This window comes from Hemiscyllium ocellatum, chromosome 21 (assembly GCF_020745735.1).
Source record: "Hemiscyllium ocellatum isolate sHemOce1 chromosome 21, sHemOce1.pat.X.cur, whole genome shotgun sequence".
Taxonomy (NCBI): Eukaryota; Metazoa; Chordata; class Chondrichthyes; order Orectolobiformes; family Hemiscylliidae; genus Hemiscyllium; species Hemiscyllium ocellatum.
Window position 1 is genome coordinate 63145407 of NC_083421.1, and position 59693 is coordinate 63205099.

Genomic DNA, 59693 nt, shown 5'->3' on the forward strand with positions numbered 1-59693 from the left:
GCTGCAGTCTCCAATCAAATATCCTGACCTGGGTGACTACCAGGAGTGTTAGACACCAAGGTGTTATTTCAAAAACAAAATGTGATTGGTACTCCCCATGATATTTGTGGGTCTGCCATGTATTCCTTGGATACAGAGGTGCCGGTGTTGGATTGGGGTTAACAAAGTTAAAAATCACAAAGTTGGCTTAACAGCAACCTAGGTTTGTTCAATGTATTGTTTCAGTTGTATGACACTGTGATCTTTTGCTATAAATTCCATGTCTTACAGTACTGCTTCACACCGACCTGATGAAGGAGCAGCGCTCTGAAAGCTAATGCTTCCAAATAAAGCTGTTGGTCTATAACCTGGTGTTGTGTGATTTATAACAAAGTATTGCTTTGTATGAGAATGCCCACTGGAATCTGTCATTTAATATATATACCTCTGCGTTTCTACTGTGTGTGTATCTGTGTCTGTGTGTCTTGTGTACATGTGTGTGCACATGCCTGTGTGTCTGTGTGTGGGTGTGTGTGTGTGTGTGTCTGTGTCTGTGTGTGTGTCTGTGTGTCACAGCAGATGTGTTCTGGTTCTGCTCCCCAGTGTCTCAGTCTATGTCTCTGTGTACATTTCTCTGCCTGTCCATGTGTATCTATCCCTCTATTCCTGTGCAGATTTCTGTCTTATTCAGTTCCTTTTATGTCTCTCCCTTCGCATGTCTGTGTCCCTCTCTCTCCCTATGCGTCTCTCTCCCCCTACATGTCGCCCTATGTGTATCTGTGTTACTCTCTGTGTCACACTGTGCCCCTCTCTCTCCATAAGACTCTTTGTCACTGTCTCCCTGTCACTATGTGAGTCTCTGTGTGTATTTCTCTCTATATATCTGTGTCCCTCTCTGTACCTTTATGTGTGTATCTGTCTCTCTCTGTGTCTCCCTGTATGTATGTCTCGCTCTCTCTGTCCCTCCCTGTGTATTTCTCCCTCTCTCTGTCTCCCTATGTGTATGTGTCTCTCTGTGTTTCCCCATGTGTATCTCTCTGTCTGTCTCCTTGTGTGTCTGTCTCTCTATATGTCTCCCTATGTGTATGTGTGTCTCTCTCTCTGTCACCCTGTGTGTTTCTCTCTGTCTTCCTGTCTATATGTGTTTTTCTGCGTCTCCCTGTGTGTATATCTCTCTCTCTGTCTCTCGCTGTGTGTATGTGTCTTTCTGTGTCTCCCTGTGTGTATCTCTCTCTCTGTCTCTCGCTGTGTGTATGTGTCTTTCTGTGTCTCCCTGTGTGTATCTCTCTCTCTGTCTCTCGCTGTGTGTATGTGTCTTTCTGTGTCTCCCTGTGTGTATCTCTCTCTCTGTCTCTCGCTGTGTGTATGTGTCTTTCTGTGTCTCCCTGTGTGTATCTCTCTCTCTGTCTCTCGCTGTGTGTATGTGTCTTTCTGTGTCTCCCTGTGTGTATCTCTCTCTCTGTCTCTCGCTGTGTGTATGTGTCTTTCTGTGTCTCCCTGTGTGTATCTCTCTCTCTGTCTCTTGCTGTGTGTATGTGTCTTTCTGTGTCTCCCTGTGTGTATCTCTCTCTCTGTCTCTCGCTGTGTGTATGTGTCTTTCTGTGTCTCCCTGTGTGTGTGTCTCATTCGGTCCCTCACTCACTGTCACTGTGTCCTCATGTCTCTCTTTCTATTTCCATCTTCCTGTCCAACTCTGTTTCTCTCAATCGCTCTCTCTCATTCTCTTTCTGTCTCTCTCTGTCTCACCCTGTCTCTTTCTATCACTCTCTCGCTTTCTCTCACCCAGTCTCTGTCACTGTCTCTGTGTCTCAGTCTCTGTCTCTCTCTGTCACTCTCTCTCTCACCCAGTCTCTGTCACTGTCTCTGTGTCTCAGTCTCTGTCTCTCTCTGTCACTCTCTCTCTCTCACCCAGTCTCTGTCACTATCTCTCAGTCTCTGTCTCTCTCTGTCACTCTCCCTCTCTCACCCACTCTCTGTCACTGTCTCTATGTCTCTGTGTCTCTCTCTCTCTGACCCAGTCTCTGTCACTTTCTCTGTGTCTCTCTCACTCTCTCTGTCACTGTCTCTGTGTCTCAGTCTCTCTCTGTCACTCTCTCTCTGACCCAGTCCCTGTCTCTGTGTCTCTCTGTCACTCTCTCTCTCACCCACTCTCTGTCACTGTCTCTGTCTCTGTGTCTCAATCTCTCTCTGTTACTCTCTCTCTGACCCAGTCCGTGTCTCTCTGTCACTCTCTCTCTCACCCAGTCTCTGTCTCTGTCACTCTCTCTCTGACCCAGTCTCTGTCTCTGTCACTCTCTCTCTGACCCAGTCTCTGTCTCTGTCACTCTCTCTGTCTCTGTCTCTCTCTGGGTTGAAACAGTATGAAGTTGTCCTGTTCCCTATTGGCCAGTGAATCCTCCCCAAAAACAGATTTGTGGGTGTGCGGGGGAATGTCATTATCAGATTGAAAAATCAGGGCGGGTTACACCCCCCCCCCCCCCCCCCAGACAGACACAGAGACACAGAGAGAGAGAGAGAGAGAGACGCGGCAGAGCGGGGAGCGCGGAGACCGGCGGATTTAGCGGCGGATTTAGCGGAGAAGTTGCGCCGCTCCAGGATCGCGGCTGGCGGCTGCTGAAGGCGGAGGCTATTGGAGACTCCATCCCAGCCCGGAGCAGCTGGGAATCTGGGAATCTGCCGGAGAGAGGGAGCCAGGTGAGAGTGAACCGTCTGCCGATTGCTCTGGGGTTTGTGTTTATTTTCTGTGAGCGGGACAGGAACTTCATCCTGGTCCCAGGTCCCGAGAGGAGCGAATCCTTAATCCTCATCCTGATCCTGATCACTCCGTCCGTGCCAGCGAATCCGGTTTCAGTCCCAGAAAACTACAAACCCACTCTCTCCCAATCCCAATCTCCTCTCCCTCCCAATCCCAATCTCTCTCCCCAATCCCTCTCTCTCCCAATTCCCAGCTCTCTCTCTCCCAAACCCTCTCTCCCAATCCCTGTCTCCACTCTCTCCCAATTCCAATCTCTCTCCCCCATCCCTCTCTCTCCCAATTCCCAGCTCTCTTTTCCAATCCCTCTCTCCCAATCCCCCCTCCCAAACCCAATCTCTCTCCCCCATCCCTCTCCCTCCCAATCCCAATCTCTTTTCCCGATCCCTCTCTCTTCCAAACCCTCTCTCCCAATCCCTCTCTAAACCTTGTCTCCCAATCCCAATCTCTCTCACCCAATCCCCCCTCCCAATCCCAATCTCTCTCCCCGATCCCTCTCCCTCCCAATCCCAATCTCTTTTCCCGATCCCTCTCTCTTCCAAACCCTCTTTCCCAATCCCTCTCTCTAAATCTTCTCTCCCAATGCCAATCTCTCTCCCAATGCCTATTTCCTAATCCCTCTCTCTCCCAAACCATCACTCTAAACCTTGTCTAATTCCTAGTTCCAACCGCAGGCTCCAATCCCAATCTCTTTCTCAATCCCAGTCTCCTCTCCAATCTGTTTCTCTCCTAATCGGCATCTCTCTCCAAATCCAATGTCTCTCCAAAATCCAGTCTCTCCCAACCCCAGTCTGTCCAAATCCGGCATCGACTCCATTCCTGGTCTCTGTTCCATTCCCAGTCTCTGACCCAATACCAGCTCTAACTAATCTCACTATGTCCCAATTCATTTTCCTTAATCCCAGTCTTCCTCGATCTATCTGCCCTAAACGCAGTCTCCCTCAATTCCAGTCTCCCTTATCCTAGTCCCTCTCCAGTCTGTTCCAATCCCAGCCTCTCTCTAATCTCAGTCTGTCCCTATCCAAGTCTCCCTCAGTTCCCGTCTGTCCCAGTCCTGGTCTGAGTTTAAAGGAACTAATACGGCCACTTGCTTTGTTCCTAAAAATAGTTTGTTAAAGGGTTGCCATCCTCATAAAAACCATGTTAATCTCATTGAGAGTGTTGGAGGCTTGGAAGTGGAATCTTTTTATCAGACATAATAATCTACAAATTCGGAGGAGTAGGCCATTCAGCCCATTGAGCAAGCTAGTCAGGAAGATCATGCTTCAAAGGATTGTAATGTCAAGACTACTTCCTTGCCTACCTCAATAACCATTGACTCACTCATTAATCAATAATCCATTAACCTCTGTCATTAAGAGACTCAGGACCCTGCCTCCACTGCACTGGGTGTTTGTTTAGATAAAAATAATGTGCAAGGGTATGGGGAGAGAGCAGGAGATTGGCACAGAGGGGAAGCTGATCATTGAACAAGTTGGAGTAGGGCATGAGAGATGTGGAACGATTGCCTCTTTCTGCCGTCTGGGGCAGACGGTTCCAAAGACTCTCGGCTCTTTGTTCTCCTCCTCTCTGTTTTAAATGAGAGAGCCCTTGTTTTAAAACTGTGTCGCCCAGTTCTAGTCTCTCCCACGAGAACAGAAACACTGTTTCGGTGTCCATCCTCTCAAGTCCCCTCAGGATTGTCTATGTCCCAGTAAAATCACTTCTCATTTTTTCTGAACTCCAACATATGACCTTCCTCATATGATAACTCCACCCACCTACCCCAAGGATTCAGCACAACAAAACTTCTCTGAACTGAACTGGTTTTCAAATAATTAAATACTTTCTCAAGTAAGGAGATCAAAGCTGTCCACAGACCTCCAGAAGGGATCTGACCATCCCTGTACAAATGTAGCAAAACATTCCTACTTTTCTGTTTTAACTCCAACTTGTTGAAATGATACAAGTGCTGAATTTGGTGTGATTCGAATTGTTACAATTCATATGGAAAATAAACATTTGATAAAGTTTACCACCACCTTCTCCAGGAGTTAAAAATCACACAACACCAGGTTATAGTCTAACAGGTTTAATTGGAAGCACACTAGCTTTCGGAGCGACGCTCCTTCATCAGGTGATTGTGGAGGGTTCGATCGTAACACAGAATTTATAGCAAAAATTTACAGTGTGATGTTACTGAAATTATACATTGAAAAGTTGATTGTCGGTTAAGCCTTTAATACAGTGATAGGATCGAGCTCTCAACTATCACCTGACGAAGGAGCGTCGCTCTGAAGGCTAGTGCTTCCAATTAAAGCTGTTGGACTATAACCTGATGTTGTGTGATTTTTAAGTTTGTACACCCCAGTTCAACACCGGCATCTCCAAATCATTCTCCAGGAGTGAATAATAAATGCTCCATCAGTGATGCCCACATCAATAAATAAATATTTTTTAACTTAACTTGAACATTCCAGGGATCTTCTGGGATCTGCTTAAAATCCATTACTGTCTCTGGTCATTTGAACCCCTTCCCTCTCCCTTTCACACCATTCAACTAGAGAGAAAGAAATATATGACATGAAAAAAAATAGGTAAGTATCAGACAATTAGCATAGCTTGGCAAGATGCCAGATTTATGACATAGGATGGAATTCCTGTACCTATAGAAATACGTAATATAATCAAGAAGAGTCCGTGTGGCTTTATAAACAGGAATTCATTCTTGACAAATTTATTACAGTTCTTTATGGAAGAAACAAGCAGGATAGATAAAGGTTAAGCAATGGACGTAATATATTTGGATTTTCAGAAGGAGTTTGATAAGGTATCTCACATTTGGCGAGAGCCCACAGTGTTGGGGTGGTATATTTGTACAGATAAAGGATTGACAAAGCAATCAGAGTTAAGATAAGGGGGACATTTTTTGAGGATGGCAACATATAACTAGTGGAATGCCACAGGGATCAGTGCTGGGACCCCGGAAAGTAAATAGCCAAGTTTGGAAATGTTATGAAAATAATTGGGAAGGCTAGTGGTGAAGATGGCACAAGGAGTTTGCAGAGGGATAGAGACAAGTTAAAGGTGTGGGCAAAACTCAACAGATGGAATGTAATATGGGAAAACATGATATTAGGCAACTTGGCAGAAAGAATAGAGGAGGTGAAGATTATTTAATTGGAGAAAGACTGCAGAAAGTGACAGAACTGATTATTTTGGGAGTCCTATCCATAAATCACAAAATGCTAGCAGCCATATTCAGTGGGTAATAGGGAGGGTAAACGGTATGTTGGATTTTATTTCAAAGGAAATGGAGTATAAAAACAGGGAGGTTTTATTAAAACTATACAAGACACTAATCAGAGCCCAGCTGGAATACTGTGAACAGGATTGGGTCCCTTATCTAAGGAAAGATGGACTGGCATTGTGGGGCAGTCCAGAGAAGATACACTCGGCTGATCCCAGGGATGGACGGACTGTCTGACGAGGGGAGGGTGAGGAGGTTGGGTATGTACTTGATGGAGTTTATAAGAATGAGATGTGACTTTGTTGAACAGGGGTGATATGGAGCAGTTGTTTCAATGTGTGGGAGTCTAGGAGCATCATCTCAGAATACGGGGTGGCACAGTTAATGCAAGAGATGAGGAAAAATTTCTTCTCCTGGAGTGGTGAATCTGTGGAATCCTTTACTGTCAGGGTGAGGTCATTCAGTATATTCAAGGCTGAGACTGATTTTTAATCAGGAAGGGGGATCAAGGGTTATGGGAAAAAGGCAGGAAAGTGGAGTTGGGGATGATCAGATCAGCCATGATCCCATTGAATGGTGGAACAGACTCGATGGGCTGAATGGTCTACTGCTGCTCCTTATATTTTATGGTTTTATATCTCCTCTGCACCCTCATTGGTCAATATTTGGAATTGGTTCTCACATAGAGTCGATGGCGGGGCTGCACAGTAAAAGTGTGGAAAATGAGATTTTTGATTTAGTGTGGGGTTAGAATGAATAAACGATGGGCCAAACGGCTGTCCACATCTTGTTTTTAGCTGTTTTCAAATTACGATGCTTTATTTTCCAAAATCTTTCTCCAGAGGGCTGTCACAATGCCACGATCATTTCTGGTGAAGATAAAGAAGACTTACCATCAGGTTCGTCCCACCGATGATGAAGTGTTTCTCAAACTGGAGCCAGCACCATCGCCTCCTGTTGGTGAGTATCCTTTGGGACATGCATAATGTGAGGTGCATTGTCCCCTGTAGCTGTCGATGAGTGTGTAATAATGGAGGGAAAATTCATCAATCCAGTATGATATCATTATCTCCTCAAGACTCCAGCTCCCACTTCACCTTTAACCCATCCCTTGTTCAATCCATATTTCTCTCTTTCCTTTCTCTCAATTCACTCATGGGCTATTACTCAGCCCCCAATTAACAATTAAGAGTCCATCACATTGCTGGAGGCACACGTAGACCAGTCCGGGTAAGGACGACAGTTTTCTGAAGGACATTAGTGAACCAGATGGGTTTTTCCCCAATAATTAGCAATGGTTAGCATTAGGTCCTTAATTCCAGATTCTTTTCTTAATTGAATTCCAATTTTACCATCTGCTGCAGTGGGATTTGAACCCTGGACCCAGGATATGAAGTGAGTTTCTGGATTAATAGACTGGCAATAATACCACCAGGCAGCTGTCTCCCCTATTGCTCTTCTCTCACCTTCTTCCACTTTCTGTTTCTCTTTGACTTTCCAGCATTCTTCTTTGGCATATCTCTACGTCCTTTACCTCTTGATCGATGACACGGTCAATCTAAAAGGCTGGTGGAAGTGGAGGCTGGAATGCAATGAGGAAGGTTTGCCATAACCGTACATATCCCCGGTTTGACCCTAACCAGAGCTCTGTCTCCATCGCACCTTGGGTGGCAGTGAATGAGTGCAGCACAGTTTCACTCAGGATGTTCCCATGATTCCATATTTTAATGACGAGGAGATGGCACATTAGTCAGTTCCGGTTGAGAAAGGGTTGCCATCTGTGGTGAAATCTTCTCCTGGAGGGTTCATCACATGACTTGCTCTCACCCTCCAGCCATTGGTCAGCTAATACATGGCCTTCCTCCACCAATGGGAAAACATAAAACTTTATGACCCACTTGGGTGGTGTCAAACTGTCAGCCAATCAGCCTTTTGGGTCCCTTCGCAATATTTAGATTAGATTAGATTAGATGCCCTACCCTTTGGCCCAACAAGTCCACACCAAAGAGCAACCCAGCCAGACCCATTCCCCAACTCTATAATTACCCCTGACTAATGCACCTAACACTATGGGCAATTTAGCATGGCCAATTCACCTAACCTGCACATCTTTGGATTGTGGGAGGAAACCGGAGCCCCGAAGGAAACCCACGCAGACACGGGGAGAATGTGCAAACTCCACATCGACAGTCAAATAGCCTGTGTATATTATATTTATATTTTCAAGAAGGAAGTCAATATAACTCTGGTCTAAAGGGATCAAGGATAGTGGGCAGGATTATGGCACTGAACTCAATAATCAGCCATGATCAAATTGTATGGTGAGGAAGGCTTGAGGGATTGAATGGCTTACTCCTGTTCCTATCTTCTGTGTTTCTGTCTGGGAAAGAGAAAATGGCAAAAAATCAATTTTTTTTACACTCCTCTGGTTTCTCTCCACACAATATCCTGGAAACTGGTCTGTCCTCTGTCCTCTCATGAGATGTGGGTATCACAGGCCAGCTATAGTTACCCACCTTTAATTGTCCTTTGAACTGAATGGCTCTCGAGTCCATCTCAAAGAGTTAGCCATTAACCGTATTGCTGTGGGTGTCTGGAGTCACATGTCAACCAGACCAAATAAAAGTGGCAGATTTCCTTTTGTAAAGAACATTGATGGGTTTTCACAACAATTGACAATGGCTGTCGTTCAGCTAAATCTCAATTTCCAGATTTATTAATTGAATTGTACTTCCACCAATTGCCATGGAGGGAGTCAAACCCGTGTTCCCTGAGCATTAGTCTGGGATCTTCAATCCCTGGAGACTCCTGGCCAATCCTGGAGTGTTGGCAACCCTAAATTAATTTAGTTGAGGATTTTAGGGTTTTGAAGAAGAATTAATTGGGTAGCTAGAGTTGATCGGGTGATGCCTTCTTTTGAAACAGTGCCCCCCTCATTCTAGATATCCCCCATGAGTAAAATTTTAAAGGATTTGAGCCAAAGGCAGGTAGATGGAGTTAGGCCACAGATCAGCCATGATCTCATTGAAGAGTGGAGGAGCAGGCTGGAGGGGCTGAATGGCCTACTCCTGTTCCCGAGGTGAAGCCTCTGGATGTCAGTGAAGAGTTATCCAATGGGATTGCAAAGATTCTGACCACTTTTTGATTACCTCGGGAGGGGGCAGATGTAGATCATGGATTAAAACATACATTGAATCAACCCAGCTGACTCTTTGCCAAGTGATTGTGGGGACCTGCCTGAAGACAATACTTTCAGGTGAGGAGAAAAACAGACAAGAAAAAAGAAATATTCTCATTCAACGTGGAAATATTTATGTGTAAACTTTGCGCTGATTATTATTAATTTTTTTTGGATGGGGTGGAGTTGGCTTAAGGGACAGGAGTCGCAGCTTGGGTTGCTAACAGTAAACACAGAAGGGCATTATCTTTCTGCCATCAGCAGCTACAGCTTTCACAGCACTAAAGATCGAAAACCCTTAGCTCCCAACTGCAGTGGCTGCTAATGGGCTAGAGAAATGATTTGCATGAACCTGGGCTGGGAAGTGTCGCATAAACATTCAGGCCATGCAGATCTCCAGAGGTAACTGGTTCACCCAGGATCAGGGATGGGGAAGGAGAGAGTGAAGATGAAAAGGTTGATAATGAGTAAATTGAAAACTCATCCCAACAGCAGGTGTCAAACTGTGATGTTGCTTCAAATAAAACAAGTCATAATTTGGAGATGCCGATGTTGGACTGGGGTGTACAAAGTTAAAAAATCACACAACACCAGGTTCTAGTCTAACAGGTTTAATTGGAAGCACACTAGCTTTCGGAGCGATGCTCCTTCATCAGGTGATTGTGGAGGGCTCGATCATAACACAGAATTTATAATTTCAGTTACATCACACTGCAAATGTTTGCTATAAATTCTGTGTTATGATCAAGCCCTCCACTATCACCTGATGAAGGAGAGTCGCTCCGAAAGCTAGTGTGCTTCCAATTAAAGCTGTTGGACTAAAACCTGGTGTTGTGTGCTTATTAACCAAATAAAACAAGGCATCGTAATTCGTGATATAGTTGCAGACTATCATTCAAATGAAATACTGCAGACGTAGCTGGAGAGATCGGGTAGGGGTCAGGCCTGTACTCAGAGTTAAGATGAAACCTTAGTGAGACATACAAGATCCTGAGGGGCCTTGACAGGGGGAGGTGTGGAGAGGTTGTGGGAGCACCTAGGACCAGAGGGTATCATCTCAGAATGAGGTGGGGGGGGGGGTCACACATTGAAGCCAGGAATGAGGAGGAATTTCCTCAGCAACAGGGGAGTGAATCATAGAGTCATAGAGATGTACAGCATGGAGCATCCGAGGAGCAGGAAAATCGACGTTTCAGGCAAAAGCCCTTCATCAGGAGTACAGACAGAGTGCCTGAAGGGTGGAGAGATAAATCTCTCCACCCCTCAGGCACTCTGCCTGTATTCCTGATGAAGGGCTTTTGCCTGAAACATTGATTTTCCTGCTCCTCGGCTGCTGCCTGACCTGCTGTGCTTTTCCAGCACCACTCTGATCTAAACTCCGGTTTCCAGCATCTGCAGTCATTGTTTTTACCTACGTATAGCATGGAAACAGATCCTTCGGTCCAACCTGTCCATGCTGACCAGATATCCCAACCCAATCTAGTCCCACCTGCCAGTACCCAGCCCATATCCCTCCAAACCCTTCCTATTCATATACCCATCCAAATGCCTGTTAAATGTTGCAATTGTACCAGCCTCCACCACTTCCTCTGGCAGCTCATTCCATTAACGTACCACCCTCTGTGTGAAAAGGTTGCCCCTTGGGTCTCTTTTATATCTTTCCTCTCTCACCCTAAACCTATGCCCTCTAGTTCTGGACTCCCCAACCCCATTGAAAAGACTTTGTCTATTTATTCTATCCATGCCCCTCATAATTTTGTAAACCTCTATAAAGTCACCCCTCAGACTCCAACGCTCCAGGGAAAACAGCCCCAGCTTGTTCAGCCTCTCCCTGTAGTTCAAATCCTCCAACCCTGGCAACATCCTTGTAAATCTTTTTAGAACCCTTTCAAGTTTCACAACATCTTTCTGATAGGAAGGAGACCAGAATTGCACGCAATATTCCAACAGTGGCCTAACCAATGTCATGTACAGCCGCAACATGACCTCCCAACTCCTGTACTCAATACTCTGACCAATAAAGGAAAGCATACCAAACGCCACCTTCACTATCCTCTCTTCCTGCAACTCCACTTTCAAGGAGCTATGAACCTGCATTCCAAGGTCTCTTTGTTCAGCAATACTCCCTAGGACCTTATCAATAAGTGTATAAGTCCTGCTAAAATTTGCTTTCCCAAAATGCAGCACCTCGCATTTATCTGAATTAAACTCCATCTGCCACTTCTCTGCCCATTGGCCCACCTGGTCAAGATCCTGTTGTAATCAGTGGAATTCTTTACTGCAGAGGGCTGGTGAGGCTGGGTCATTCAAAATATTCAAGGATGAGATCAACTGCATTTTAATCAGAAAGGGAATTGAGAGTTGTGGGGGTGAGGCAGGAAAGTGAAGCTGAGGCTGACCAGAATCAGCTATGATCTCACTGAATGACAGAGCAGACTCGATGGGCTGAATCGCCTACGTCTGCTGGTACATTAAAAGATTCCATAATGATGGGAAATACAGCACGTTGCAAAATATGGGGCTCCTTAATTTTCAGGATAAAACTGAGAACCTTATTACAATCTACATTTTGCTTCACAGTCCATAGATAATTTGTGGTGAGTTTGAGATTATTAAATTCCCAACCATTTACAGACCTTGAGTTTTAAAAATTCAGAGATTGAAACCCCTTCTAGTTCATTCATTCTCTCTCTGCATCAGAGAGCTGTGGAAGTTCAGTCACTGGGAATGTTTCAGACGGAGACCTACTTGTTAAAAACACAGGGCTAGCAGCGGAAATGACAGTGAGCCAGTGGTTCAGCTACAATCTTGTAGAAACATAAAAAATAGCAGCAGAAGTAGGCCATTCGGCCCTTTGAACTTGCGCTATTGTTCAATAGGATCATGACTGATCATCTATTCAGTTCTCTCTTCCGGCTTTCTCCACCACAGCCTTTGTTCCTTTTAGCCCTTAGACCTGGATCTAACTCCTTCCTGAAAACATTCAATGTTTTGGACTCAACCACTTTCTATGGGAGAGAATTCCACAGGCTCCCCCCCTCTCTGGGTAAAGACATGGACTCCCCCCCCGTCTCTGGGTAAAGACATGGCTCCCCCTCTCTGGGTAAAAACATGGTTCCCCCGTCTCTGGGTAAAGACATGGTTCCCCCGTCTCTGGGTAAAAACATGGTTCCCCCGTCTCTGGATAAAGACATGGCTCTCCCCCTCTCTGGGTAAAGACATGGCTCCAACCATCTCTGGGTAAAGACATGGCTGCCCCCCTCTGTGGGTAAAGACATGGCTCCCCCTGTCTCCGGGTAAAAACATGGCTGCCCCCGTCTCTGGATAAAGACATGGTTCACCCGTCTCTGGGTAAAAACATGGCTGCCCCCGTCTCTGGGTAAAGACATGGCTCCCCCCCTCTCTGGATAAAAACATGGCTCCCCATCTCTGGGTAATGATACGGCTCCCCCCTCTCTGGGTAAAGACATGGCTCCCCTCTCTCTGGGTAAAGACATGGCTGCCCCCTCTCTGGGTAAAGACATGGCTGCCCCCTTTCTGGGTAAAAACATGGCTCCCCCCCGTCTCTGGGTAAAAACATGGCTGCCCCCGTCTCTGGGTAAAAACATGGCTCCCCCGTTCCTGGGTGAAGACATTTCTCCTCATCTCAATTGAATGGTAGAGAGAGTTCCAAGGGTTGAAATAATTTACTCCTGCTCCTATTTCTTAAGTTCCTGTGTGCACGACCATACTTGGAGGTTTGTGCATTCCCTTCTGATTCCATCACACACCCACCTTCTCTTGTGGCAAGAGATGTGGGCCATGAGATGTGAGATTCAGGAGTTTTCTGGCATCTATGTGGGCAAGCCATTCAGATCTAACGGTTAGGAAGTCGACAAGAGATGGACTCATCACACACAAACTGCAGCTCACCACCATCTCTCATGAGCAATTAAGGATGGGCACTCAATGTTGTCCCAGTCAGAAATGCTAACGTTGTGTGAGGAAATAGAGAGAGTCCAAATAAAGGGGGAGTAAAAGGAGCAGCAGACGGAGGGCAGAATTTGAAGAGTGTGGCAATTTCAAAGGGTTGTGGAGCTGGTCAGGTGTAGGAGCTGGGTAAAAAATGAGGTCTGCAGATGCTGGAGATCACAGTTGAAAATGCGTTGCTGGTTAAAGCACAGCAGGTCAGGCAGCATCCAAGGAATAGGAAATTCGACGTCCTGATGAAGGGCTTATGCCCGAAACATCGAATTTCCTATTCCTTGGATGCTGCCTGACCTGCTGTGCTTTAACCAGCAACGCATTTTCAACTGTAGGAGCTGGTGTGACCAGTCTGAACCACAATGTGATTCATAATGTGGGGGGAGAGTGAGAGAATTTAGAAATTGCTACCAAAAAAAAAGACCATTCGGCCTATCATGCCTGTGCTCACTCTATGTTGGAGCTATACATTTATGTTCTGGGGTTGTGAAAGGCGTTAAGGAAATGCATGCTTTTTTGTTAAAGTCTGTCCACGTCTGCTCTCTCCCTGCCATTGCTTCCTCTGTTATGAAGGAAAGGAAAGTTATTGCAGAGATTAAAACTGTGTTGATTTTTTCACACTATGTTAAAGATTGGAATGTGGAGCAGTTAAACCAGGGCACTGTATTCAAATCAGTTCCATTCAAATCACGGTCTGCTCAGTAGAAGGTGGAGGCAGGTAATTCCAGCAGAACCTGGGTTTTGCAAATGTGTGTTCAGAAGGAGGGTTACACACAACAAAGTGATTAAAATGAAAATCTGAAGGGAACCTTTTCCTGGAATTCCAGAACAGATACAGCATATATCACTATCGACATAATCTTTTATCCCATTTACTCTTGTGTGTTTACTGTTGTATTTCCCCCTAAACACGTTGAGGCCATTTCCCTCAACTACTGTGTGGTAACAAATTCCATCTGTTCTTCAGTGTATTTCTCAGTATCTGTTTTATATGTGTATACTTGGCCAAAAATGTGATTTATTTGTGTAAGATAAAAGGTACATGACTTGAAAATCATCAAAGTTGCAATAAAACTCAAACATACAAACATGAGCCCAGAACAGGAGGAGGCCATTCGGCCCCCCTCCAATCTGCTTCACCATCCAAATGAGATTCTGCCTGATCTGATGACTCCACATTCCCTCCTATCCTCTCATAACCTTTCACCTCCTTGCTTCTCAAGAATCTATCCACCTCTGCCTTTAATGATGAAGAGTCTATCCCACAACGTTTGAAGAACTGTTCCAAAGACTTATGACCTCTCTGTGAGAACAAAGTATTCTTAAACAGGGGGTGACCCCTTATTTTTAAACTATGACCCAGCTCTCCCACAAGGTGAAACATCCTCTCCACATCCGGATTCTTCAGAACCTTGCATTTTTCTATTTTTAACCTTCTAACCTCCAGCAGATACAAGCCTTGGCCTGTCCAGTCTTTCCTCATAAGACAGTCACCTATTGCAGGTATTAGTCCCACAGACCTCTTCTGAACTGCTTCCCAATGCATTCACCTCTGTCCATAAGTAAGAAGACCAATACTGTTCACAGATGTGATCTCACCAATGCCCTGTATAACTGAAACATAAGCCCTGTCTCCTTTTTTGATTCAATCGCTCTCCCGATCAGGAGGGAGGAGGTGGTCCAGTGGTAATATCGCTGAATTGTTAATCCAGAGATCCAGGTAACATTCTGGGGACCTATGTTCAAATTCCCACCACGGCCAGATGGTGGAATTTGAATTCAGTAAATATCCAGAATTAAGAATCTAGTGATGATCATGAATCGATTGTTGCAAAATCCCACCTGATTCACTAACGCCCTTTAGGGAAGGAAATCTGCTATCCTTACCTGGTCTAGCCTACATGTGGTTGACTCTTAACTCCCCTCTGGGCAATTAGGGATGGGCTGGCCTCATTCCTTGAGTGAATAAAGAATAACATTCTGCTAGCTTTCCTGATTACCTGCTGTACCTGAATATTAATCTTCGGTGATTCACTCATGAGGATACTCAGATCCCTCTGCATCTCAGGACTCTGTAAACTCTCACCATTTAGATGATACGCATCTTTTTTAAAATTCTTCCTGCCAAAATGAACAATTTTACATTTTCCCACATTGACTCCAAACAGCATCTCCCTATTTGAGGGTCCTCAAAACAGTTGTAATTGTCTCAATATGTGCAGTGTACATTCCTTCTCAGGGGTCCGACAGTTGCCCAGCTCCTCACTGTACGATGGAATGAAAGACCCCAGACAGTGGTCTTTCCCCACTGTACCTTGGCGGCAACTGCCCCAAACTTTACTGTGTCTCTCAGCATGTAGTCCTGGGCCTTGGAATGTGACAGGCTGCAACACTGGGTCAAGGTCAACTCTCTACACTGGAAGATCAACAGGTTTTGGGCAGACCAAGGAGCTGATGGTCCTCCAGGTGCAGTCGGTATTTGTCTCAGTGTGTTTCCCAGGGAACCGACTGTAGAACACAGGGTCCCGCATCACGGAGCTGCTTAGGACAGACCTCAACAAAAGCCCCTGTAGGAAAGCGCTGCTGGGAAAGACCGGTCTTGGTGTTTGTTTGATAATTCCCTGTTGTATCCCTATTGATGCCTGTGCCCAAAGCTCTGAGATTACCTCCCACAAACCTCCCTGTCTCTATCCCATTGGCCTCCTTGACGACAATCCATAAACAGGATGAAGGGCTCTGGCCTGAAATGTCAAATTTCCTGCTCCTTGGATGCTGCCTGACCTGCTGCGCTTTAACCAGCACCACATTTTCAGCTCTGATCTCCAGCATCTGCAGACCTCACTTTTTGCTCAACAATCCCTAAATCGAGCTTTTGGTCTCTGGTGTAATATCTCCTTATGTGGCTCGGTGTAACATTTTGTTTTATAATGTGTAGTGGGATGGTTTGTTGTATAAATTGCTGTTATGTTAAAAATCACACAACACCAGGTTAGAGTCCAACAGGTTTAGTTGGAAGCACTAGCTTTAAGAGCGCCGCTCCTTCATCAGGTGATAGTCCACAACGGCCCTCCAAAAACTCGTGTTGGACTATAACCTGGTGATGTGTGATTTTTAACTTTGTATACCCCGGCCAACACCGGCATAGAACATAGAACAGTACAGCACAGAACAGGCCCTTCAGCCCACGATGTTGTGCCGACCGCTGATCCTCATGTGTGCACCCTCAAATTTCTGTGACCATATGCATGTCCAGGAGTCTCTTAAATGTCCCCAATGACCCTGCCTCCACAACTGCTGTTGGCAACGCATTCCATGCTCTCACAACTCTCTGTGTAAAGAACCCGCCTCTGACATCCCCTCTATACTTGCCTCCAACCAGCTTAAAACTATGACCCCTCGCGTTAGCCATTTCTGCCCTGGGAAATAGTCTCTGGCTATCGACTCTATCTATGCTTCTCATTATCTTGTATACCTCAATTAGGTCCCCTCTCCTCCTCTTTTTCTCCAATGAAAAAAGTCCAAACTCAGTCAGCCTCTCTTCATAAGATAAGCCCTCCAGTCCAGGCAGCATCCTGGTAAACCTCCTCTAAACCCTCTCCAAAGCATCCACATATTTCTTATAATAGGGCGACCAGAACTGGACACAGTATTCCAAATGCGGTCTAACCAAAGTTTTATAGAGCTGCAACAAGATCTCACGGCTCTTAAACTAAATCCCCCTGTTATTGAAAGCCAAAACACCATATGCTTTCTTAACAACCCTGTCCACTTGGAAGGCCGTTTTAAGGGATCTATGTACCTACACACCAAGATCCCTCTGTTCCTCCACGCTGCCAAGAATCCTATCCTCCTGTACTCAGCTTTCAAATTTGACCTTCCAAAATGCATCACCTCGCATTTATCCAGGTTGAACTCCGAATCATTGTTGTTATGTGTTGTTCTAAGACTGTGGAACGATAGAGGGCAGAAGGAGGCCACTCATGCCCTCATCCCTGTGCTTACTCCTCAAAGAGCTATCCAGTTTGGTCCAATCCCTTTATTCCTTCATTATAGTCTGCCAGATTTTCACCTTTCAAATATATTTATCTAATTCTCTTTGACAGTTCCAAATGAATCTGCTTCAAACGCCCCTAGTTTTGGGTTCTCCCACAAACAATACAACAGTAATCGTGTTGATTGACCGTAAACCTATGATGAAAAGCAGTATCAGAATTTTGGACTGAGGTGGGAGCAGGGTCGGGGGATGATAGGACCTCTTGCAGTTAAAGCAGAGGGTTGATAGAAATTTATGACAGACCCTGTTTCTGGATCTCTGCAAGGTTTAAATGAAACACATCTGGTTTCCCATTGCTATTCCCCCAGATTCACCTTCTTGGTCTCCGGGACACCGTGTAGAACCCAAGGCTGGGGTGAAAGGTCGTGACACCCAGCCTGGGTGGGAGGAGCTTCCATGGGAGAACAGCACAGCCAATGAGAGGACATCTCGATGTCACATGACCAAGGACACCACCTACACCTTCTCTTCAGGTAAGAAGACCCAGTTTCCTATTTGTGAAGAGGAAGATCCTGCCTTTTAAAATTGAGGGGTGTTGAGGAATGAGGCAGATTCAACAAGGAAAATCTCACTGATTTTCCTTGGGAAAGGGATCTGCCATCCTTGCCTGGTCTGACCTACATGTGACTCCAGACTTATGGCCATGGACTTGACTCTTCTCTGCCCTCTGGCACTTAGGGATGGGCTATAGATGCTGGCATGGCTCGTGCTATCCACGTAGCATTGATGAATAATTTTTTAAAAACTTATAGGCATGAGTTTCATGATCTCAATTTCCAACTGAACTCACAATGGTAGGGAAAATGGAGCTTGTATTACTCTGGTTGGACCTGGGAGTACTATGAGCAGATAGGGCACCACAGCACCAAAGAAGGATTTATTGGCCTTGGAGGGAGAGCAATGTAGGTTTACAGGAATGATACCTGGGCTTCAGAGGTTGCGTTATGAAGAGAGATTATACAATTTAGGCCCGTTTTCTCTGGAATTTAGAAGGTTAGGGAGTGATCTGATCAAAGTCTCCAAGATATTAACAGGAAAAAACAGGGTAGATAAAGATAAACTGTTTCCACTGGGGATTCTAGAACTAGGGGTGCAGTTTAAGAATTAGGGCCAGACAGTTCAGGAGAGATGTTAGGAAGCACAACTACGCACAAAGGGTGGGAGATGTTTGGAATGCTCTTCCACAAATGGTAATAAATGTTGGATTAGCTGGCCGTTTTAAATCTGAGAAAGAGAATTTTTTGTTAAGCACAGGTATTAAGGGATATGGGTCAAAGGCCACAGATCAGCCATGGTCTCGTTGTATATTGGGACAGGCTGGAGGGGCTGAATGGCCTACTCCTGTTCCTATTTTCTTTCATTACTTCAGAATGTCATTGCAATTGAACCCAACGAAGTATTTTTGAAGTGTAACTCCTGGCGTGATGTAAGAAAAACTTCACCCATGATGATCATGTGATCGGATAGTAGTCCGGTCAGATCAGTAATGGCCTGGACATCCTGACTCCCTCCCTCCCGTCTCCCAGCCACTCCTCCTGTTCTTTCAAAGACTGACTGTGGAATCTTTCACGTTTTCCTGAGAGAGCAGGCTCTTTTGTGTCTCCTCTGACAGAGCAGCATTCCCTGTGCTGCCCACTGATGATCATGTCAGGCCTGACCATGTGACAAAGGGTCATGTGATTGCTCATGTGACACCCCACCTTGCAATCGTGTGTCAGTGCTCCCGCTGAGCCAGATGTGGCAAGTGTACTGAAGAGGGGAAGGCAGAGGCTGAAACTTGGCGTCAGGTTGTACTGTGAGGTCAATAAGATGAAGAGGTGTCCATTTCAAACAGTAATTCTGTGGGACCTCCAGAGAAGTTCCAGCTCCTGCTGATTGAGAAAGACATTTTGTGTGTGTACTTGTTTAGTGTGTTGATTCTGTACAGGAAGTGAACAGTTGAGTCAAAGTAAAGTTAATGGTGGTGTACAGATTGTGAGTTGTTAAAAATAATTACTTCCACAACAGCATTTTGTCAGTGAATTTGGCTTTAATGGGATTAACACTACATCCTTGAACTGTGTCTCTAATGTGGCTGAGATTCCTCGTCAGATCAGTGGAGAGTATGGTGACCTTGATGCATTGATTAATCTGAACGTTTCAGTATCCAGCACCATGGCGTTGCTCAGACTTTGCCATTTTCTGTTGTGCCATTTTCCCTCCATTCACTTGGAGCCAGCAGATGCAGTTTATTTCTCTGACCTCTCCTGATCTCTTGCTCTGCCTGGCACTCCTGGAGTGGCACTGGGCAAAACTCCAGCTCTCACAGCGTTCAGTGAATGCCCCTTGCATCGGGCACCTGGTGGCATTGCTGGAACCACAAGCCAAGCTCCTTCGCTGGGAGTGAGCCAGCAGTGACCTGTCCTAAATGCCGCCTTCCCCATACTCCCTCATCAACACCTTCCCTCCAATTCCTTTTCTTTCCTGTGCGTTTCCAATTCACCCCACCCCCCCATGACCTCATTCCTCCCAATCTCTCCAAACCCCTCGAGCCCACCGGAATCCCCGTACTCGCTCAATTCTGGTCCCTCGAATCATAGAGCCCCCGTGGCGTGGAAACAGGCCATTCTGCCCAAGGTACCCACACTGACCCTCCAAAGAGCATCCCACCCAGGCCCACTCCACCATTCTGTCCCCGTAACCCGACATTACCCATGGCCAATCCACCCTAACCTGTACATCCCTGGACACTGTGGGACAATTTCCCATGGCCAATCCACCCTAACCTGCACATCCCAGGACACTGTGGGACAATTTCCCATGGCCAATCCCACCCTAACCTGCATATCCCTGGACACTGTGGGACAATTTCCCGTGGCCAATTCACCCTGACCTACACATCCCTGGACACTGTGGAACAATTTCCCGTGGCCAATTCACCCTGACCTGCACATCCCTGGACACTGTGGGACAATTTCCCATGGCCTACCCACCCTAACCTGCACATCCCTGGACACTGTGGGACAATTTCCCATGGCCTACCCACCCTAACCTGTACATCCCTGGACACTGTGGGACAATTTCCCATGGCCTACCCACCTTAACCTGCACATCCATGGACACTGTGGGACAATTTCCCATGGCCAATCCACCCTAACCTGCACATCCCTGGACACTGTGGGACAATTTCCCATGGCCTACCCACCCTAACCTGTACACCTTTGGACTGTGGGATGAGACTGGAGCACTTGGAGGAGTCAATGTATGTGAAGCTGGAAAAGCACAGAGGGCCAGACAGCATCCGAGGAGCAGTAAGGTCAACATTTCTCTCGAAGGGGTTTTGGGCCGAAATGTTGACTTTCCTGCTCCTCAGATGCTGTCTGACCCACTGTGTCCTTCCAACTCCAAGCCCATTGTGTCCAGGTCCAGCATCTGCAGTCCTTACTGTCTCCAGCACTCAGAGAAAACCCACGCAGACACAGGGAGAACAAGCAAACGCCGCACCCCACCCCCACCCTCCTCTCATTCATCTCTCCACCCTTCAGGCACTCTGCCTGTATTCCTGATGAAGGGCTTTTGCCCGAAACGTCAATTTTACTGCTCCTCGGATGCTGCCTGAACTGCTGTGCTTTTCCAGCACCACTCTAATCTAAACTCCACACAGACAGTTGTTCCCCCCCCCCCCCCCACCGAGGCTGGAATTGAACCTGGGCCCCTGGCATTGTGGGGTAGTAGTGCTAACCACTGAGCCTTGAGCATCCTTGACTCCACCAACTGGTGATACCTTGGAAGGTGGCTATTAAAATGCAAACTGCGCAAGGCAGGATAGGCTCAGCTTGGGCCTGTGGGAGTTTAGAAACTGTACCACCTGATTGTGTGTGTTTCGATCGGGTCGGGAGGGATTGTGACAGGGTGCACGTGGACAGTGTGAGAGGCTAGAGCAGGAGGTTCTTCTAAAGGTAAGGAGTCAGCCATTTCCGCTGGAGATTATGTGAAGGTTTTTCCCCAAAAGGGGTCATCAGTCTTTGAAAAGGTAATGGAAACAAGTCTTTGAAGGCAGAAGTGGGGAGGATTCTTGATAAGTGAGGGGGAGAGGGAGGAGGTGAGGGGAGGTGTTGGGAGTAGGCCGGACTTGAGGTGTCAGGTCAGTCACAACGTTATTGAATGGTGTAGCAGCTCAGAGGGCCCGAACGACCAACTCCTGATTGGTTTGTTCACTTGGCTGTGCCTTCAGCTTCTTCGCTCCATTGAGTGGGTCATGTCCATGTTGGCAGCACCCTGGCCTCTGAGCCGCGAGGTTCTGGGTTCAAGTCTCATTCCAGGAATAGTACACCACAGAGCAGGCTAACAGCCTGATGCAGGGCCGAGGCACGGAAGGGCTGGCCTTTCAGGTGGCAGGTTAACCTGAGACCCCAGGAGCCCTTCAAAGGGATGTATGAGCTCCCATGGCACTAGAATGAAGACAAGCAGGGAGATTACCACCGTGAAAATAAACCGACCGTCATTATCGCGTTCCTATGGGATCTTGCTGTGCGGAATTTGGCTGCTCTGTTTCCTGCGTCACAACAGTCAATGCACTTTAAAAATACCTCATTGATTAGATTTACAGTGTGGAAACAGGCCCTTCGGCCCAACAAGTCCACACCGACCCGCCGAAGCGAAACCCACCCATACCTCTACATTTACCCCTTACCTAACACTATGGGTAATTTAGCATGGCCAATTCACCTGACCCGCACATCTTTGGACTGTGGGAGGAAACCGGAGCACCCGGAGGAAACCCACGCTGACACGGGGAGAACGTGCAAACTCCACACAGTCAGTCGCCTGAGTCGGGAATTGAACCTGGGTCTCAGGCGCTGTGAGGCAGCAGTGCTAACCACTGTGCCACCGTGCCGCCCATTGGCCGGCAAGTACTTTGGGATGCCCTGACATCTTGGAAGATGGGCATCAGGAATTGTTTGATTGAATCTAAATGGCTCCCCAGTTGATGTTAGGAGGAGTTTGTGTTGGGAAGATGGGTGTTGGGAAGTGGGGCATTTGGAGGTGAAATCCCGAGGGGCGTGCCCTCAGGAGAGGCAGGTTTGGAGTTGCCAGAGGGCCAGGCTGTTTGAGGTGTACATTGATTCTAGTTCCTTTCTGTTGCAGAGTCAGCCTCTCTCCCCCCAAGCTCAGCCAGTGATGAAGATTGCATACTGTCCCCAGTCTCCAGGCCTGGCTTCCCTTGGGAGCGATTCCAGAATGTGTATGACCTGTGCCACCTCTCCTCCAGCTTTTCCTCCCCTCTCCTGATGGATAAAGCTGATTTGTACGGAGCCCGTGTTTCGGGACCCTTGGAGATGGACCAACCGATCGACTACAGCACCCACTACAGCTCAGCGTCCAGCTCCTACAACTGCATCAAGTGTAACAAGGTAACAGCAGCTGAAGTCACTCCAGGAGAAGGTCCACAATGTTCCAGCTCATTGTTGACAGGTGCACGTCACAGTCCCAGCCTGTTTTAACGAAATGTTGTTTCTGTGGGTAACAGCCTTATTCCATGAGTCCATGTCCCACCTCCAGGAGCTGAGTGTGTGAGTGAGGATGTGCTGTCCTCCTGGAGCTGCTGTCTGTGTTAAACTACCTACTGCCCTCTTCCTATCATGAGATTTGGGCATTCCTGCAAAGGCCAGCAATTATTGCCCATCCCTAATTGCCCAGAGGGCAGTTAAGAGTCAGCCACATCACTGTGGGTCTGCAGCCACATGTGGCCAGCCCATGTAATGATCTTTGTCAGGGTTTCTATGACCAGCTTTCAATTCCAAATTTAACAGTAATTTAAGTAATAAATACTTAAATTTCAACTGCCTGAGTGAAATTCAAACCCATGTCACAGAGTCTTAGAAAGCTACAGGACAAAGGCCCTTCAGCCCATTGAGTCTGTGCTGGTCAATAACAACTATCTAACTATTCTAATCCCATTTGCTAGCACTGAGTGTTGTATGTCTTGGCATCACTGGTGCATATCTAAATCCTTCTTCAATGTGATGAAGGTTCCTCCTTCTCCCACCCTCACAGGCAGTCAGGTCCAGAATCCCACCACTCTCTGGGTGAAAAGAGTTTTCTCACATCCCCTCTAAATCTCCTGCACGTTCCCTTCAATCTATGCCCGGGGTCACTGATCCCTCTATCAATGGGAAATCTTCCTTCCTGTCTACCCTGTCTAGGCTCCTTATAATGTTATTCACCTCAATCATGTCCCCCCTCAACCTCCTCTGCTTTGAGGAAAACAACCCCAGTCTGTCCAAACTCTCTTCAATTGCAGCTGCACCAGTGTTTTGTACAGCTGCAGCATGACCTCGTGGTTCTGAAAATCAATCTCTCTCCCCATAAAGACTAACAGACCAAATGCCTTCTTAACAACCCTATCAATCTGGGTGGCAGCTTTCAAGGATCTCTGTACCTGGACACCGAGATCTCTCTGCTCATCTACACTACCAAACATCTTACCATTAGCCTTGTACTCTGCATTCCTGTTACTCCTTCCATATAAAAGAATGAATGAATGAACAAGTGAATTAGTTCCCTGGGGAGGGGCTCTATGTTGAGATCCCTGTATTAATGAGCCCAATTCCCCTACCAGGTATTCTCCACCGCCCATGGTCTTGAGGTCCATGTCAGGAGGTCACACAGTGGGATTCGGCCTTATGCCTGTGAGCTGTGTGGGAAGACGTTTGGTCATGGAGTCAGTCTGGAGCAGCACATGAACATTCACTCACAGGTACCCGGCACCGACTGTGTAACAACATCAAAGGTCCGGGGGGGGGGGGCTTCAGGATGAGTAACAACCAAACACACCGGGGTTAGGGGAGAGGGCATCGTGGGGGAGGGGGCTACACACCAGTGAGAGTCAGCCCCTTCAGGAGAAGGTGGGGGACCCTGTACCCCAGTGAGAGTCAGCCCCTTCAGGAGAGGGAGGGAGACCCCATCCCCCAGTGAGAGTCAGCCCCTTCAAGAGAGGGAGGGGGACCCCGTACTCCAGTGAGAGTCAGCCCCTTCAGGTGAGGGAGGGAGACCCCGTACCCCAGTGAGAGTCAGCCCCTTCAGGAGAGGGAGGGAGACCCCGTACCCTAGTGAGGGTCAGCCCCTTCAGGAGAGGGAGGGAGACCCCGTACCCCAGTGAGAGTCAGCCCCTTCAGGAGGGGGAGGGAGACCCCGTACCCCAGTGAGAGTCAGCCCCTTCAGGAGAGGGTGGGGGACCCCGTACCCCAGTGAGAGTCAGCCCCTTCAGGAGGGGGAGGGAGACCCTGTACCCCAGTGAGAGTCAGCCCCTTCAGGAGAGGGAGGGAGACCCTGTACCCCAGTGAGAGTCAGCCCCTTCAGGAGGGGGAGGGAGACCCTGTACCCCAGTGAGAGTCAGCCCCTTCAGGAGGGGGAGGGAGACCCTGTACCCCAGTGAGAGTCAGCCCCTTCAGGAGAGGGTGGGGGAGAAATCAGAAAACAGGAATGTGATATTCCCACCTGAATAGGCATCATGATGGATTGGGACAGGATTTTGTTTTAGAGGCTCAGACTCACTCATGTTTTACACTTTTGTAGGAAAGAATCTTTGAATGTAAAATGTGTGGGAAAAGCTTTAAGAGATCATCTACATTGTCCACCCACCTCCTGATCCACTCGGACACCCGGCCGTATCCATGTCAATACTGTGGGAAACGATTCCACCAGAAATCTGACATGAAGAAGCACACATACATCCACACAGGTACGTGGGCAATATACCCGATCCACACAGGTTCGTGGGCATTATACCCCGATCCACACAGGTACGTGGGCAATATACCCGATCCACACAGGTTCGTGGGCATTATACCCCGATCCACACAGGTACGTGGGCATTATACCCCGATCCACACAGGTACGTGGGCAATATACCCCCATCCACACAGGTATGTGGGCAATATACCCCCATCCACACAGGTACGTGGGCAATATACCCCCATCCACACAGGTACGTGGGCAATATACCCCGATCCACACAGGTACGTGGGCAATATACCCCCATCCACACAGGTACGTGGGCAATATACCCCCATCCATACAGATATGTGGGCAATATACCGCGATCCACACAGGTACGTGGGCAATATACCCCGATCCACACAGGTATGTGGGCGATATACCCCCATCTACACAGGTATGTGGGCAATATACCCCGATCCACACAGGTACGTGGGCAATATACCCCAATCCATACAGGTATGTGGGCAATATACCCCGATCCACACAGGTACGTGGGCAATATACCCCCATCCACACAGGTACGTGGACAATATACCCCGATCCACACAGGTACGTGGGCAATATACCCCGATCCATACAGGTAAGTGGGCAATATACCCCCATTCACACAGGTACGTGGGCAATATACCCCAATCCATACAGGTATGTGGGTAATATACCCCCATCCACACAAGTACGTGGGCAATATACGCTGATCCAAACAGGTATGTGGACAATTTACCCCCATTCACACAGGTACGTGGACAATATACCCCGATCCATACAGGTACATGGGCAATATACACCCATCCATACAGGTATATGGGCAATATACCCCCATCCACACAGGTACGTGGGCAATATACGCCAATCCATACAGGTATGTGGGCAATATACCCCCATCCACACAGGTACACGGGCAATATACCCCCATTCACACAGGTACGTGGGCAATATACCCTGATCCATACAGGTACGTGGGCAATATGCGCCAATCCATACAGGTATGTGGGCAATATACCCCCATCCACACAGGTACACGGGCAATATACCCCCATTCACACAGGTACGTGGGCAATATACCTAATCCACACAGGTACATGCTGAAAATATGTTGCTGGAAAAGTGCAGCAGGTCAGGCAGCATCCAAGGAGCAGGAGAATCGACGTTTCGGGCATGAGCCCTTCTTCAGGAATGAGGAAAGTGTGCCAAGCAGGCTAAGATAAAAGGTAGGGAGGAGGGACGTGGGGGAGGGGCGTTGGAAATGCGATAGATGGAAGGAGGTTAGGGTGAGGGTGATAGGCCGGAGTGGGGTGGGGGCGGAGAGGTCAGGAAGAAGATTGCAGGTTAGGAAGGTGGTGCTGAGTTCGAGGGTTGGGACTGAGACAAGGTGGGGGGAGGGGAAATGAGGAAACTGGAGAAATCTGAGTTCATCCCTTGTGTTTGGAGGTTTCCTAGGTGGAAGATGAGGGCGCTCTTCCTCCAGCCGTCGTGTTGCTATGGTCTGGTGATGGAGGAGTCCAAGGACCTGCATGTCCTTGATGGAGTGGGAGGGGGAGTTGAAGTGTTGAGCTACGAGGTGGTTGGGTTGGTTGGTCCGGGTGTCCCAGAGGTGTTCTCTGAAACGTTCCACAAGTAGGCAGCCTGTCTGCCCAATATAGAGGAGGCCCCATCGGGTGCAGCGGATGCAGTAAATGATGTGTGTGGAGGTGCAGGTGAATTTGTGGCAGATATGGAAGGATCCCTTGGGGCTTTGGTGGGAAGCAAGGGAGGAGGTGTGGGCGCAAGTTTTGCATTTCTTGCGGTTGCAGGGGAAGGTGTCGGGAGTGGAGGTTGGGTTGGTGGGGGGTGTGGACCTGACGGAGTTGCGGAGGGAGTGGTCTTTTCGGAACGCTGATAGGGGAGGGGAGGGAAATATATTCCCGGTGGTGGCGTCCGTTTGGAGGTGGCGGAAATGACGGCGGATGATACGATGTATATGGAGGTTGGTGGGGTGGTAGGTGAGGACCAATGGAGTTCTGTCGTGGTGGTGATTGGAGGGGCGGGGTTCAAGGGCGTATATACCCCTTGGCAATATACTCCCATCCACACAGGTACTTGGGCAATATACTCCCATCCACACACGTACACAGGCAATATACCCCCATTCGCACAGGTACACAGGCAATATACCCCCATCCACACAGGTACGCAGATTTTATCCCCATGCACACAGGTACGCAGAGTCTATCCCCATACACACAGTTATGCAGGGAAATATCTGCAGTTAGACCCGAACATGCATGATTTCTCTGGGTAAAGTGAAGACTGAGAGTAAATAAAATCTTTCACTTGTATAGCAACCTTCCTGAGCTGTAGCTTTGGAGCTGATTATAATATTATGTTTAAACATAGTCCTGCCTATAATGTCAGAATTGTAGCAGGTCTGTTAAACGCCAAGCTGATGGTAAATTTGGTCTGAAATATTGATGACACACGTGATTCCGGAAGTCAGCAGATGAATGCTTGCCTGAACATCAGCTCCCCTTGCTCACCTTGGTACCACCTGTAGCTCAGACACAGATTCTCTTCACCTGTTAGTCGTTTAGGGCCTCCTGTGGGTGAACTGGGAGTGTCCATAACTCTGGTCAAGGAGGCCTGGATTCAAGTCCTACTTGCTCCAAAGGTGTGTAATAACATCACTGAGCAGAGGAATAGGAAAATATCTCACTAAAGATAGTGGTGTCCAGTCACTTGGGCTTAGAAATAGAGCCTGACACAGCAGGTGCTGAAGGAGTGCTGTGTATTTTAGTTGTGTGCAGGTATTGGACATTAACATGTGTGACCTAGTCAATAAAGACAGACTGAAACAGGTTATATGGGATTTTTGTGGCATAAATAAATGTTTATGAAGGTAAAACAGATGGATTCAATCTTAAACTCCTCGCCTGACTCACAGCAATTAATCTCCACTTTGAAATGACAGTTTAAAGATTGGTCCTGTTTACCCTCTGACATCAGTGTCAATAATCTCTTGGCTGCTACCTCAATGAAGAACAAGGAAATCGACCTCAATTCAAACAGGAGTAGGCCATTCGGCCTTCGACTGTAGCCCACTAATCAATCACATCATGGTGGATCTAATGTTAAACTCAGTCTAAATCCCTGATAATCAGACAGTCATATGGATCTATCATACAGTAAAAGGCCCTTTGGCCCATTGCGTCTGTGCCAGTCAATAATAACCCCCTAACTATTGTAATCACATTTCCCAGCACTTGGCCCATAGCCTGGGCATCGCAAATGCACATCGAAATCCTTCTTCAATGTGATGAGGATTTTAGCCCCTCCATCCCTCACAGGCAGCGAGTTCCAGATTCCCCACCACCCTCTATGAGTGGCGGATGGAGTTTAATTTAGATAACTGTGAGGTTTGTGAAGGTAAATCAGAACAGGACTTATACGTGTAATGGTAAAGTCCTGGGCAATGTTGCTGAACAAAGAGACCTTGGAGTGCAGGATCATATTTGCTTGTAAATGGAGTCTCAGGTACATAGGGTGCTAAGGCGCCATTTGGTGTGCTTTCCTTTATTGGTCAAAACATTGAGTTTCGGAGTTGAGAGGTCATTTTGTGGCTGTACAAGACATTGGTTAGGCAATTAGTGGGATACACTGTGTGCAATTCTGATCTCCCTGCTACAGGAAAGATGTTGTGAAACTTGAAAGGATTCAGAAAAGATTTACAAAGATGTTGCCGGGACTGGAGGATCTGAGCTATCGGGAGAGGCTAGACAGGCTGGGGCTGTTTTCCCTGGAACGTCGGAGGCTGAGGGGTGATCTTATAGAGGTTTATAAAATCATGAGGGTATGGATAGGGTAAATAGACAAAATCTCTTCACTGGGGTGGGGGAGTCCAGAACTAGCGGGCATAGGTTTAAGGTAAGAAGGGAAAAATTTTAAAGTGATACGCAGAGACTGGTGCGTGTATGGAATGAGCTGCCAGAGGAAGTGGAGGAGGTTGGTACAATTACAGCATTTAAAAGGCATCTGGATGGGTATATGAATAGGAAGTGGGTTATGAGCCAAATGCTGGTAAATGGGACTAGATTGGGTTGGGATATCTGGTCGGCTTGGACGGGTTGGACCGAAGGGTCTGCTTCCATGCTGTACATCTCTATGACTCTATGCTAATCTTTGGCATTGCAGGAATTAAACCCACATTGTTGGGGCCACTCTGTATTAGAAACCAGCTCTCTGGCTAACTGAACAAACTGACCCCCCTTTAACCTATCTAGCCTTTACTTGTGAAGCAATCTTGATGTCCTGGCTCCAATACACATCTCTTAAGCAAGGTTCATCAAAGATATTATCTGGTCATTGTTTCATGGATGTTTGTGGGATCTACCTGTGCACAAAATGGCGGTGGTGTTCCTCTATTGGAACAACGGCTGTGTTGCAATGAATTGCATTGGCGGCACTCTGGCTCAGTGGTTAGCACTGCTGCCTCACAGCTCCAGGTTCGATTCCAGCCTCGGGTGACTGTCTGTGTGGAGTTTGCACATTCTCCCCGTGTCTTCGTGGGTTTCCTCCAACAGTCCAAAGATGTGCAGCTCAGTGTGGATTGGCCATGGGAAATTGCCATAGTGTTCAGAGCTGTGTAGACTTGGTGGATTGGCTGTGGGAAATGTCAGGGTTAAGGGGCTAGGGTGAGGGGGCTGGGATGCTCTTCAGAGGGTTGGTGTGAACTCGATGGGCTGAATAGCCTGCCTCCACCCTGTAGGGACGTACCTGGGCTGTGAAGTGTCTCGGGAGGCCGTGAGGAGAGTCAGAGCTCGGTTTGTTTCACTCAGGGTTTTTTCTGGTTTGTTTATTTCCAGGAGAGAAGCCTCACAAGTGCCAGGTGTGTGGGAAATCCTTCAGCCAAAGCTCCAACCTCATCACCCACAGCCGCAAACATTCAGGCTTCAAACCTTTCGGCTGTGAACTCTGCACCAAAGGCTTTCAGCGCAAGGTGGACCTCCGGCGCCATAGGGAGACCCAGCACGGGATGAAGGTGTAGGAGCGAGCGGTCATCCCGCATGGGCCGGAGTGGGCAGACGTACAGTCAACTGGCCATGCCCTCTCCCCCCCTCCCCCCATGTTCCCTCCCCCCTGTGTGCCCCATCTCCCCCGTGTGTCCTCTCCCCGTGTGTCCTCTCCCCGTGTGCCCTCCTCACGTGTGTCCTCTCCCCGTGTGCCCTCTCCCCGTGTGCCCTCCTCACGTGTGTCCTCTCCCCGTGTGTCCTCTCCCCGTGTGTCCTCTCCCCGTGTGCCCTCTCCCCGTGTGTCCTCTCCCCGTGTGCCCTCTCCCCGTGTGTCCTCTCCCCGTGTGCCCTCCTCACGTGTGTCCTCTCCCCGTGTGTCCTCTCCCCGTGTGTCCTCTCCCCGTGTGCCCTCTCCCCGTGTGTCCTCTCCCCGTGTGTCCTCTCCCTGTATGCCCTCTCCCCCCGTGTGCCCTCCCCCGTGTGCCCTCCCCATGTGTCCTCTCTCCCGTGTGCCCTCTCCCCACGTGTGCCCTCTCCCCGTGTGTCCTCTCCCCCCACGTGTATCCTCTCCCCGTGTACCCTCTCCCCGTGTGTCCTCTCCCCGTGTGTCCTCTCCCCGTGTGTCCTCTCCCCGTGTGTCCTCTCCCCGTGTGCCCTCTCCCCGTGTGTCCTCTCCCCGTGTGCCCTCCTCACGTGTGTCCTCTCCCCGTGTGCCCTCTCCCCCCGTGAGACCTCCTCCCTCCCCTCCCTCCTTGCCGGGTGCCGTCCCTCCTAACTCTGACAGCTGCAGGGGGCAGTGACACTCGGGGTATTATACAGGGCACAGGGTGTTGGGGGTGGGAGGGTGGTAGACAATGGTGTCGTGCTCATGTCCCTGGGTTGGTATTCCATGACTGATGTCCAAACCCGGCTTCAAGTCCCACCGCCGTCACCACCAGCTGGTGGGATATAAACCCGCCTGATGATCATCTCCATAACAGCATTGATTGTTGGTGAACCCCCATCGCTGATTCGTCGATGCTGTTCAGGAAGGGAAATCTGCCGTCCTCACTCAGCCTGGCCTGCACGTGACTCCAAAACCACAGCAATGGGGTCAACTCTTTAATGGCCCTTTGGAATGTTCTGGAGAGCCACTCTGTTTCAGGGCAATTAGGGGTTTGACCACAAATACTGGAACATCTGATCCCTCTGTGCTGTCATTACTCCAGAGGTGGTCTGTGTGATTTCGGAGTCAATGTCGATGTCATAGAGTCATAGAGATGTACAGCACGGAAACAGACCCTTCACTCCCACTCATCCATTATGACCAGACATCTGAAATAACTCTAGTCCCATTTGCCAGCACTTGACCCATATCCCTCTAAACCCTTCCTATTATCCTTGATTATCCGAAAGTCAATTATCCGAATAAGTCTGAATGTTGCCAATTCTTGGCTAAACTGTGTTATCTGGCATCCGATTATCCGAACATTCAATTATCTTGACAAAATACTCTCCACCCATGTCGTTCGGACAATCAAGGCTCCTCTGTACCCATCCAGATGCCTTTTAAATTTTGCAATTGTACCAGCCTCGATCACTTCCTCTGGCAGCTCATTCCATACACACACCACCCTCTGCGTGAAAAAGATGCCCCTTAAGTCCTTTTTAAATCTTCCTCCCACCACCCTAAATCTATGCCCTCTAGTTCTGGACTTCCCCACTCCAGGAAAAAAGTCCTTGTCTATTCACCATATCCAAGCCCCTCATGATTTTATAATCCTCTATAAGGTCATCCCTCAGCCTCCGACGCTCCAGGGAAAACAGCCCCGGGCCTGTTCAGCCTATCCCTATAGTTTAAACCCTCCAACTCTCCCAACATCGTTGTAAATCTTAACTGAACCCTTTCAAGTTTCACAACATCCTTCTGATAGGATGGAGACCAGAATTGCACACAATATTCCAACAGTGGCCTAAGCAATGTCATCAGAAATCCCCTGTTACCGCCAAAATGGAGCAGGCTCATCACTCTCAGGCTATCACTCTCCTCTCTAACCTCACAACCTCTGTCAGTGCCTAAAATCCTTCAGCAACTCCACAATTAGTGAGTTTTGAGAAGATTTGTAGCTCAGGTTGAGGTTCTGGATGTAGGTTTGTTCGCTGAGCTGGAAGGTTCATTTTCAAACGTTTCGTCACCATACTAGGGAACATCTTCAGTTGGCCTCAGGCAAAGATGTTACCTAGTAGGGTGACGAAACGTCTGTAAATGAACCTTCCAGCTCAGCGAGCAAACCTACATCAAGGCTCCACAATTCTACGTTCTGACCTCTCATGTATCACACAGTCTCTATGCTCCCTCAGCAGTGTTGACCTTAAACTTTGCAATTTTCTCCTGCAACTTCTTCTCCTGTCTCTCTCTCTCTCTCTCTCTCCCTCTACTCCTAAGACACTCCCAAGAATCTACCTCTGTCCATGGACTAAGTTTGTGGTAAGCCATGCTAGTCGCCTCTTTTTTAAAATTTGCTCAGTGTCAAGGTTTGTCTTCAATATGCTATATAAATGCAAGTTGTTGTTGCTGATGAACTTAAGTCAAACCAATCCTGGAGGTGCTGAGTTCGGAAGCAGTTATTTTTGACTTGAAACATCCATTCTGTTTCTCTGTCTCCAGATGCTGCCAGACCTGCAGAGCTTTTCCAGCATTTTCTGATTTTATTTTCAATCTTCAACATCTGCAGCGATAGAGTTATGTGGCTCTCTCTTTGGTGCAAGGGGACAGTGTGACCCCAGTGTCGCGGGGTTTGTGGAGGGATGGTGTGAATTCGTTGGGGGTTCCTGCTCTCTGACACCGTCCCATGTACTGCACTACCTGAACTTTGATGAAACAGAATTATTCAGAGAACGTGACTAACCTTGTATAAAAGCAAATTACTGCGGATACTGGAATCTGAAACCAACAGAGAAAATGCTGGAAAATCTCAGCAGGTCCGGCAGCATCTGTAAGGAGAGAAAAGAGCTGATGTTTTGAGTCTAACTGACTTCTATCGCGCAGAGGCTGGGCGCCAACTCTCAGATTCCTCCTCCTACCTCCCCCTGGAGCATGACCACACCACTGAGCATCAAGCCATTGTCTCCAAAACCGTGACTGACCTGATTTCCTCCAGATGCCTCCCCCCGACAGCTTCCAACCTCACAGTCTCCCAACCCCAGACAGCCCGTTTCTACCTACTCCCCAAAATCCAGACTGTTCCCGGCAGACCCATTGTGTCAGCAGAGCTTTGACAAAGGTCAGTTAGACTCGAAACGTGACTAACCTTGTGTTGGGAACCTCTCTTTAATTTCAGTGTTTCCTTTTATGCACATGAACATAATATTAGACAAAGAGACACAGAGCAGGAGTAGACCATTCGGCCCCTTGAGTCTGCTATGCCATTCAATACAATCATGGCTGATCCCTTATCTCAATGCAATATTCCCACTTTCTCTCCATACCCTGTGGTGCATTTAAAGATTTACCCATCACTTCTTTGACTGTATTTTTAGAAACATAGGAGCTGGAGGCCCCTTGAGCCCGCTCTGCCACTCATCGTGATTATGGCCAAGTCACCAGTTCCTGCATTCTCCCACGTCCATATTCGGTGACCAGGCCTCTCCAACCTTCTGTAGGAGATAATTCCACAAGTTCACCAGCCTCTGAGTGAAGAAATATTTCCTCATCAATGGTCTACTCCGTATCGTCCCGAGACAGTGTCGCTAGTCCCTGCGGTGCTGAGGAAGGATAACTGGACTCAAAACATGAAATACTGCTTTCTCTTCCCGGATGCTGCCAGACCTGCTGAGTTTCTCCAACACTGTATGTTTTTTTTAGACTAGATTAGATTAGATTTACAGTGTGGAAACAGGCCCTTCGGCCCAACAAGTCCACACCGACCCGCCGAAGCGCAACCCACCTATACCCCTACATTTACCCCTTGCCTAACACTACGGGCAATTTAGCATGGCCAATTCACCTGACCCGCACATCTTTGGACTGTGGGAGGAAACCGGAGCACCCGGAGGAAACCCACGCAGACACGGGGAGAACGTGCAAACTCCACACAGTCTGTCGCCTGAGTCGGGAATTGAACCCGGGTCTCAGGCGCTGTGAGGCAGCAGTGCTAACCACTGTGCCACCGTTTGTCCCTGGTCTTAGGTTCCCTGACCAGCGTAACCATCCTCCCAGCAGCTTGCGTGTGGCCACCCTGGGTAGACTTTTCTGCGTTTCAATCAGGAATAAGTGAGGACTGCGGATGTTGAGATCAGAGTCAAAAAGTGTGGCGCTGGAAAAGCACAGCCAATCAGGCAGCATCCGAGGGGCAGTAGAGTCAACATTTCGGGCATAAGCTCTCCATCCTGATGAAGGGCTTATGCCTGAAACGTCAATTCTCCTGCTGTTCAGATGCTGTGTTTTTCCTGCACCACACTTTTCAACTGCACTTCAAACAAACGGTGCAGAACAGAAACAGACCATTTAGTCCAAATGGACTATGCTAGCCCTGTGCTTATGCCACATCTCAGTCTTCTATCCCACCCTAACATTCCTTTGATATATTCCTTTCTTCCTGATGTTATTCAGCCCCTCCTCATAAAGTATACACTTCACCCACTTCTTGTGGGGGTGATTTCCACATTCTTCCCACTTTCTGTGTGAAATGATTTCTCCTGAATTCCCAATTGGATTTATTAGTGGCCACCTGATATTTAGGACTCACAGTCTTAATCTCCACCATTAGTGTCTCTCTGTCTCCATCTAACCTGTCAAACTCTTTGTGAATCCTGTGCTATGTTGACCCTCAGATTTCCTTTCTCTTCAGAAAGCAGTGATAATAAACCTCTCAGGCTGGTATTTTCCTCGCAATGCTCTTCAGTTGCTGGGGGATTGTTTTTCAAAACGTAGCTTCCTGGGTGAAGAATTCAGCACCCAGTTATTTGGATTACTCCTCATGGGGAATGATCACCTCTCTTACTCCAGCATGTGTCCCGGTGTGGGGGGAGGGATAAGGGAGGGGCAGGGAGTGCAGCATGGAAGAAGGCCATTCACCCCATTATATCTCTGCTAGCTCTTTCAGAGAGCTCTCAATCTGTCCATATTCGGGCAATTTGAGAGTTGTTCTCAAAGAGGCACAGGCCTGCTTTATCATTAGAGACAGGCGTGACCAGAGGTGAATTTGACCTGAGGGTAATTATGCCTCGAGTTGGAGGAGGGGGAATGGTTGAGTCAGCAGGGACCTTCATGACCTCAGTCGCAACAGGGGAATTGAACCCATGCTGTTGGGATCACCTTACATCGCGACCGGCTATCCAGTCAACTAAGCTAACCCCTTCCCACTCCCCCTTCCCAACTATTTCTCCAATTCCCTTTGGGAATTTGCTTTCAGGCAAAACGTACTCTGGATCCCAACATTCCCATCCCCCTCTTTTTAAGCTGATTGCTTTAAACCTGAAAATCACAGCCAGTCCGGCAGCATCCATGGAGAGAGAGCAAGTTAATGTTTCGAGTCTGGGCTGTGATTTCCAGCATTTTTTTGTTGAAGTACAAATCCCAGTGCCTGTAGTAATTTGCTCCTGTGGTTTAATTCTGTACCCTCTGATCTTCTACATTCCCTGACCCTGTGGGGACGGGGTGCTGGGACTTACTCTTGTTGCTGTATGGAACCCACTGCCCATCTCCACCAACTTGCTGTCTAATCCCCAGGCTCCTGGGCCCAGAGGATTCCCAGGAATACCAGGATTCCCTGACAGCCCTGCAGGGGTCCTGAAGGGGACGCCCAGTGAAGGTACTTCGTCATCTCACCCACTCCCTCAGCACTGAGTGGGCAGCTGCTGCTCTCTGAATCTCCGACCTCCCTGGACACCGGGAAGGGTAGGACCCATCTGCGCCCGGGCACTGCTGAGGGTCTGACCTGGGAAGCAACGGGTTTACTGACCCCCCTCCCCACTCCACTCCACTCCACCCTCCACTCCCTCCTGGTGACTGAAGATGTGCTTATGACAGTGACAGAACAGGAGGAGAGGACGTACTCAGGATAGTGGAGAGGAAACTGACCAATGTGTCAGTCCACCATCTGTGTGTGACACGGATGGCACTAACTCTCCGAGATTACAGTGGCATCTCCAGGAGTTGGGTTAGAGCAGAATCCTGGGCACCCGAGACAGAGAGAGAGAAAGAGAGAGACACAGGCCCAGGGGCTGTCAAGGAAATTATATTGTTTTCTTTTCAGAAAATTCTTTTTGAACTCTTATTTATTATATCAGAGCTAGAAAGTCAAGCACTCTTGGTTGACCATCCATCATAGAATCCCTACGGTGCAGTCCATTAAGCCCATCAAATCTGTACTGACCCTCAGAAGGGCATCCCATCCAGACCCACCTCATTCCCGTAAATCCTCATGGGGTTTTTAACCATAGCTAACGTACCTCAGCCGCACAGTCTGGGATACTACGGAGCAATCAATCCTAACCTGCACATCTTTGGACTGTGGGACGAAACTGGAGCATCTGGAGGAAAGCATGCAGATACGGGGAGAATGTGCAAATTCCACACGGACAGTCACCCTGAGGCGGGAATCAAACCTGGGTCCTTGGTGCCATGAGGCAGCAGTGCCAACTTAATACTCAGAAGCATCATCCAATGGACGTGGGAGAATCCTTTCCCATTCTGATTGGCTGTGAGCACTGTGAAAATGGACATGTCAAGCAGCCAATAGTGATCATGGTTTGGGGGAGGGGGGGTGGAATTGGAGATGATGTTGACACCAGGACAATGTTGACTGGGAGAGGGTGGGAAAGTAAGGAGTGTCGGATCAGCAATGATCTAACGTCTGAGGACTCTGGGTTTATATTTGAGTTTAGAAGGACGGGCGGGGATCTATCTGAAACATACAAAGTACTGAATGGCCCGGAGAGAGTAGATGTTGGGAAGACGTTTCCATTGGTAGGAGAGACTAGGACCAGAGGGTGCAGCCATTGAGTAAAGGGAAGGCTCTTTTGAATGGAGAGAAGAAGAATCTCCTTCAGCCAGGGAGTGGGGAATCTGTGGAATTCACTGCCACAGGAGGCTGTGGAGGCCGAGGCATTGAGTATATTTAAGGTGGATATAGATAGGTTCTTGATGTCAAGGGGATCAAGGGTTATGGGGAGAATGGGGTTGAGAAATGTATCAGCCATGATTGAGTAGCGAAGCAGACTCGATGGGCTGAATGGCCTAATTTCTGCTCCAATGCCTTATGGTCTTATGGAATAATAGAGCAGCCTCCGGGGCTGAATGGCCAGCTCCTTTTGCTATTTCTTACGGTCTCGTGATGGATTCCCAGTGCGTTCTGATGAAGCTTCCTTAACTGTTGTTTTGGCTCTTTCTGTTTCTGATGCTGGATGGACTTTATTAAAATAAATGTTTGCTGAATTAACTGGCTTTCAGTCAAATTCTTTGCCTCAGTTTTACTCCAAAGAGGTTGTTTTTCTGACCAGTCCCTCCGGGTTCTGCTGTGTAACCCCCTGCCCTATGAAGCAGTAGTTGGCACCATCCTTACTAACGTATACCATCCTCTGTGAGGAACTGGCTCCCTGTTGCCAGATTCAACAGCAACAGCTTTTGTTCAATACCAGGCTGGCAGAGATGTTATTGGCATTTGGTGGGAGGTGCAACCAGACAGGTGCCAGCTGCAAGTATCACTCCTGCCTCTGAATCAGAAGGTCACAGAGATCTACAGCACAGAAAAAGGCCCTTCAGCCCATCTGGTCAAAACATCTCTCCCATAATGTGGTTTCCAGAACTGCACACAATTCTCTCGCTGTGGCCTAACCAATGTTTTATGTAGTTCCAGCATCACCTCCCTGCTCCTAAATTATATACCGTGACTAATAAAGGCAAGAATCCCAAATGCCTCCTTTATCTCTGTGTCCATATGTCCTGCCACCTTCTCATAGACACAAACACCAAGGTCTCTCGGCTCACCTTCTGGGTTTGAATCCCACTCGAGGTTTTGAGTGTAAAACCCATGCCTGGCACTCCAGCGCCGTACTGGGAGAGTGCCGCACTGTCTGAGATATCTTTGTTCAGGTGAGGGGTTCAAGCGTGCACACATACATCGCTGTGTCCTGTGGGATGTCAAAGATCCGACCGCACTGTTATAAAGAGGAGCAGGGGAATTCTGGCCAATAATTCCTCAATCAGCATCACATTATTGTCACATTTCTGTTCACTTGGTGAAAATGAGTTGCTGGATTTACTACAATACAAAAGTGACAACACTTCAGAAATATTTCATTAGTGGTAAAGCAGGCAGTCCTGAAAAACAGAATTTAATTATTTTTAATTAAATAGGAGAGATCCAGTGAAAGAGTGGGGCTTTGTAGCCAGTAATAGAAGCACCTTCATCTCAGTGTCTCAGCAGGAGGAAGAGGAAACATTGAATTGTGTGTGTGTGTGTGAGTTTAGGTGGGTGTACAATGGTACAGGAATGCCAGAGGGTATGGGAGATTTGAGTGTGTGAATGTGTATCTGTGTGTGCATGCATATCTATGTCCAACAGGTTTATTTGGAAGCACTAGTTTTTGGGTGCTGCTCCTTGGTCAGGTGGTTGGGACCCGCTGTCACTGTCCCTGTCATGGTCTATGTTCCTCAGTCAAAAATCACAACCACCTGTTGAAGGAGCAGTGCTCCGAAAGCTAGTGCTTCCAGTTAAACCTGGACTATAAACTGGTGTTGTGTGATTTTTAACTTTGTCAACCATAGTCCAACACCGGCTCCTCCTCATCATAGCTATGTCTGTGAGTGTGTGTATTGTATGTGAGCTGGTATCAGTGCTCACTAACTGAGATAGAGCTTTCCAGGGAATGAGTAAGGAAGCTGGGAGCAAGGTGTTAAATCTTTATCTTGCGACCTTACTCTGAGCCACTGGGGAGAGCCATGTGATGGGATTTTGCCTATAGCCAAAGGAAAATTTGCCTGTGACCTTTAACCTCTCCACCATGCATAGAGCGCATGCATGCGCGCGCGTGCGCACACACACACACGCACACACACACACACACACAAACACACACACAAACACACACATATATATCTTGCCACACCACCCCCACTCCTCAACTCCACCCACTCTGTCCCATCTTGCAATCCTCCACACTACCCCAACTAACTGAGTGGACTCTGGGCTAGAACAGTTCCTGCAAAGGCTGAGCAGGGCGTTTAAATATTTGACAAACAAATTTGCTGTGATGTTGAGGGAGCTGATTGTTTCAAATGTGTCAAGATTTCAGTCGAGAGCTGCCTGAGACAAGGCAAATCAGGTAGTTTGGGAAAGAGACACAAATCAGTATTGGAGCTGTGTGGCTGAGAGTTGAACAGGTTTGGGAACTCTGGTGCCAAGTATGCAAATATCGGAGTCACTTGCCTCATTGTATTTGAAGACACTGGCTTTTATTGGCAGGTTCTGAGGAGTCACTACCAGCTGGGACCCACTGTCACTGTCCCTGCCATGGTCCCTGTCCACACAACACCAGGTTATAGTCCAACAGGTTTATTCAGAATTACAGTACTAACGTTTGGAGTACTGCTCCTTCACCAGGTAGCTGTGGAGCAGCAGCTTTCTGAAAGTTGTTACTTCCAAATAAACCTTTAGATTAAATTAGATTACTTACAGTGTGGAAACAGGCCCTTCGGCCCAACAAGTCCACACCGACCCGCCGAAGCGCAACCCACCCATACCCTACATTTACCCCTTACCTAACACTACAGGCAATTTAGCATGGCCAATTCACCTGACCCGCACATCTTTGGACTGTGGGAGGAAACCGGAGCACCTGGAGGAAACCCACGCAGACACGGGGAGAACGTGCAAACTCCACACAGTCTGTTGCCTGAGTCGGGAATTGAACCCAGGTCACAGGCGCTGTGAGGCAGCAGTGCTAACCACTGTGCCACCGTGCCGCCCACAAACCTGTTGGACTTCAACCTGGTATCATCTAATTTTTAACTTTGTCCACCCCAGTCCAACACCGGCACCTCCACATCCTGTCCACTAGTGTGTTTGTGTGTGCGCACATATCCATGTCTGTGAGTGTGTTGTGTGTATATCTGTGTATCTGTCTGTGTCTGTGAGTGTGTGTCAGTGTGTAGCTGTGTATCTGAGCTGAAAAATGTGTTGCTGGAAAAGCGCAGCAGGATTCCTGAAGAAGGGCTTATGCCCGAAACGTCGATTCTCCTGCTCCTTTGATGCTGCCCGATCTGCTGCGCTTTTCCAGCAACACATTTTTCAGCTCTGATCTACAGCATCGGCAGTCCTCACTTTCTCCTAGTGTATCTGTGTATCTGTCTATGTGTGTGTGTCAGTGTGTATCTGTGTGTGTCAATGTGTATCTATCTGTCTGTGTGTGTGTCAGTGTGTATCTGTGTCAGTGTGTATCTGTGTGTGTCAGTGTGTATCTTTTATCTGTCTGTCTGTGTCTGTGTGTCAGTGTGTATCTGAGTATCTGTCTGTGTCTGTGAGTATGTCAGTGTATATCTGTGTATCTTCCTGTGAGTGTGTGTGTGGGTGTCAGTATGTATCTGTGTATCTGTCTGTGTCTGTGAGTGTGTGTATGTGTGCCTGTGTGTGTATGTGTGCCTGTGTGTGTCAGTGGGTATATGTGTATTTGTCTGTGTCTGCGTATGTCAGTGTGTATCTGTGTATCTATCTATGTCTGTGTGTCAGTGTATATCTGTGTATCTGTCTGTGTCTGTGAGTGTGTGTGTGTGCCTGTATGTGTCAGTGTTTTTTTTGCCTCTGTGTGTGTCAGTGGGTATCTGTGTATTTGTCTGTGTCTGTGTCTATCGATGTCTGTGTGTGTGTGTGTGTCAGTATGTATCTGTCTGTGTGTGTGTGAGTCAGTGTGTATCTGTGTATCTGTCTGTGACTGTGTGTGTGTCAGTGTGTATCTGTGTATCTATCTATGTCTGTGTGTCAGTGTGTATCTATGTATCTGTATGTGTGTCTATGTGTATATATACAGCTGTCCATTACCACAGCTGTGAGCTGGTATCAGTGCTTGCAGAGATAGAGCTTTCCAGAGACTGAGTAAGGGAACTGGTGAACAAGGTTTTAAGTCTTTATCTTGCGACCTCACCCTGAGCCACTGGAGAGAGCCACATGATGGGATTTTGCCTGCAGTCAAGGGAAGGTTTTAGAAGAAAGAGAGGTGATCTTATTGAAACCTATAAAATCCTGAGGCACTTAACAGGGAGGATGCTGAGAGGACGTTTCTGTTTGTGTAACAGGGTGAAGATTGCTCCCACTTGTAAAAGCAAAGAAGGACAAGAGGATGTGGACTAAAAGTGATTTGCTAAAGGAGCAAATGTGATGGGAGAATAAATGTTTTCATGTAGCTAGTGGTTCAGGTCTGGAAGACATTGCCCAGAAATGTGAGGGATGCAGGTTCAACTGAGGCACTCACAAAGGGCAATGGATGGTCATTTGGATAGAAGTGAGGTGCAGGGATATGGAGAAATGAGCAAGAGATTGGCACTAGGGAATGGTGAAGAGCTAGCACAGGTGCGATGGGCCAAGTTGCCTCATTCTGTGCTGTAGCAAAAGTGAGGACTGCCAATGCTGGAGATTAGAGTGGTGCTGGAAAAGCACAGCAGGTCAGGCAACATCCGAGGAGCAGGAGGGTCGACGTTTCGGGCCGGAGCCCATCATCAGGAATGAGGCTGGGAGCCTCAGGGGGTGGAGAGATAAATGGGAGGGGGGTGGGGCTGGGAGGGAAGGTAGCTGAGAGTGCAATAGGGGGCTGGAGGTGGGGTAAAGGTGATAGGTCGGAGGGGAGGGTGGAGTGGATAGGTGGGAAGGAAAATTGACAGCTGGGACAGATCATGAGGACGGTGCTGAGCTGGAAGGTTGAAATTGGGTAAGGTGGGGGGAGGGGAAATAAGGAAACTGGTGAAATTCACATTGATGTCATGAGGTTGAAGTGTTCCAAGGCAAAAGATGAGGCGTTCTTCCTCCTGGCGTTGGGTGGTTAGGGAGTGGTGATGGAGGAGGCCCAGGACCTGCATGTCCTCGGCAGAGTGGGAGGGAGAGTTGAAGAGTTCGGCCACGGAGGGGTGGGGTTAGTTGGTGCGGGTGTCCCAGAGATGTTCCCTAAAGCGCTCTGCTAGGAGGCGTCCAGTCTCCCCAATGTAGAGGAGACCGCATCTGGAGCAACGGATACAATAAATGATATTAGTGGATGTGCAGGTAAAACTTTGATGGATGTGGAAGGCTCCTTTAGGGCCTTGGATGGAGGTGAGGGAGGAGGTGTGGGCACAGGTTTTGCAATTCCTGCGGTGGCAGGGGAAAGTGCCAGGATGGGAGGGTGGGTTGTAGGGAGGCGTGGGCCTGACCAGGTAGTCACGGAGGGAACGGTCTTTACTGAAAGCAGATAAGGGTGGGGAGGGAAATACGTCCCTGGTGGTGGGGTCTGTTTGTAGGTGGCAGAAATGCAGAGGATGATACGATGTATGCGGAGGTTGGTAGGGTGGACGATGAGGACCAGGGGGTTTCTGTCCTTGTTACGGCAGGAGGGGTGGGGTTTGAGGGCAGAGGTGCGGGATGTGGATGAGATGCATTGAAGGGCATCTTTAACCACGTGAGAGGGAAAATTGCGGTCTCTAAAGAAGGAGGCCATCTGGTGGAACTGGTCCACCTGGGAGCAGATATGGTGGAGACGGAGGATTTGGGAATATGGGATAGCATTTTTGCAGGAAGTAGGGTGGGAAGAGGTGTAATCCAGGTAGCTGTGGGAGTCAGTGGGTTTGTAGAATATGTCAGTGTTGAGTCGGTCACCGTTATGGAGATGGAGAGGTCCAGGAAGGGGAGGGAGGTGTCAGAGATGGTCCAGGTGAATTTAAGGCCAGGGTGGAATGTGTTGGTGAAGTTGATGAACTGCTCAACCTCCTCGTGGGAGCACGAGGTGGTGCCGATGCAGTCATCGATGAAGAGATGAGGAGTGGTCCTGGCGTAACTAAGGAAGATGGACTGTTCCATGTAACTGACGATGAGACAGGCATAGCTGGGGCTCATGTGGGTGCCCATGGCTACCCCTTTCATCTGGAGGAAGTGGGACGATTCAAAGGAGACATTATTGAGGGTGAGGATCAGTTCAGTCAAACTAATGAAACTGTCAGTGGAAGGGTATTGGTGAGCACATTGGGACAGGAAGAAACTGAGGGCTTGGAGGCCCTGGTCATGCCGGATGGAGGTGTATAGGGACCGGATGTCCATGGTGAAGATGAGGCATTGGGGGCTGGGGAAATAAAAGTTTTGGAGGAGGTGGAGTGCGTGGGTTCTCTGCTGTCGCAATTCTGTGATTGATTCTGACTGGATCGAGAGCAAACAGGTTAAAACGAAGGGGTCTTCTATTTAAAATGATCTTTGCCTCAGAGAGTGCTGGAGGGAGCACACTGTTTGTGTAATTTTAAAGCAGAGATTGATAGCTTCCTGATCCGAGAGGGTGTTGAAGGGCATCAGCGGAGGGAAGGGGGGGTGTTTAGGGGGCAATATGGAGTTGAGGCCATACCCAAATCAGCCATGACCTGACTGATTAGTGGACTAGGCTGATGGGAAGAGTGGTCTGCTGCTGTCCCTGATGTTTGTGCTATGCCCTGTGAATGTGTTGGGTGTATACTGAACCGTCCAATGGCCAGCTTCATTACTAAAGGTGTCAGCTGCTACTGGGGTTGTGGGAGGGTGGGGAGTGGGGGGGGGGGGGTGGAGGGGGTAGAGGTGGGGAGATGTGGGAGGGGGCAACATGCTCTGAGGGAAAGGTCAAGTGTCCAAGAGAGACTCAAATACTCCCCCCCCTCCCCCCTTCATTCCCTTGCTTTGGGCCAGTCCCATTGTACAAGGGGTGTTCCCTTTCAGATGAGATGCTAAACTGAGGACCCCCTTACAGCATCAGTTGGATGTCAAAGAGTCCACTTTGAAGAAGAGAATGAATATTTTTCCCAGGTGTCCCGGTAAGCAGATTGGCACGGTGACTCAGTGGTTAGTGCTGCTGCCTCACAGCACCAGGGACACGGGTTCAATTCCAGCCTTGGGTGACTGTCTGGGTGGAGTTTACACAGTCTCTCGCGTCTGCAGGGATTTCCCCTGGGTGTTCCAGTTTCCTCCCACAGTTCAGAGCTGTGCACATTACAGTGGATTGGCCGTACTAAATTGTCCATAGTGTCCAACGCTGTGCGGGCTAGGTGGGTTAACCATGGGAAATGCAGGGTTACGGGGTATGGTGAGGGTCTGGGCCTGGGAGGGATGCTGTTCGGACGGTCAGTGTGGACTTGATGGGCTGAATGAACTGCCTCTGCACTGTAGGGGTTGTATGGTTCAATAGTGGCCTTAGCTGCCACAGGAACTGAACGTGTTGTTGATGCCATGCTGCATCACTGACCAGCCCCTGGTGAGTGGCGGTGGGGTGAGGGTGTGGTTGGTTGGAAGCATGCTTAGAAATACAAGCATTTCAAAAGAGCAGAGTTTACCTGCTCTGTGTGGGCTGTGGCACTCCATACATCTTATCCTCCCCTCCCCCATCCCCACCTCCTCCAGTGTAAAGCAGGATACAGACTGGTTCCGTCTAAGTGCAAATCTCTCTTCGCTTTAAGAATAGAGGCAAATGCACAACCAAATATGCAAATCAGGAGCCAGCGCCATGGATACGGAGGTTGACTGACAGGTTGTGCTTAGCATGCAGGATATAGGTTCAGTAAGTGCCCCATGTTTGCTGATCTCAGACAATTGTTCTAAAATGAAACCCAAAAGTGGTGATCTTGATTTCCAACAATCAGTCAAACAAATCCCTGTCCCAAATCAGACAGACACCATATCACACAGTGGGACACATCCAGGGGAGAGTGACGCAGTATCCGTATGGAAGGTGTGGTGCTGGAAAAGCACAGCAGGTCAGGCAGCATCCGTGGGGCAGGAGAGTCAACCTTTCCGCCATAAGCCCTTTATCAGGAAACGTCGATTCTCCTGCTCCTCAGATGCTGCCTGCCTTGCTGTGCCTTTTCTGTGCCACACTTTTCAACTCTGATCTCCAGCATCTGCAATCCTCACTTTCTCTCAGTATCAGTGCGTCCGGGTGAAACAGACACTGTGGCTGCTGGTGAGAATGGCACTGCCAGTCAGACCCTTCATGTCTGCCTGGACTCTCTGTGCCATCCCATCCACTTGTAGCAGCTGTGGGTGAGGGGAGGGAGAGAGACTGTCGTACATCTCCTGCAGGAATGTGCCTTTGCAATGGGAGGCTGGAGGGAAATGCAGTGATTTTGTTTTTGTCGATGTTTGTCCCAGGCAGCTCCGTGAGGTGGGACTCTGTGTTGTACGGCCTGTCCCCTGGGCAGCCCACTGAGACAAACATCAACTGGAGGACCATCAAATCGGTGAAAGATGCCCTTTGCTCTGCCCGAAACACGTTGGTTTTCTGGAGCCCGACCGAGTGTTGCAGACTGGCACGTTCCAAGGCTCAGTACTAGGTGCTGAGGGATGCAGTAAAGTTTGGGGCAGCTGGTGCCAAGGCGCGGTGGGGAAAGACGACCGTCCAGGGTCTTTTGGCCAAAGTACAAAGGGGTTCCTCTCAGTTATCGGACCCTCCCAATGCCTCGAATACTGTATACAGTATGTAGGTAGTATCTTGCATTAGTAAGAAATGCCTTGGTTTATTTGTTAAAACTGTAACAAAAATGTTTGTTTGTTCCCCAGATGCAAAGTCTGTATAGAACCGAACTGCTCTAGTGACGATGTATATAAAGATTTTTGATGAATAAAGAATATTTTTGAAATAGAAGAGGGACAAAAGTGCTGTCTCAATGATGAGAAAGTGTAACCCAGTGATACCCAGGGTACTGAGAGATGGCTGAGGGCTGGGAGAGGGGAGTAAGCAGGGACGTTGGTCAGTGAGGGGGGAGCGAGGGGAGTAAGCAGGGACGTTGGTCAGTGGGGGGGAGCGAGGGGAGTAAGCAGGGACGTTGGTCAGTGGGGGGGAGAGGGGTGTATGAGAGACTGATTAGCAAGGTTAGATCTCATGGAATACAGGGAGAACTAACCATTTGGATACAGAACTGGCTCAAAGGTAGGTGGTGGTGGAGGGTTTTTCAGACAGGAGGCCTGTGACCAGTGGAATGCCACAAGGATTGGTGCTGGATCCACTACTTTTTGTCATTTACATTAATGATTTGGATGCGAGTATAAGAGGTACAGTTAGTAAGTTTGCAGATGACACCAAAATTGGAGGTGTAGTGGACAGCGAAGTGGGTTACCTCAGATACAACAGGATCTGGACCAGATGGGCCAATGGGCTGAGAAGTGGCAGATGGAGTTTAATTCAGATAAATGTGAGGTGCTGCATTTTGGGAAAGTAAATCTTAGCAGGACTTATACACTTAATGGTAAGGTCCTAGGGAGTGTTGCTGAACAAAGAGACCTTGGAGTACAGGTTCATAGCTCCTTGAAAGTGGAGTCGCAGGTAGATAGGATAGTGAAGAAAGCGTTTGGTATGCTTTCTTTTATTGGTCAGAGTATTGAGTACAGGAGTTGGGAAGTCACGTTGCGGCTGTACAGGACATTGGTTAGGCCACTGTTGGAATATTGTGTGCAATTCTGGTCTCCTTCCTATCGGAAAGATGTTGTGAAACTTGAAAGGGTTGAGAAAAGATTTACAAGGATGTTGCCAGGGTTGGAGGATTTGAGCAACAGGGAGAGGTTGCACAGGCTGGGGCTGTTTTCCCTGGAGTGTTGGAGGCTGAGTAGTGACTTTATAGAGGTTTACAAAATGATGAGGGGCATGGATAGGGTAAATACGCAAAGTCTTTTCTCTGGGGTCAGGGAGTCCTGAACTAGAGGGCATAGGTTTAGGGTGAGAGAGGAAAGGTATAAAAGAGACCTATGGGGCAACTTTTTCACGCAGAGGGTGGGACGTGTATGGAATGAGCTGCCAGAGGAAGTGGTGGAGGCTGGTACAATTGCAACATTTAAGAGGCATTTGGATGGGTATATGAATAGGAAGGGTTTGGAGGGATATGGGCCAGGTGCTGGCAGGTGAGACTAAGATTGGGTTGGGATATCTGGTCAGCATGGATAGGTTGGACCGAAGGGTCTGTTTCCATGCTGTACATCTCTATGACTCTATTACTCTATGAGTAAGGAGGGAGGTTGGTCAGTGGGAGGAGACGGGAGTGAGGAGGGAGGTTGGTCAGTGGAGGGTGAGGGGAGTGAGGAGTGAGGTTGGTCAGTGAGGGGGGTGAGGAGAGTGAGGAGGGACGTTGGTCAGTGGGGGAGAGGGGAGTGAGGAGGGAGGTTGGTCAGTGGGGGAGAGGGGAGTGAGGAGGGAGGTTGGTTAGTGGGGGAGAGGGGAGTGAGGAGGGAGGTTGGTTAGTGGGGGAAGGGAGGGAGTGAGGAGGGAGGTTGGTCAGTGGGGGGAGAGGGGAGTAGAAGGAGGTTGGTCAGTGGGGGGAGAGGGGAGTGAGGAGGGAGGTTGGTCAATGGGGGAGAGGGGAGAGGGGAGTGAGGAGGGAGGTTGGTCAGTGGGGGGAGAGGGGAGTGAGGAGGGAGGTTGGTCAGTGGGGGGAGAGGGGAGTGAGGAGGGAGGTTGGTCAGTGGGGGGAGAGGGGAGTGAGGAGGGAGGTTGGTCAGTGGGGGGAGAGGGGAGTGAGGAGGGAGGTTGATCAGTGGGGGGAGAGGGGAGAGGGGAGGGAGGTTGTCAGTGGGGGGAGAGGGGAGTGAGGAGGGAGGTTGTCAGTGGGGGGGAGAGGGGAGTGAGGAGGGAGGTTGATCAGTGGGGGGAGAGGGGAGAGGGGAGTGAGGAGGGAGGTTGTCAGTGGGGGAGGGGGAGAGGGGAGTGAGGAGGGAGGTTGTCAGTGGGGGGAGAGGGGAGTGAGGAGGGAGGTTGGTCAGTGGGGGGAGAGGGGAGTGAGGAGGGAGGTTGGTCAGTGGGGGGAGAGGGGAGTGAGGAGGGAGGTTGATCAGTGGGGGAGAGGGGAGAGGGGAGTAAGGAGGGAGGTTGTCGGTGGGGGGAGAGGGGAGAGGGGAGTAAGGAGGGAGGTTGTCGGTGGGGGGAGAGGGGAGAGGGGAGTAAGGAGGGAGGTTGATCAGTGGGGGGAGAGGGGAGTGAGGAGGGAGGTTGTCAGTGGGGGGAGAGGGGAGTGAGGAGGGAGGTTGTCAGTGGGGGAGAGGGGAGTGAGGAGGGAGGTTGTCAGTGGGGGAGAGGGGAGAGGGGAGTAAGGAGGGAGGTTGTCAGTGGGGGAGAGGGGAGAGGGGAGTAAGGAGGGAGGTTGTCGGTGGGGGGAGAGGGGAGAGGGGAGAGGGGAGTGAGGAGGGAGGTTGTCAGTGGGGGGAGAGGGGAGAGGGGAGAGGGGAGTGAGGAGGGAGGTTGGTCAGTGGGGGGAGAGGGGAGAGGGGAGTAAGGAGGGAGGTTGGTCAGTGGGGGGAGAGGGGAGAGGGGAGAGAGGAGTAAGGAGGGAGGTTGGTCAGTGGGGGGAGAGGGGAGAGGGGAGAGGGGAGTACAAGTGGGGAATTGGGAACGAGAGGCAGGAGCAAGGAAGCATTCTTGTGTTGTGATACAGATGGCTCTCTCCTGTGGCTTGTTCTAAGATAAGGAAGATTTTACAGCCTGCAAGGTGAGGTTTCAGAGGTTGTTTTGCATTTTGCTCATTTGTTAATCAAAGTGAGCTGATGACAGGATTGTTTTCCTTCCATTTTGAATGAACTCTTTTGATAAGCAAGAAACTGTTTCAATTGGACACGTCGAGATTTCTTTAAGCGACTGGCTCCTGCTGCCTGTTTCTCTCTCCCCAGTCCTTCCAGGCTGTTTCTCTCTCCCCAGGCTGTTTCTCTCTCCCCAGTCCTTCCAGGCTGTTTCTCTCTCCCCAGGCTGTTTCTCTCTCCCCAGTCCTTCCAGGCTGTTGATGGCGATATTGACTGACCTCCAAACCAATGACCTGGGCTTCCCATTCCTTTCAGAATTGTTGATGAACACATCGATCAGGGATCGACATGTGATTTTTATAAATATTCATTAGCCATGAGTCGCAACTAGCCTGAGGCAAAGGTGTGGGTTCATGCCCAGTTTTAGAGATTTAACAAGCTAACCTATGCCCACACACAGACAAACATCAATCATCATTAACTGCTGCATTCTCCACCTTTACCAATCACAGCCCATGTGCCAACCAATCAGCAATCTCTCACACAGTATCAATCTGGGGCTTTCCCCTGTATTGGTATTCTTGTGAATTGTCCTGATGAGTGCAAGATACAAATATTTGATGAAATATGACTTTTTGCTTCTCACTGCTCAATTCCTGTATGTTCAGTTGACGAGGCGATGTTCCACATGGTTAGGGAGATTCCTGTGTTGTATCCATGTTATAATTATTATTTTGTGGATTGGCTGTCCAATGGATAAGCTGCCTACCTGGCGATACCCAAGGTCTGAGTGACCAATGAAAATGACCTCAGGACCTCATCGGACCATGACTGGATGACCCCGGCAGGAGTGGGCCTGTTGCCATGCACCACTGACTCTCCTGCCTGAGGAATCAGCTCCTGGTTCAATACCTGTGTCAGCCCTCCCAGAATTTTATCTGCCTCTCCCCACCCCCCACCCCAACTCTTCAGGAATGGCCTAGTTTACTCAATCCTGCTGCTTAGGACAATATCTTCAGTCTACATGAATCAGTCCAGTGTGGGAAGGGGTAACGTGAAATGCTTTGAAGTGTGCCTGGGTCACCAACTAAGACATAACCAAAAGTTTCGAGTCTTGTTTGTTGACAAGCCTTTCTTAATTGAATATGTTTTGACTATGATTGTCAGCATGACTCTATCTCTGCACTGAAAGCCACTTATCCCCCTCGCACATGACGTGAGGGAGCTGACAGTTACCAGTGAAGTGGTGTCTGATAAAGCTATCTGACAGTACCACTGCCTTCCCCTGCCTTCTGTAACTCCCTCCCCTACGTTCCCCTGTAACACCGAGTGGGAAATTACTGAATCTTGTTACACTCTGATTGTTTTGAATGTAATTAGCAACTGTCACACTCAGTTGAGAACATACACTTCAGGGTGACTGGAAGGGATGTGGCAGAAATTCATCAGAATTCATAACGTTAAATTGACTGAATGCGTATTTGAGAAGAATATCAATACGATGAAGATTAAAATAATAAAGGCATATAGAGACAGATAAGGCCAATCTATTTCCCTGGTGGTTGGGGTGTTTATGATAGGGGTGGGCAATTCCAGAACAAGGGATCAGATCCTTAAAATTAAAGCCAGATTATTCAGGGATGGTGTTCGGAAGCATTCCTGATACAGAGGGATGTGGGAATCTCTAACTTTCTCTCTCTCCAAAAAGTAAAGATGCATGTCACATGTTTTCTGCTCAACTTGGACTGAAGTTATCTGTTCTCCTGTCTCTGAGCTTGGGATATTACAGTGGAGGTTATCCATTCTCCTGTCTCTGAGCTTGGGGTATTACAGTGGAGGTTATCCATTCTCCTGTCTCTGAGCTTGGGGTATTACAGTGGAGGTTATCCATTCTCCTGTCTCTGAGCTTGGGGTATTACAGTGGAGGTTATCCATTCTCCTGTCTCTGAGCTTGGGGTATTACAGTGGAGGTTATCCGTTCTCCTGTCTCTGAGCTTGGGGTATTACAGTGGAGGTTATCTGTTCTCCTGTCTCTGAGCTTGGGGTATTACAGTGGAGGTTATCCGTTCTCCTGTTTCTGAGCTTGGGGTATTACAGTGGAGGTTATCCGTTCTCCTGTCTCTGAGCTTGGGGTATTACAGTGGAGGTTATCTGTTCTCCTGTCTCTGAGCTTGGGGTATTACAGTGGAGGTTATCCGTTCTCCTGTCTCTGAGCTTGGGGTATTACAGTGGAGGTTATCTGTTCTCCTGTCTCTGAGCTTGGGGTATTACAGTGGAGGTTATCTGTTCTCCTGTCTCTGAGCTTGGGGTATTACAGTGGAGGTTATCCGTTCTCCTGTCTCTGAGCTTGGGGTATTACAGTGGAGGTTTCTGCTACCTCATGGTTATGAAGATCTTTTTTAGTTTAATTCATTCACGGGATGTGGGCATCTTTGACTAGATCAGCATTTAATGCCCATCCCTAATTGCCCAGAGGTCTGGAGTCACATGTACGCCAGACCAGGTAAGGACAGCAGTTTCCTTCCCTAAAGGACATTAATGAACCAAATGGACTTTTCCCCAATAATTGAGAATGGTTTCATGATCATCATTAGACTCTGAATTTCAGATTTTCTTTTATTGAATTTTAATTCCCCCCTCTGCCCTGGGGGGGATTTGAACCCAGGTAACACCACTACACCATCACTCAGCCTTCAATGCACACTACAGTTTTTGGCCCATTGAGTCCACACTAAGCCGCTGAAGACCAGGAGTGAATTATAAACAAAATAAAATGTGGGAAATGCACACTCCTATGTTTAGAAACAGGAAAGTAAAGTTGATCTTTCCCTGGACAATAATTTTACAGTTGGTGACTTTAATCTGACATTCTGATTTCTTGACACTACGTTCCTCGTTCTGTGAATCTGCCCTGTCATAGGGGGTTGGGGCTCTCTGCATGAGTCTGATAGAAGCTCTGTGGTTACTGTACCATCCATCACGTTTTAATCAACAACAATCACTACTCCCCAACCCCCACCCCGTCTTTCCTGACCTCTGCTGCAGTCATGCTGTGACAGTGTGACCCTGGACACCAGCGTTGTGTAGGGAGGGTTGATACTGAGGCTAGGACACACTCTGCTGAACTTCCAAGTGAAAATCCTCAGGAATTAGCGCCCCTCACCAATCCCTCAGCTCCTAACCCCAACCTCAATACTCATCATGTTCCCCTGACACTTCGGGGTAGCTCATTGAATATTAGGATGATGTGAAATGTTTTACTGGAAAAGGAGGAGATAGATATGGCCCACAGCCCTGAAATAAATGACAGCTGTGCTGCCACTTCCGGTCTGTCGGCGAGGAGATATCACAGAATTCCGTCTCTCTCTCTCTGTAATCAGGGAGAATGCAGCAATCCTGGACAATCTCAAAGAGCTCTTTATAAAACAATGTCAGGAACACAGCAACACAGAAAACAGCAACAGGTGTAGGCCATTCAGCCCTTCAAGCCTGTTCATGGCTGGTCATCTGACTTAGTCCCGCTTTCCCTCCTTTGATCCCTTTAGCCCTAACTCCTTGCAAACATTCAATGTTTTAGCCTCAACCAATTTCTGCCGTTCACAGGCTCACCACTCTCTGTGTGTGCAGAAATGAATCCTCAGTAAAGTCCTACAAACTTCCATCTAGAAGGACAAGGGCAGCAGGTATATGGGAACATCACTCCCTTCAAGTTCCCCTCCAAGCCACTCATCATCCTGACTTGGAAATATATCATCGTTCCTTCAGTGTCGCTGGGTCAAAATCCTGAAGTTCCTTTCCCTAAGGAAATTGTGGATCTACCTACAGCACATGGACTGCAGTGTTTCAATAAGGCAGTTGTGGTGACTGCATTATAGGAAGGATGTGGGAGCTTTGGAAAGGGTTCAGAGGAGATTTACTAGGATGTTACCTGGTAAGGAAGAAAGGTCTTACGACGAAAGGCTGAGGGATTTGAGGCTGTTTTGTTAGAGAGAAGAAGGTCAAGAGGTGGCTTAGTAGAAGCATACAAGACGATCAGAGGATTAGATAGGGTGGTCAGTGAGAGCCTTTTCACTTGGATGGTGGTGGCTAGCACAAGGGCACATTGCTTTAAATTGAGGGGTGATAGATATAGGGCAGATATCAGAAGTAGGTTCTTTACTCAGAGAGTAGCAGGGGCGTGGAACACACTGCCTACAACAGTAGTAGACTCGCCAACATTAAGGGCATTTAAATGGTCATTGGATAAGCATGTGGTTGAAAATGGAATAGTTTTGGTTGGATGGGCTTCAGATTGGTTTCACAGGTCAGTGCAACATTGAGGGCCGAAGGGCCAGTACTGTGCTGTAATGTTCTATGTTTGATGTTCTAGGTTAAGGCAGCTTCTGTATTGTAACTAGGGCCAGGCAGTAAATGCTGGCTAGTCATAGCCATGTCCCAAGAATAAATCTTAAAAATCCCACAACATTAGAGTGACCTTTTTGAAATTATTTGCTGTGCCGAAGAGGTTCTGCTTGGAATCAAATCGCTTTCCACTCACTGGTTCAGAGTGACTCAGGGCACCGAGGACTGCTGATTGTCAGTCTGCCGTGAGAGGGTACCGCTGTCTCAGGTCAGAGGCACGAGGTTGCTGCAGGTTCCAATGGAAGGTCACCAACGTGAAGCATTCCCTTGGCTTCTCTCCCTGCTGCTGTGGGCTCACCGCATTATAGAAAAGATATGAAGGCACTGCAGAGGGTGCAGAGGCAATTTCCAAGGACTACACCAGAAATACATGGGACACTAGGGAAGGAGGGAGCTACTAGGATGGGATGGGCTCCACTTAAGTCACCCTCTGGGCTCCACTAGAGTCCTGGGGCTGTGGATAGGGCTTGAAATCAAATACTGGGAGGTGGGTTCAGTTGCTTGGAATGTTATGGAAAATGTTAAAGGTGGGAGTTGGGGAGACTCAACAGAGGTGATTAAAGTTTCCAGAACAAGTACTTGGGGAAAGAGTGTGGAACCAGTCAGGAATATAATTCCAGGCAGACCAGATAAGAGAATAACTATTGAGAAGGCAATAACACAGGACTGCGAATGTTGTAATTAAATGCACGCGGTACACAAAACAGGGTGGGTCTGATGTCATGGGTATCACATGGTCATGGCTGCTGGGGGATCAGATCAGGTGTTAATGAAAGAAACGTTGATACCTCCTGATGCTGCCTGGCTTGCTGCATTCTCCCAGCCTCCTGATTGTCTACTTTGGATTCCAGCATCTGCAGCTGAAAATGTGGTGCTGGAAAAGCGCAGCAGGTCAGGCAGCATCCAAGGAACAGGAAATTCGACGTTTCGGGCATAAGCCCTTCCAGCATCTGCAGTTTTACTGTCTCTAATAAAAGAACAGGCAGATGGGCAGAGAGGGCAGATTTACTGCACATGTAAGAAATGAAATGAAATCTGTAGGGAGTCGAAAGTTGGAGAAACTATTTGGGTAGAGTTGAGGAACTGCAAAAATGACCCCGTGTACAGGCCTCCTCACAGTAGTCAGGATTTTGGGAAGAAAATATACCAGGAGACAGAATCGGTTACGGAACAAAGGCACTTTTATAATAACCATGGTGGTCTTCAATCTGCAGCTGGACTGGGAAAATGAGGTTGGTAGTGGCTCTGATGAAAAGGAATTTGTGGAATGTCTATGGGATGGTTTTTGGAGCAGTTTTGAGGTAGACCCCACTCAGGAACAGGCAATACTGGATTTGGTGACATTTAATGAAGCAGATTTGATGAGGGAGCTGAAGGAGAACTAACCCCTAGAGGACAGTGACCATAATATGATCGAGTTCACCCTGCACTTTGAGAGGGAGAAGCTGGAATCAGGCGTAACGGTATTACAGGTGAATAAAGATAATCACAAAGACGTGAGGGAGGAGTTGGCCTGAGCTGATTGGAAGGTGAGGCATCAGGGAAGACAGTGGAGCAGCAATGGCTGGAGTTTCTGGAGGTCATTCAGGAGACACAGCAGAAATTCATCCCAAGGAAGAGGTATCATTCCTGAGGGGGGGGGGAGAGGGGATGATCAGTGAGTTCAGAGTGAGGGGGAGAATGGTCAGTGAGTCTGGAGTGGGTGGGGGGGATGGTTTGGAGTTGGGGGGGGAACACGGTTACTGAGTCTGAAGCGAGGCGGGGGGGCGGTCAGTGTGTCCAGAGTGAGGGGGGGGGCGGTCAATGAGTCTGGAATGAGGGGGGGGAACGGTCAGTGAGTCCAGAGTGAGGGGGGGGGCGGTCAATGAGTCTGGAATGAGGGGGGGGGGAACGGTCAGTGAGTCCAGAGTGAGGGGGGGGGCGGTCAATGAGTCTGGAATGAGGGGGGGGAATGGTCAGTGAGTCCAGAGTGAGGGGGGAGCTGGTCAGTGAGTCCAAAGCGAGGGGGGGCAATGGTCAATGAGTCCGTAGAGAGGGGGCGATGGTCAGTGAATCTAGAGCACGGTGGGGGCGGTCAATGAGTCCGGAGTGAGGGGGTGGTCAGTGAGTCCGGAGTGAGGGGGATGGTCAGTGAGTTTGGAGTGAGGAGGACGGTGAGTGAGTCTGGAGTAAGGGGGGGGGGGGCTGTGATCAGTAAGTCTGGAACAAGGGGGGGACGGTCAGTGTGTCCAGAGTGAGGGGGGTGGTCAGTGAGTCTGGAGTGAGGGGGACGGTCAGTGAGTCTGGAGTGAAAGGGAGTGTGGTCAGTGTGTCCGGAGCGAGGGGGTGACGGTCAGTGTGTCTGGAGTGAGGGGAGGTGGGGACAGTCAGTGAGTCCAGAGCAAGGGGGGAGATGGTCAGTGAATCAGTGAGGGGGGGCAACGGTCAGTGAATCTGGAGTGAGGGGGGTGCTGGTCAGTGAATCTGGAGCGAGGGGGGGCAATGGTCAGTGAGTCCGTAGAGAGGGTGGGATGTTCAGTGAATCTAGAGCAAGGTGGGGACGGTCATTGAGTCCGGAGTGAGGGGGGTGCAGTCAGTGCATCCGGAGCGAGGGGGGGTGGTGAGTGAGTCCGGAGTGAAGGGGATGGTCACTGAGTCTGGAGTGAGGGGGGTATGATCAGTGAGTCCAGAGCGAGGGGGGTACGGTCAGTGTGTCCAGATCGAGGGTGGGGGAACGGTTAGTGAGTCCGGAGTGAGGGGAGAGGTGGTCAGCGCATCCGAAGCGAGGGGTGGGGGGTGGTCAGTGAGTCTGGAGTGTGGGGGATGGTCAGTGAGTCTGGAGTGAGTGGGGGAGAGGTCAGTGAGTCTGGAGTGAGGGTGGGTGTGATCAGTGAGTCCGGAGCAAGGGGGTGACGGTCAGTGTGTCCGGAGCGGGGTGGGGGCAATGGTCAGTGAGTCTGGAGTGAAGGGGGGGCGGTCAGTGCGTCTGGAGTGAGGGGGGGTGCGGTCAGTGCATCTGGAGTGAGGGGGGGTGCGGTCAGTGCATCTGGAGTGAGGGGGGGTGCGGTCAGCGGGTCCGGAGTGAGGGGGTGATGGTCAGTGTGTCTGGAGCGAGAGGGTAACGGTCAGTATGTCAGGAGCGAGGGGAGGGGGCAACGGTCAGTGAGTCTGGATTCAAGGGGGTGCGGTTAGTGAGTCCGGAGTGAGCGGGGAGGTGGTCAGCGCATCCGGAGTGAGCGGTGGTGGGGGGACGGTCAGTGAGTCTGGAGTGAGGGGGAGGGTGTGATCAGTGAGTCTGGAGCGAGGGGGTGATGGTCAGTGTGTCCGGAGTTAGGTGGGGGAACGGTCAGTGAGTCTGGAGTGAACAGGGAGATGGTCAGTGAATCCGGAGTGAGGGGAGGTGGGGACAGTCAGTGAGTCTGGAGTGAAAGGGGGGTGGTCAGCAAGTCCTGATCGAGGGGGGATGGTCAGTAAGTCCTGATCGAGGGGGGGGGGATGGTCAGTGTGTCTGGAGTGAAGATGGATACTGGTTGGGAACTGGTGGTGCCCAATCAAACCACGTGGAAACCCTCCCAGAAAGATTGTAATGTCCATCTTTTTAGCTTTATTTGTTATTTTCCTAAAGACAATTTATACTGTGTATATCTGTAATGTAGTGTAACATTTTTCCTTATTTTCTCTATTTTTTTTAACTGAAGATGGAGCCGTGTTTTAGTGACATTGTACACTATCACTGTAATCCTGTTCTTTCTTAAAGATAAAGGATTGGCCGACTGACAGGAGATAGAGGGGTCTTCATCAGGATAGCGGATGATGACTAGTGACGTTCTGCAGGGGTCCATGTTGGGATCACAACTATTTACCTTAATCATTAACCTGTTGCTAGGTTTGCAGGTCACACAAAGATTGGTGGTGGGACAGGCAGCAGTGCAGGGGATTTGGACAGGCTAGGAGAGCGGGCACAGAGGCGACAGATGGAATATAATGTGGGAAAATATGAGATTATGCACTTTGGTTGGAAGAATGGAGGCATAGACTAATTTCTAAATGGGGAAAGACTTTGGAAATCTGAAGCAACTTGACAATCCTAGTTCAGGATTCTCTGAAGGTTAGCATGCAGGTTCAATTAGCAGTTAGGAAGGCAAATGCAATATTAGCATTAATTTCAAGAAGGTTAGAATACAAGAGCTGAGGCTGTATAAGGCTCTGATCAGACCATATTTGGAATATTATGAGCACTCTTGGGCCCTGTATCTAAGGAAGGATGTACTGGCCTTAGAGGGAGTCCAGAGAGATTTATAAGAATAATCTCAGTGGTGAAGGGCTTGTCATGTGAGGAGTGATTGAGGACTCTGGGTCTGTACTCGATGGAGTTTAGAAGGACAAGGTGGGGAGGATCTGATTGAAACTTACAGAATACTGAGGGCTGAAAATGTGTTGCTGGAAAAGCACAGCAGGTCAGGCAGCATCCAAGGAGCAGGAGATTCGACGTTTCGGGCATAAGCCCTTCTTCAGGAAGAATATCTCAAACAGAATACTGAGGGTCCTGGATAGAGTGCACACAGAGAAGATGTTCCCACTAGAAGGAGAGACTAGGACCCGAAGACATAGCCTCAGAGGGAAGAAATGACCTTTTAGAGTGAAGTTGAGGAGGAATCCCTTCTGCCGGAGGATGGGGAATCTGTGGAACTCATTGCTGCAGAGGGCTGTGGAGGCCAAGTCATTGAGGGTCTTTCAGACAAAGATAGACAGTTAAGGGACCAAGGGTTGCAGGGAGGAAGCAGAAGAATGGGGTTGAGAACCTATCAGCTGTGATCAAATGTAGGAGCAGGCTTGATGGGCGAAATGACCTAATTCTGCTCCTATATCTTATGGTCACATGGTCTTACGGTATTCAGAATTGTTCTCAATTGCTCAAACTAATCAGTAATCTGTTGCTGGATGGACTTCACTCTGCACACACACACACACAGGTCCTGTGGTGTCTTATCTGTTTTCCCTCACTGCTTGCAAAACAACCATATAAACACAACTCCCAATGAGTTCCAATGTGTTTAAAAGTGCAGCATTTACTTTAATTTAAACCAAGCCTTTACCCATTCTAGTCTAGAATCAAAAATAAGGGAAAAAAAATACAGAGTTTACAAGTGAGACCAGGTCACTGATGAGTAAAAAATGAGGTCTGCAGATGCTGGAGATCACAGCTGAAAATGTGTTGCTGGTTAAAGCACAGCAGGTTAGGCAGCATCCAAGGAATAGGAAATTCGACGTTTCGGGCATAAGCCCTTCATCAGGATTCCCGATGAAGGGCTTATGCCCAAAACGTCGAATTTCCTATTCCTTGAATGCTGCCTAACCTGCTGTGCTTTAACCAGCAACACATTTTCAGCAGGTCACTGATGAAGTAGTTGAAGATAGTTTGACCTTCTGACACTACCCTGAGGAACTCCTGCAGAGATGTCCTGGAGCTGAGACAATTAGCTTTCAACAATGCAGCCATTAGTTATGGTTTCAACCAGGAGAGGATTTCTCCCAGACTCCTAGATTAGCGAGGCGTGCTTGTGCCATATTCAGTCAAATGCTGTCTTAATTTGAAAGGAAGTCACTCTCAGCTTTGAAATTCAGCTCCTTTTATCCCTGTTTGAACCAAAGCTGGAATGAGGTCAGGAGCTGAGTGGCCCTGGTGGAACCCAAACATGCCGTCACTGAGCAGGTTGTTGCTTGATAGCACTGTTGATGACCCCTTCTCCCGCGATCGAGAGGAGACTGATGGGATGTTAATCGCCAGTCGGATTTGTCCTGCTTTTTGGTGGACAGGACATATCTGGGAAAATTTCCACATTGCTATATAGATGCCAGTGCAGTACTGGGAACAGATGCTGAGGAAAGTCAGCTAGTTTTACACAAGTGTCCCCTATTGTTGGATTATTGTTAATACCCTTAGCCTTTACAGTATTCAGTGTCTATCACATGGAGTGTATCGAGTTGGCTCAAGACGGGTATGTGTGATGCAAGATACCTCCAGAGGAGACCCAAAGGAATCATTCAACACATGAAGACAGATGATCTGTACAATTGGTCATGCCACACATACGTAAACATCCCATTTCTTGGCATACAGAGACAGACTAATCATTCATATATACAGGTCTGTACAATTACTATCCACATATTTAGCAAGGGGATCAGCAGAGCCCCCTTACTGCGTCGGTCCCCTTTACTTAGGCAGGCAGATGTTACACAGTGGTCTTTCCTCACCGCGCCTTGGCAGCAGTTGCCCCAAGCTTCAGCGCCTCCCTCAACATGTAGTTCCGGACCTTGGAATGTGCCAGTCTGCAACACTCAGTCGAGGTCAACTCCTTCAGCTGGAAGATCAACAGGTTTCGGACCGCCCAGGGAGTGTCCTTCACCGAGTTGATGATCCTCCAGGCGCAGTTGATGTTCATCTCGGTGTGCGCCCTGGGGAACAGACCGTAGAGCACGGAGTCCCACGTCACAGAGCTGCTTGGGATGAACCTCGACAAACACCACTGCATTCCTCTCCAGACTTCTTCTGCATAGGCACATTCCAGAAGGAGGTGTGTGACAGTCGCTTCGAGGGCAGCGTGCGGTGCAGGAGAGAGTTGGACGTGCATAAAGGATCTCACAGGCAGAGCCCTTCTCACCACCAGCCAAGCCATGTTTTGGTGCTTGTTGGAAAGTTCTGGCGATGAGGCATGGCTGAAGACAGATGCAAATACTTCAGTC

At 48.7% G+C, this 59693-nt stretch overlaps 1 protein-coding gene across 1 annotated transcript; it reads left to right on the forward strand.

Moving 5' to 3' along the window:
* The first annotated feature begins 1533 nt into the window (after positions 1 to 1533).
* Positions 1534 to 32079, forward strand: gfi1b (growth factor independent 1B transcription repressor). The gene is made up of 7 exons (XM_060841615.1): positions 1534 to 2673; positions 6803 to 6920; positions 17464 to 17628; positions 22283 to 22548; positions 23757 to 23894; positions 24713 to 24878; positions 29752 to 32079. The coding sequence occupies exons 2-7, from the start codon at positions 6815 to 6817 to the stop codon at positions 29931 to 29933; spliced, it is 1023 nt and encodes a 340-aa protein (XP_060697598.1). The 5' UTR covers positions 1534 to 2673; positions 6803 to 6814; the 3' UTR covers positions 29934 to 32079.
* The last annotated feature ends 27614 nt before the right edge of the window (positions 32080 to 59693 follow it).

Bases quoted from the DNA above. Each gene is read 5' to 3' on its own strand.
- gfi1b (XM_060841615.1), top strand. From the start codon at position 6,815: ATGCCACGATCATTTCTGGTGAAGATAAAGAAGACTTACCATCAGGTT. The intron at 17,629-22,282 runs GTAAGAAGACCC...TTTCTGTTGCAG, and splicing joins CACCTACACCTTCTCTTCAG to AGTCAGCCTCTCTCCCCCCA. The intron at 22,549-23,756 runs GTAACAGCAGCT...TTCCCCTACCAG, and splicing joins ACTGCATCAAGTGTAACAAG to GTATTCTCCACCGCCCATGG.